General features: G+C 44.9%; 1 protein-coding gene across 1 annotated transcript; it reads right to left on the bottom strand.

Annotated features, from left to right (window-relative positions):
• Nucleotides 1-1,685: 1,685 nt before the first annotated feature.
• Nucleotides 1,686-52,333, bottom strand: C11H4orf36 (chromosome 11 C4orf36 homolog). The gene is made up of 5 exons (XM_052199178.1): nt 51,671-52,333; nt 51,285-51,511; nt 14,441-14,566; nt 2,824-2,978; nt 1,686-2,604 (listed from the first exon to the last, which is right to left on the bottom strand). Exons 3-5 carry the CDS (start codon nt 14,503-14,505, stop codon nt 2,471-2,473), a joined length of 354 nt encoding a protein of 117 aa, XP_052055138.1. The 5' UTR covers nt 14,506-14,566; nt 51,285-51,511; nt 51,671-52,333; the 3' UTR covers nt 1,686-2,470.
• Nucleotides 52,334-54,435: the final 2,102 nt, after the last annotated feature.

The raw sequence follows: 54,435 nt of genomic DNA, 5'->3' as shown, positions 1-54,435 counted from the left end.
TTCTGAGGAAACCCAGACATTTTTTCCTCAAGAGAACACAATAAGAAAGAGTAAAAGCCAGATGTATAAACCAAAAACCTAGACGTTCGTATCTTTCTTAAATCTGTATTTTAAGGTATTCAAACTAACGGTCCTATCAGGCATTTTGTTCAATAGACTTGTAAACTTTTGGCAACATTTTCAGTCTCATGGAAAGGATTGGAGGTATTACCTGTGGGACCCAACATGAACGCACACTCAGCAACCAGGCTGTGACCTAAGAATGAGCACTTGATGTTCATGTCATGACCCCACAAAACACAAAACACACACACACACACAAAATTAAGATTATTTTTATTTTTATTCCTCTCTCTGTGTCTCAGTCTCTGTGTCTGTGTGTGTGTATCCTAATAAGTTTTCATGATTTGCTTACAGGATTATTAGTGACAGTTTATTCAGGAAAAGTATGGGCATCTTGCTAGCAGTTACAATATGAAGCAAATGTTTATTTGAAATTTCCCTTGAAAAGTTGGAAGATTTTCCCCTTGAAGAAAATGGAATTAGAAGGTCTTCCCTGCTGTCACGGCAGCGTGGCCGCAACAGGCTGAGCTCAGAAGCTGCCTGCCCTGCAGCGAGAATCACGTCTGTAACTCTCAAGTCTGTGTTTCACCTTTAAATCTTCACTGACTTGTTTTGATTGTTGACACTACTTAACCTGGGTGATCATGCCTGAACTCACAGTGCCCACCCTTCTTGATACCAGGATGGAGGGGGTGGTCATAAATACCTGTCTTACTTCATACCGGGAGCAGTGGGTCCGTAAAGCCTGCCTTGCTTGATACTGAGATTCGTGGCTCTATAACGCCTGTCTTACTCATGATCTTTAAATCCTAGAGCAGATGTCAATATAGCAAGAATTGTTCAAGACAAAAACAAAATGGCAGGCCTGCGGGCTTTATACGCTCACCTTTAATCCTAGTCCTGAGGAGACAGAAGCAAGTGGATCTTAGTGAATTTCAGGTAGGTCTACAGTGAATCAGGACAGAGCCACCATGTATGTCCTGGAAATCAAACCAGGGTCATATACAAGAACAACAAGTGCTCTTAACTTCTAAGCCATCTCTCCAGCCCTTGGGATTGGTTCTCAAAAGACTGGTAGTTTGGATGCAAGGTAAGAGGCTACTAAGAAAAGAAGCGACTAGAACAACTCATTCCTGCATCAGGGACTGGCTCTTTATGCAAATGCCTAAGTTTCATGCCTAAGACATGCAAAGCCCAAGTCTTAGGCTTGTGGCGGTGGTGGCGCACGCCTGTAATCCCAGCACTCTGGGAGACAGAGGCAAGCGGATTTCTGAGTTCAAGGCCAGCCTGGTCTACAGAGTGAGCTCCAGGACAGTCAGGAAAACAGAGAAACCCTGTCGGGGCGATGAATGTCTTTTAAGAAACAGTGCTGGGGCTGAAGAGATGGCTCAGCAGTTAAGAGCACTGACTGCTCTTCCAAAGGTCCTGAGTTCAAATCCCAGCATCCACATGGTGGCTCACAACCATCTGTAATGAGATCTGACTCCCTCTTCTGGAGTGTCTGAAGACAGCTACAGGTTACTTAGATATATTAAATAAATAAATCTTTTAAAAAAAAGAAAAAAGAAACAGTGCTTAAATAAAATGCTAGTATACAAATATGCTTTATTGGATTCAAATTCTAGAAGACTTTATTCATACAAACTAGAAGACTTTATTCATACAGACTCAGTTCTTTCTCTTTATTTGCTCATTCCCCAGCCGCTCTGCAAATATAAATTTTCCTCACGGTTTGGCCGTCTTTGTCCCTGTCACGCATGTGTGCTACACCTGCTCCAGGTCCATTGTAGAAAGACTATTAGCCAGAAGGAAAGCAGCTTCACATTTATTTTTGCAGAAGAACAAAAGCAAAGTCTTATTTTTTAAAGTACCACATAACAACAACAACAACAAAAAGTTAAAAATAAAGTGCCACATGAGAACGATAAATGATACTTTACCGAAAATTGGTCATCTATAGACTTAACAGAAATGAAATCTTAATCGTTTTCTTAACCAGAAAAAGAAAAAAAATCGCAGTTTCTCATTTTAAAAGAACTTCTTTCTGACCTTCGTTTTGAGAAATCTCCTTGGGATCTCAAATGTCTCTTCAGAACGCTGCCTCTCACAAGCACTGTCCTCTTCCTCACGCAATCTTAAAAGCATTGAAACGACTAAGTAACACAAAATGACTCAACTCCAGATGCGTTTTCATCTACTTACAGGGAGGGCTGCTGTACGGGACACAAAGGACAAGAGTGTAGCAGGAACCCGGGGGCGCTGTCACAGTGTCCACCGAGCCATGCTTAGAAACATTGGCCCCATGGCCCACAGACACACGGCTGTGTCTACTTGACACCGCAAAGGAATCCGAGAGCTTCATCCCCACGGATGCCGGAAACAGGTTCAGCTTCAAGATTACGTCGGGTCACTTGGGCTGAAGTGGTCTTCTCAGGCCGACTTTCTTTTCCCTCAGTGAAACTTGGATTTCCTTGCACACATTCTCCTGACACTTCAGTTTTGTTAGGCGCTTTGCTTCGTACTCCTTTTCAAGTGCCATGGCTGAAAAAATAAAATAAAATAAAGCAAATGAAGCCATCTGAGCGGCATCCCCACCTGGAGCCATCTCAAAGCCGAGTAGCACACAGCGGGTGAACACTGTTGAGAAATTAACTACTGAGAACCGTTAGAAGGCATGGGTGTGGATCACAAACTTAAAAGTTCTTGTGGTAACCGGTCAAGGGTGTGACCGCTAACTTAGAAAAGCGGAACTTAACTCACTTTGCATTGAAGGGAGCTGGCATTCTTGTTTGGTTTGGCTCGCCAAGAGGTTCATGGGACTACCAAAGGCGATCTCCCCCAAGAACGGCAACTTGATGTTCGTCAAGTTCGTGTACCAGGTCTTTGTGAGCTCCGCAAGGTCCCATGGTTCCTGTCTGAGGCAAAATTTCACCAGCTTATTCAACCATTTTACCACTGGGTGTGCCACGTGACGTACAGACCGTGTCTCGCTGCCTTTCCCTCCACTTTTGCTAAGGGAAGATTTTTTTCCACCCGGCAGTGGTGGCACACACCTGTAATCCCAGCACTCTGGGAGGCAGAGGCAGGAGGATTTCTGAGTTCGAGGCCAGCCTGATCTAGGAAGTGAGTTCCAGGATAGCCAGGGCTACACAGAGAAACCCTGTCTCGAAAAAACCAAAAAAAAAAAAAAGATTTTTTTTTCAGAGTTATCATCCTAACAAGGAAGAAAATCCTACTACCTCAGAGACACACTGGTAAAAGGCCAGAAACTATGCCAGGGTTTGTCCGTAGCCTACAGTTCCAGCCAATCTACAAATGAGGTTGGGAACAGGACTTATAAGCTACAGTGTCTGTCTGTCTGTCTGTCTTTATTTATCTAGACACACGGTCTCATTAGGAGAGCCTAGCCAGCCTTGAACTTCTGTGTAGACTAGGCTTACCTCAAATTTATAGAGATCTGCCTGCTTCTGCCTCCCAAGGGCTGGGTTTAAAGGCATGCACCACCACACCCAACTACAATATCTTTTGTGGCTGGTCAGATAATGTGGCAAGCTGGATATAGTAGTGTACACTTGTAATCCCGAGAGTGGAGGGACACAACTGTAATCCTAGTACTCAGGGGGCAGAGGCAGGAAGATAGTGAGTTTGAAGACAGCCTAGACTGTATTCCAGAACAGCCTGACACACATGGAACCCTGTCAAAGGAACAACAAAGGCATGGGGCTGGAGAAGTGGATCCATGGCTAAGAGCACGTGTTGCTCTTTTAGACAACCCAGGTTGAATTCCCAGCACCCACAAAGTCGCTCACAACCATCTGTAGCCCCAGTTTCAGGGCTCCAATAGGAACACAAGCAAAATGTTCATATACATAAAGTAAATAAATATAAAATAAAATAAGGGCCAGGCAGTGGTGGCATATGCCTTTAATTCCAGCACTTGGGAAGCAGAGCAGGTAAATTTCTGAGTTCGAGGCCAGCCTGGTCTACAGAATGAGTTCCAGGACAGCCAGGGCTACACAGAGAAACCCTGTCTCAAAAAACCAAAAAAAAAGAAAAAAGAACAGACAGTTGTTTGGAAATGGTGCAAGGGTTCAGTGGGTAAAGGCGCTTGCTGCTAAGACTGACCACCTGCAATTCACGGCCCCCAGGACCTAGGGAGTCACTTCCTGAAAACTGCGCACAAGCATGCACATACACAAATATATGTAAGTAAATAAATACTTGGTTTTTTTAAAACAAAAAAATAGATGTGTGCAAGAATTTAAGAGATAGATGATAGGTAGATGAATGGAGATAGATAGATAGATAGATAGATAGATAGATAGATGATACATACATACAAAGTTATATAGATTAAGAGATGATAGATAGATAGATGGTAGATACATAGATAATAAATGATAGATACATAGATAAATAGATGATAGATAGATAAGATAGAGATAAATAGATAGATGATACATACAATGATATATAGATTGAGAGATGATAGATAGATGATAGATACATAGATAATAAATGATAGATACATAGATAGATGATAGATAAGATAGATAGATAAAATAGTTAAGATAGATGATACATAGACAGATAAGATAGATAGATGATAGATAGATATAGATAGATAGATAGATGATAGATAATAAATAGATAGATAGATAGATAGATGATAGAATATATTCACAAAAGTGAGAAAGGGGCCAGAGAGATGTTTACTGGTAAAGAGCTCTTGCTGCTCTTGCTGCGGGCCAGGATTCAGTTCTCAGCACCCACACAGTGGTTCACAAGCATTTGTATCATCAGTTCCAGGGAACCCACTGCCCCATTCTGACCTCTGAAGGCACTGCACGCACATGGTAAACAGACAGACATGCAGGCAAAATATTTACACACAAAAACTAAACCTTGGGGCTGGAGAGATGGCTCAGCGGTTAAGAGCACTGAATGCTCTTCCAGAGGTCCTGAGTTCAATTCCCAGCAACCACATGGTGGCTTACAACCACCATGAAATGGGATCCAATGCCCTCTTCTGGTGTGTCTGAAGACAGCGACAGTGTACTCACATAAAATAAATAATAAATAAATATTTTTAAAAATATTTATTTAATAAAATAAAATAAAAGTCACAAAGAGATATTTATAAAAAGTCTGCTTTGAGGAGCCTTCCAGTTTCCATCTGGCCCAGAGCTGATCCTCTGCCACAGGGTCCCATACCCAAATAGCACCAGGAGAGAACTAGCCTTCCAGGAGTGCTGACAAGCCTGTGAGCACAGGTAAGATCACCACTTCTGTCAGATTCCTAGACCGAGATGGATCCTACCAGAGCTATCAGGACACAGGAACCAAGGATCAGCTGGGGACAGGATCCTTCTGGTTTCTGTCTGCATCTTGGAACTGACCCTGTGCCAGAGCTGTCCATACCCAAATTCCTCCAGGAGAACTGGTCTCCCAGGAATACTTACACGCAATGCTGTGGCAGGAGGGACAAGCCACAGTCAGTGACAGCAAGACCAGCTAATACCAGAGATAACCAGATGGCTAGAGGCAAGGGCAAGAATATAAAGCAACAGAAACCAAGTCTACTTGGCATCATCAGAACCCAGTTCTCCCACCACAGAGAGGCCTGGACACCCCAAACACCAGAAAAGCAAGACTCTGATTTAAAATCACGTCTCACGATGATGATAGAGGACTTTAAGAAGGACATGAATAACTCCCTTAAAGAAATACAAAAGAACATAGGTAAACAGCTATAAGCCCTTAAAGAGGAAACACAATAATCCCTTAAGGAATTATAGGGAAACAAAACCAAACAGGTAAAGGAATTGAACAAAACCAAACAGGTAAAGGAATTGAACAAAACCATCCAGGATCTAAAAATGAACAGAGAAACATTAAAGAAGTCACAAAGGGAGACAATCCTGAAGATAGAAAACCTACTCACCAACAGAATACAAGAGATGGAAGAGAGAATCTCAAGTGCAGAAGATACCATAGAGAACATTGATATAACAAAGAAAACATAAAATGCAAAAAGCTCCTAGCCCAAAACATCCAGGAAATCCAGGACACAATAGAAGACCAAATCTAAGGAAAATAGGTATAGAAGAGAGTGAAGATTCCCAATTTAAAGGGCCAGTAAACATCTTCAACAAAATTATAGAAAACTTCCCTAACCTAAAGAAAGATGTCCATGAACATACAAGAAGCCTACAGAACTCCAAACAGACTGGAGCAGAAAAGAAATTCCTCCTGTCACATAATAATCAAAACACCAAATGCATAAAACAAAGAAAGAATATTAAAAGCAGCAAGGGAAAAAGGTCAAGTAACATATAAAGGCAGACCTATCAGAATTATACCAGACTTCTCACCAGAGAATATGAAAGCTAGAAGATCCTGGGCAGGTCTCATACAGAACCTCAGAGAACACAAATGCCAGCCCATACTACTGTACCCAGCAAAATTCTCAATTACCAGAGATGGAGAAACCAAGATATTCCATGACAAAACCAAATTTACATAATAGCTTTCCACAAACCCAGCCCTACAAAGAATAATAGATGGAAAATGCTAACACAAAGGAGAGAAACTATACCCTAGAAAAAGCAAGAAAGGGCTGGAGAGATGTCTCAGCAGTTAAGAGCACTGACTGCTCTTCTAGAGGTCCTGAGTTCAATTCCCAGCAACCACATGGTGGCTCACAACCATCTGTAATGGGATCCGATGCCCTCTCTGGTGTGTCTGAAGACAGCGACAGAGTACTCATACATTAAAAAAAAAAAAAAGAAAGAAAGAAAGAAAAGAAAAGAAAAAGAAAAAGAAAAAAACCAAAAAAGCAAGGAAGTAATTTTCTTTCAATAAATCCAAAAGAAGATAGCCACACAAACATAAAAATAACCTCAAAAATATCAGGAAGTGCTGGGAAGTGAGGCACATGTCTTTAATCCCAGCACCTGGGAGGCAGAGGCAGGCAGATTTCTGATTTTGAGGCCAGCCTGGTCTACAGAGTGAGTTCCGGGACAACTAGGGCTACACAGAGAAACCCTGTCTCTAAAAAAACCAAATCCAAAAAACCAAAAAAAAAAGCAAGTCAAAAAAAAAAAAAAAAAAAAAAAAAAAAAGATAAGGAAGGACACTTCATACTCATCAAAGGAAAAATCTACCAAGAAGTACTCTCAATTCTGAACATCTATGCTCCAAATATAAGGGCATACACATTCATAAAACAAACTTTACTAAAGCTCAAAGCACACATTGCACCTCACACAATAATAGTGGGAGACTTCAACACCCCACTCACATCAATGGACAGATCATGGAAACACAAACTAAACAAACAGTGAAACTAACAGAAGTTATGAACCAATTGGATTTAACAGATATTTATAGAACACATGGAAGCTGAACAACACTCTACTCAATGATAACTTGGTCAAGGAAGAAATAAAGAAAGAAATTAAAGACTTTTTAGAATTTAATGAAAATTAAGGTACAACATACCAAAACTTATGGGACACAAAGAAAGCAGCGCTAAGAGAAAAACTCATAGCCCCAAGTGCCTCCAAAAAGAAACAGGAGAGAGCATACACTAGTACCTTAATAGCACACCTGAAAGCTCTAGAACAAAAAGAAACAAATACATCCAAGAGGAATAGATGGCAGGGAATAATCAAACTCAGGGCTGAAATCAACCACATAGAAACAAAAAGAACTATTCAATGAATCAACCAAACCAGGAGCTGGGTCTTTGAGAAAATCAAGATAGATAAACCCTTAGCCAGACTAACCAAAGGGCACACAGACAGTATCCAAATTAACAAAATCAGAAATTAAAAGGGATATATAACAACACAAACTGAGAAACTTCAAAAATCATCAGATCCTACTACAAAAGCCTATACTCAACACAACTGGAAAATCTGGATGAAATAAACAATTTTCTAGACAGATACCTAATACCAAAGCTAAATCAAGATCAGATAAACCACCTAAACAGTCCCATAAACCCTAAAGAAATAGCAGCAGTCATTAAAAGTTTTCCAGCCAATAAAAGTCCAGGACTAGATTGGTTTAGTGCAGAATTCTATCAGACCTTCAAAGAAGACTTAATACCAATACTCTTCAAACTATTTAACAAAATAGAAACAGAAGGAACACTACCCAATTCATTCTATGAAGCCACAGTTATATTGATTGATACCAAAACCTCACAAAGACCCAACAAAGAAAAAGAACTTCAGACCAATTTCCCTTATGAATATTGATGCAAAAATACTCAAAAAAAAATTCTCACAAACTGAATCCAAGAACACATCAAAACAATCATCCACCATGATCAAGTAGGCTTTATCCCAGGGATGCAGGAGTGGTTCAATATACAGAAATCTATCAATGTAATCCACTATATAAACAAACTCAAAGAAAAAAAATATGATCATTTCATTAGATGCTGAAAAAGCATTTGACAAAATTCAGCATCCCTTCATGTTAAAAGTCTTGGAAAGATCAGGAATTCAAGGCCCATAGCTAACCATAGTAAAAGCAATATATAGCAAACCAGTAACCAACATCAAACTAAATGGAGAGAAACTTGAAACAATCCCACTAAAATCAGGGACTAGACAAGGCTACCCTCTCTCTCCCTATCTATTCAATATAGTACTTGAAGTTCTAGCTAGAGCAATTAGTCAACAAAAGGAGGTCAAAGGGATACAAATTAGAAAGGAAGAGTCAAATTATCACTATTTGCAGATGATATGATAGTATACTTAAGTGACCCCAAAAAACTCCACCGGAGAACTCCTACAGCTGATAAACATGTTCAGCAAAGTGGCCAGCTATAAAATTAACTCAAACAAATAAGTAGCCTTCCTATACTCAAAGGATAAACAGGCTGAGAAAGAAATTAGGAAAACAACACTTTTACAATAGCCACAAGCAATATAAAGTATCTTGGTGTGACTCTAACCAAACAAGTGAAAGATCTGTATGACAAGAACTTCAAGTCTCTAAAGAAAGAAATCGAAGTAGACCTCAGAAGATGGAAAGATCTCCCATATTCATGGATTATCAGGATTAATATAGTAAAATTGGCCATCTTACCGAAAGCAATCTACAGATTCAATACAATTCCCATTAAAATTCCAACTCAATTCTTCATAGAGTTAGAAAGAGCAATTCTGAAATTCATCTGGAATAACAAAAAACTCAGGAGAGCTAAACATATTCTCAACAGTAAAAGAACTTCTGGGGGAAATCACCATCCCTGAACTCAAGCTGTACTACAGAGCAATTGTGTTAAAAACTGCATAGTATTGGTACAGTGACAGGCAGGTAGATCAATGGAATAGAATTGAAGACCCATAAATGAACCCACACACCTACTTGACCTTTGACAAAGGAGCTAAAACCATCCAGTGTAAAAAATACAGCATTTTTAACATGTGGTGCTGGTTTAACTGGCAGTCAATAGATAGAAGGATGCAAATTGATCCATTCTTATCTCCCTGTACAAAGCTCAAGTTCGCTGGGTGGTGGTGGCGCACGCCTGTAATCCCAGCACTATGGGAGGCAGAGGCAGGTGGATTTCTGAGTTCGAGGCCAGCCTGGTCTACAGAATGAGCTCCAGGACAGCCAGGGCAATACAGAGAAACCCTGTCTCCAAAAAACAAAAAACAAAAAACAAAAAACAAAAAAAAAAAAAAAAAGCTCAAGTCCAAGTGGATCAAGTACCTCCACATAAAACCAGATACAATGAGTCTAATAGAAGAGAAAGTGGGAAAAAGTCTTGAACACATGGGCACAGGGGAAAAGTTCCTGAACAGAACACCAATGGCTTATGCTCCAAGATTAAGAATCGACAAATGGGACCTCACAAAATTGCAAAGCTTCTGAGCTTCTGTTAGGCAAAGGACACTGTAAGTAGGACAAAACAGCAACCAACAGACTAGGACAAGATCTTTACCAATCATACATCTGATAGAGGGCTAATATCTAATATATACAAAGAACTCAAGAAGTTAGATCCAGAGAACCAAATAACCCTATTAACAAATGGGGACAGAGCTAAACAAATAATTATCAGCTGAGGAAACTTGAAGGGCTGAGAAACACCTAAAGAAATGTTCAACATCCTTAGTCATCAGGGAAATGCAAATCAAAACAACCCTGAGATTCTACCTCACACCAATCAGAATGGCTAAGGCCAAAAATTCAGGTGACAACAAATGCTGATGAGGATGTGGGGAAAGAGGAATGCTCCTCCATTGCTGGTGGGATTGCAAGCTGGTACAACCACCCTGGAAACCATTCTGGTGGTTCATCAGAAAATGGGACATAGTTACCTGAGGACCCAGATGTACCACTCCTGGGCATATACTCCCAAAAATTCTCCAATGTATAACAAGGACACATGCTCCATTATGTTCATAGTGGTCTTATTTATAATGGCCAGAAGCTGGAAAGAACCCAGATGTCCTTCAACAGAAGAATGGATATAGAAAATGTGATGCATTTACACAATGGAGTACTACTTAACTATTAAAAATGATGAATTCATGAAATTCTTAGGCAAATGGATGGACCTAGAAAATATCATCCTGAGTGAAGTAACACAATCACAAAAGAGCACACATGGTATGCACTCATTGGTAAGTGGATATTAGCCCAAAAGCTCGGAATACCCAAGACACAATTCACAGACCACATGAAGCTCAAGAAGGAAGACCAAACTGTGGCTGCTTCCGTCCTTCTTAGAAGGGGAACAAAATACTCACGGGAGCAAATATGGAGACAAAGTCTAGAGCAGAGACTGAAGGAAAGGCCATCCAGAGACTGTCCTACCTGGGGATTCATCCCACATACAGTCACCAAACTCTGACACTATTGTGGATGCCAAGAAGTGCTTGCTGAAAGGAACCTGATATAGCTGTTTCCTGAGAGGCTCTGCCAGAGCCTGACAAATACAGAGGCAGATGCTCACAGCCATCCATTGCACTGAGCGTGGGGTCCCCAATGGAGGAGTTAGAGAAAGGACTGAAGGAGCTGAAGGGGTTTGCAACCCCATAGGAAGAACAACAATATCAACCAACCAGACCACCCCCCCTAGGGACTAAGCCACCAACCAAGGAGTACACATGGCTCTGGCTGCTTATGTAGCAGAGGATGGCATCAATGGGAGAGGCCCTTGGTCCCATGGCAGTTTGATAGATGCCCCAGTGTAGGGCAATCGAGAGAAGGGAAGTAGGAGTGGGTGGATGGGTGGAGGAACAAGCTTATACAAGCAGGGGGAGAGGGGATAGGATGGGGGGTTTCCAGTAGTGGGAAACCAGGTAAAGGGATAACACTTGAAATGTAAATAAATTAAAATAAATTAATTAAAAAAAATAGCCTGTTTCAAAAAACAGACTTTGAGATGGCTCAGCCAATAAGAGTGCCTGCCTGCAAAATTGTGTCTTCTGACCTCCAACATACATGAGCTTAGTATGTGAATACTAAACTCACACACACACACACACACACACACACACACACACAGATGAACATAAGTTATTAAAAGTGCAGAAATCATCTCAAAGTCTATCAAGAAAGACACATGTAAGGATCTGGAGCTGTAGCTCAGCCACTCGACTGTTTACCAAGCACACATGAGGGCCTGGGTTCGATTCCCAGCACCGCATAAAAACAGCATGTCCTGTTTTTTTTCTTTTATACAGTGTCTACGCTGTGTTGGTGAGTTGTCTGTGTGTCTGGAGTGTTTCAAGACTAATGTACTTGTTTTGACTTCGCTGCCTAGGCAGCTCTTCCATGTCTAATCTTCCCACCGCGGTCTCCCAAGCGGCTGGGATTACAGGCCTGTGCTACCTGATCTATAACTGAAACGATACTTACTAGAATGGCACTTCCTATAGTCCAAGGTCTAAACAAGAAACCTGAACTGAAAGTAATGAGTTGTAATTTTGTGAAGCCTCCTAAGGATCCACACCAACATCTTAGAACACTGTCTGAAAAGAAAACTTTGCTTGCCTCCTAATCGTAAATGTCATAAACCAAGCAGGGGAGTTAGGAGGTAAAAGCCAAACGTGATGTGCATGCCTTTTAGTCTCCACACCTGGGAGGCTAAAGTGGAAAACAGCGTGGACTACATGGCCAGTTCATGAAGGCCAGCTAAGGTTACAAAGAACATCCTGTGTCAAAAGTAGAAGGAGAAGAAAGAGGAGGAAGATGAGGAGGAGGAAGAGGAAGAGGAAGAGGAGGAAGAGGAGGAAGAAGAGGAGAAAGAGGAGAAAGAGGAGGGAGAGGAGAAAGAGGAGGGAGAGGAGGAAGAGGAAGAGGAGGAAGAGGAGGGAGAGGAGAAAGAGGAGGAAGAGGAGGAGGAAGGGGAGGAAGAGGAGAAGGAAGAGGAGGGAGAGGAGGAGAAGAAAGCAATTTTTAAGGCAATTCCATAGAGTGCAACCTCTGCTTAGCATAATATCTTTAAGCTAAAATAAAGGCATAGGCACAACAATGCTTCCATTATGTGCTCTCTGTATCCCAGGCAACCAGCAGGTCTTAGACGGCATTGTTTCATTGGCTGGCCCAACCACAATAGACAGGTGTGCACAGTGTCACAGATGTAGGCCTTGAAGCTAAGGCACAGTGAGCAGAGACGCCAGGCTTGGAGCTCAGGGCTTCAGACTGAAAAGTCCACGGTGATAAGCTCTGCCTGCCCAGGAGGACAGGAAGCTACACTGACCCTTTGTACCAGCTAAAAGAGTGCTCTACACAGATGTTGTTAGTACATGTGTACACTATGACTGTGTTTTAAGATGATAGAAGGAGGGCTGGTGAGATGGCTCAGAAGTTAAGAGCACTGACTGCTCTTCTAGGTCCTGAGTTCAAATCCCAGCAGCCACATGGTGACTCACAACCATCTGTAATGAGATCTGATGCCCTCTTCTGGAGTGTCTGAAGACAGCGACAGTGCACTTACATATAATAAATAGATAAATCGTTTAAAAAAAAGATGATAATAGTAAAGGTGTTTTTAAATGACTGAAACTACAGAAAAATGATACACAGACATAAATATGTATGTATGTGTATATAGACACACACACAAATATACAAATGAAACCCATTATTTTAATGCTAACCTAAAAGATAATTTTAGAATGTCTTTAAACAAGGTAACCCAACCTCTCCCAGAACATAAGCATATGACTGTGGTTTAATCAGCCTAGAAGCCTCTGTTTTCTCATTTCAAAGAATCTCTTCGGTATGAAGACTTATTAGAATTGTCTGTCAGCTTTAACTGTCCACTTGACAAAGCCAGGAGTGGCCTAGGAAGGGAACCTCAACTGGGGGATTTCCAAGATCACAAGGCCTGCAGCCATATCTGTGGAGAGTGGGGCCCAGTCCGCTGTGGGCTAGGCCGATACGGCTGGTTAAGTGTAAGCCTGTGAGCCTGTCAGCAAGCAGTGTTTCTGCTTCAAACTCTGACTTGAGTTTCTGCCCCCACTTCCCTCAGTGATGACTTGTGATCTGAAAGTGTCCTGGAAATGAAGCCAACTAAACCCCCCCCCAGTGCATATTTTAATTTTTCAGATTATTTTATGTAGGTGTTTTGCTTACATAGATATCTATTTCATGCATGCTTTGTGCCCAGTTGGTCCAGAACAGGACGACGGATCTAATGAAACTGGAGTTAGGGACTGTTGTGAGCCACCTTGTAGGTGTAGGAAACCAAGTTCAGGTCCTTTGCAAAAGTAGCAGATGCTCTTAATCCATGAGCCAAGTCTCTAGACCCTGTTCATATATTCTTATAAAAATACCATTTGGCAAGGGCGGTGGTGGTACACACCTTTAATCCCAGCACTTGGGAGGCAGAGGCAGGCAGATTTCTGAGTTCAAGGCCAGCCTGGACTACAGAGTGAGTTCCAGGGCAGCCTGGGCTATACAGAGAAACCCTGTCTCAAAAAAACAAAACAAGACAAGACAAAACAATAAAAAGTGTCATTTGGGGGACTGGAAAGATGGATCACCCATTAAGAGCACTAACTGCTTTTGCAAATAGGTTTGGTTCCCAGCATCTACAGAGAGACATTGTAACAAAAATACCTTCAATGCCAGGGGATCCAACACCATCTTTTGGTCTTCATGGACACCTGCTCAAATGTAGTGTACATACAGATACAGAAACAGGTACAAACACAAATAAAAATAATTTTCACGTAGTCTTTTAAAGACAAAATCGTGATCCATTGAAGTGCTTTCATATACTCCAGTAACTCGATGCAAACAGAAGTGCCCAAAGTGCCCAGCCCCTGTTGCAAACTCCAGTCATGGGGCTGTAATTAGTGTGTGTGTGTGTGTGTGTGTGTGTGTGTATACTTACACTTTATAACAGCTGCCCTTCAAAATGGTTTGTACTGTGTTTCTTCTTGGCAAGCCATACGCCATGACAAATGATCACAATCGTTTCCTTACTGGTGTAACATCTGCGCCACTCTATTCACTTTGCCTGAAAGAACGGCAATAGGCCCAATTAACATTTGAATATTTTTATGGCCAAATAATCAAAGGTTAGGAGAAAGCATTTGGGGCTGTCAGGAAGTACATCGTAAACAATCTCTGGACCTGAACCATGAACGTAAAAGCTAGTTCTGTTCATTTCCAGGAAGTCGCTCAATCAGTTCACCAACTGTCTAAGGTGAGGGAAAGCCAGGCGAGGGTCATCCGGAGCAAGACTGCAGTTGGCATCCCCGCACCCAGGCACTGTAGGCAGTCATTGCGCCTGAGTCCCATCGCCGGGTAGCTGCGCGCCCTTGTGCTGTGGTGGGGACAACGACCCGGTCTCACAGGCTTGGAACCCCTGGGGTGCACTGGCCACCGTAGGGCATGGCCCTTTCCTGCTCTCAGTTCCAGAGAGAACCAGCTGGAGCACCGTAGCGATCTCCGGTCTCGCCCTCCCAGCCCTTGCTGCTCCCCGGAGCCTCTGTACCCCGCAGGTCAGCCGCGCCCCGGCCGCGCCCCCGACCCAGGGCAGCGCGCGTGCTAGGTGCACATGGCCGCGCACTCGCAGCGGCCCCGCCGCGGACACGCGCCCGCTCGCTTGCTCGTGCTTCTGCTTGCTGGTGCGCCTGATTGCTCAGGCGCCCCGCTCCCCTGGCGCTCACCCGCAGCCTACCCTGCGTCACCCGTCGCCTCAATAAAGGGCTTTGTGCACGCGCGGGGCGCAGACCCAGCCCGCCCAATGGGAGTCACTTCGCTCGAGTGGATGACAGTCGCTGTCCGACGCCCACGCTCGAGGATCCGACGATCTCGTGTTCCTGCAAAGAACGGATGGACTCCATTTGGCACCTCTTAGGGTCCCAAGCAACGGTGGCACTATGCGGGAGGGTTTTGCTAGAGCTGCCCCTTGCTAACACCTGTCCCTCCTCCGAGCCTAAATGACTTCATAAAGCAAAGAGGATATCATATGTGTATATTTCATGGGTTATGAGAACTTAAGATTAGGCCTGCGATCCTCTAGCTCATGGTAAGGGCCAGATTACATCATTGTGAGTTTAGTAACAACGCTATGAAACAGGTAGAGGGTTCTCTTGAGAGGGAAGGAATGAAACTCAGTATTTATAGTGATTTCAGGGTGAGCCTTTAAGGTTAAATACTCGAATCGCTCAACCTGTCGATGCTCTTTTTTGTTTTGTTGAAACAGTCCAGACTGGCCTGGAACCACTTTGCTGCTTCATTCAGACTCGCAACAAGTCTATATCAGCTTCCCAAGTGCTAGGTTGGATCTGCGGGAAAGGATCACCTGCCCTGCCTAGCAAATTCTCCTAGGGCAAAGTACGAACACACACACACACACACACACACACACACACCAGGGTAGTGTTGTATCACTGAGCCTAGAATGTCCTAGACAGTATGCCCAGGCTTCTGCCATTATCCAAAAGAAAAGAAAAAGAAAAAGAAAAAGTACTACTACTACTACTACTAATAATAATAATAATGATGATGATACTATAAAAAACCATGGGAAGTGACGGGAGGGAAAGCTCTGACAAGCGGCAGGATGGGATCTCCGCCAGTGACTGCCAAGCTGGCTTATCTGTAGAAGGTGCTTATGTGCCTACAAGAAACTAGAAAGTATAGAAGCCCAACTCATGTCTGTAGTCCAAATGGGAAATGTGTGTGCCATGGGGTGAGGCACCTGAAGGACTCTGTGCCCAGTGTGGTAGAGTTCAGCCTGATTTGATTTTAATTAGCATAGATGGAGACTGCAATGTGCCCACCAGCCTAAGTTTGGTTCCTGGCACCCGTGTGGTGGCTCACGGCCATCTATGACTCAGACTCGGGTATGCGGCACCCTCTTCTGAACTCTGAAGGGATCAGGCATGCATGTGGTGCACGCGCATACTCAGTCATACTTGACTGAAACTCCAGAGAGACCCAAAGCTAGAACCATCAAATAAACAGCTCCAGGATTTCTGACTGTCAGAAAATAAGACAGATTTAGGGTCTAGTTCAATTGTTTGGTGAACACTTGGACCCTGGGCTCGATGCTTGGCACCAAAGTGGCTCCTGTGTTAGCATACGCCTGCACTTCCAGCATCCGGAGGCAGAGGCCGGAGGGTCAGAATTTTGAGGTTATTCTTAGCTACAGAGCCCGTAGTGGACTATGCTACATGACACCCTGTCTCAGCAACAAATATAGTGTTCATTGTTTTAGTCCTGGAGTGTAGGGTTCCATAGCTGCCTGCAGCTATTACGAAGTGGGTTTCTGGAACAGAAGCTGAGGAATAAATAGGGAAGAGGGGCGAAAAGAAGTACGGCTAAGACAATATTCACTGATCAAAGCCAGAAACTTTAATGGCGCCAGACCTTTTAACAGTTTGGGCAAACCCTTCCCCCCAGACTCCAGGCTGAGTTTCGGTGGAAGTTGTCTAGCTTCTCTTGGAGGTCCTCGTCTTGACTGCTCCTGCAGTTGGGTGGGTCACCCGCTTAATTCAGGAATTCCTAGACCTGGAGGAACAATGAATTTAACCTTTACTTCGAGCACTCGGCCCTAGGTGGAGCAGGATCCTGGCTATCTGGGAGAAGTTAACCTTGACCAAAGTCAAACTCTGACCCAGTGCATGACTGCCCCAATATGGCTCTGTACACTGGAGTAAAGATTAGACAGCAGATAATATTGCATACACCATGTGTTATTGTGAGACAAGTATCCTTTATAGAAAAATACCCTTCTTATTATTTTTTATCTCTTTTAAAAAATAATTATTTGTTTATTATATATAAGTAGACTGTAGCTATTTTCAGACACACCAGAAGAAGGCATCAGATTTCATTGCATATGGTTGTGAGTCACCATATGGTTGCTGGGATTTGAACTCAGAATTTCAGGAAGAGCAGTCAGTGCTCTTAACCACTGAGCCATCTCTCCAGCCCTTCTTATTTATTCTTAAACTTGAATTTATTCCTCTCTCTCTCTCTCTCTCTCTCTCTCTCTCTCTCTCTGTGTGTGTGTGTGTGTGTGTGTGTGTGTGTGTATGTTTGCCTGTGTTTTGGCATATACATGCTGTGACATGAGTGTGCAAGTCACAAGGCAGCTTGTAAGAACCAGTTCTCTCCTTGCACACTACTCAGGTCCTGAGGTCTAAACCAGAGTCATCAGGCTTGGCTGCAAGCCTTTAGTCCCTGAGCCATCTCACCAGCCCCACCTCATTTCATAATTAAGACTGACACTAAGTGCTTCCCCAGCAGAGGAGACACCAACCACAAGGGTGGTTTTCCCAGGGTGAGGCTTATCCATGGTCCTCTGGACCTGCTGACCTTGCGAGTTCCCCTCTGTGAGAAGCCAACTATATTGTTTATGGTAGAGGGGACTCTTCATATTTTCACCTAAATTAGAAAAGGAGGAGGAGGGAGATAAAAATGGGAACAGAAAACACACTTTTATAGACATTCGCCCTGAGAGGACCTTGCAAACTCTCACCCAGAGCCACTTACAACCCTTAAACACTGTCAGCAAACAGCAAGACACCTCCGTGGACACACTGTTCCAGGAGAAAGAAAGCTAAACATTCGAGGACGTGGAGGGAGGCTCTCCAATAAAAGATTTGCAAACAAAAGCCACTTTCTAGATTTTTTGTTTGTTTGTTTGAAAATACCAAACCGAGCTGGAAAGATGGCTCAGCGGCTAAGAGCACTAACTGGTCTTCCAGAAATCCTGAGTTCAAATCCCAGGAACCACATGGTGGCTCACAACCATCTGTAATGAGATCTGACGCCCTCTTCTGGCATGTCTGAAGACAGCTACAGTGTACTCACATGTAATAATAAATAAATAATAAATAAGAAAGAAAGAAAGAAAGAAAGAAAGAGAAAGAAAGAAAGAAAGAAAGAAAGAAAGAAAGAAAGAAAGAAAGAAAGAAAGAAAGAAAAAGAAAGAAAGAAAATACCAAACCTGGGCTGGAAAAATATTTGAGTGGTGAAGAACAGCTGTTGTTCTTCAGAAGACCTAGCCAGCCGGGAGTGGAGGTGCATGCCTTTAATCCCAGCACTTTGGGAGGCAGAGGCAGGTGGATTTCTGAGTTCGAGGCCAGTTTGGTCTGCAGAGTGAGTTCCAGGACAGCCAGGGCTATACAGAGAAACTCTGTCTCGAAAAACAAAACAAAACAAAACAAAACAAAAACCAAACAGAAGGCTTAGCCAGTTCCCAGAGTCTACTCCTTGGCTAACCACCTGTAACTCCAGTTCTAGAGGATCCAACGCCCTCTTCTGGCTTCTGAGGGCATTGCATGCATACATACATACATACATACATACATACATACATGTATGTATATGTTGCACAGACATGCATGCGTTAAAAATACTGGAACACATAAAATTAAAATAAATAAATAAATAAATCTTAAGGGCTTGAGAGATGGCTCAGCAGTTAAGAGCACTGGCGGCTCTATGAAAGGACCCAGGTTCAAATCCCAGCACCCACATGGACACTCATAGCCCTCCGTAAATGCAGTCCCAAGAGGTCTGATGCCCTCATCTGACCTCTAAACACATTACACACACACACACACACACACACACACACACACACACACGTATGGTGCACAGACATACATACATGCAAGAAAAGCACCCATACACATCAAAATAAAGTGAAATATTATTTTAGAAAGGAAGGGAAGGGAAGGAAATACCAAATTCTAGAGGGGAGGGGACATAAACAAAGGCAGTAAGGAAAGATATAAACGAGAACAAAATGTAATGACATGTACCTGAAGATCCTTGGAGGAATTCCATTATTTGTGAGCAAACTTAAGAATAATAACCAAATTCTCTCTCTCTCTCTCTCTCTCTCTCTCTCTCTCTCTCTCTCTCTCTCTCTCTCTCTCTCCCTCCCTCCCTCCGTCTCCCTCTCCCTCTTCCTCTCCCTCTCCCTCTCCCTCCCTGCATGTCTAAGCCCATCTTCACCCCTATCTCCGTAGCAGTCTCCCTGTTTAGCTGGTACCTCAGCTCCTTCTTCCACTTAGTCTAGTCCAGAAAGTTAGCACTGGCCTTTTTAATTGTTTAAGTGAGCACTGCTGCCACCTAGTGTTAGGATGAAGTTACAAAGAGGATTGCAAAAAGAGATGAGACTGTCCAATTAGAACAGAAGTGTGATAGCATTACCATGCTCAAAATGCGGTTCGCCAGACTGCACACATTAGCTCATTTAATTATCACATATTGATGGAATTATTAATTTTATAATCTTGTGGTGTTTTAACAGTTATTTGTATTCTCTCTCTCTCTCTCTCTCTCTCTCTCGTGTGTGTGTGTGTGTGTGTGTGTGTGTGTGTGTGTGTGTGTGTGTGTAAGTGCTGGTACCTGAATGATCAGGTCCCCCTTGAGTTACCAGTGAGCTGCCCAGAGAGGCTGTTGGGACCTGCATCCCAGCAAGCCCGTTGTGATGTATTTTAGAGAAGAAAACACAGGCATTTGAGCATCAGTAACGTCGAATGTCACAGGACTTGAGCCCAAGACCTTTGTTCTTTCTGTACTATACCTACCACACTACACAGTCACCCCAAATGACACTCTAGACAAGGTTATGACCCGCCAAAAGTTCTGCTCCAACTGCCCTTCGCCATCTTGAGACTCCCACACGTGTATACCCATCCCGATTTCAAGGACATTCTACTTCTCTTGATATATAAACAACAGATTCAGCTTCCAAGTTTTCATGGTTGTTTCTAAAACTTCCCACATATTAGTTGCATAACTTTCGAAGATAATGATGAAAAGGTACATCCCATAATTTTAAGGCCACCACCGACTAACAGCCATCAACCCCAGGTGCTCCTTACTCCTCCCCACCACTACTTTGCGGTGCTCTCTGCTCCCAGTCATCACACACACACACACACACACACACACACACACACACACACCACATATGCTGTTTGTGTTTAGTGTATGAGTGCTCTGTCTGCAAGTATGCTAGCATGACCGAGGACGGCATCAGATCCCATTTCAGAAGGTTATGAGCCGCCGGCCATGTTGTTGCTGGGAGTTAAACTTGACCTCTAGAAGAGCAGCCAGCCCTCTCTCCAGCCCCCTCATTCTTTAAGTCTGCATGCGGCGGCTCTGTCGAGCCTCCCCCTGGCCCTCCATTCACGAGCATAACCATCATTTTCTGTGGGTCGGTCCCAGATGGGATTCACTAGGCAGCCTGGGCTTCTAGCTCGACTTTCTATCCCATGCTTCCATTGGGTGGACGAACTCTCCTGTTTGACTTCAACACAACTCTCTCTCTCTCTCTCTCCTATTATTAAAATGATCCAGCAGCCCCTGAGCCGGTCTTGGGGCAGAGGCATCATTCTTAGAGCATTTTGCTGACACCTACTTCACGGAAGCCATCGTTTTATACCTCCTCTCATGATATCACGGATTAGAGGGAAGAAGGCGATATTCTACCTGGTGTTGGTAAGGGAAGAGAATTTAAAGAACCATATCATGGCATGAGGAGTATTGGCTGGTTCTCCGTGGATTGCTGTCTATATGTGGTTGAGGGCAGGCACAAAATAAGGCTAGAGCCTGTGATTGGGCAGTGGAAAAAGGTGGGCTGAGAGTTTTAGAGATGGGACAGACAGGGACACACGGTGAGAAGGAAGGAAGGTGGAGGAAGAGGAGGATGAACCAGATCCGCACGGCTTTAAATAACCACAGATAGCTGTGACTATCATAGAAGGGATAGACTAATATAAGACAATTTGTACAGTCTAGGTGGGCACCTTGTATCAATACCAATTGGCTCTGAATTCATTGTGCGGGCGTTTTGTGGGTTGAGAAGTTACTGATATCAATCTGACTGATAAATTACAAGCCTCTAGAGTTTTGATTTTACTAGGTTACAGGGATTTGTGACAGCTAACCACAGGGGGCGGATGGCTGGGAATCCAAGAGCAGGCTCCAGAGCAAGAGACAGTGAGCTGAGCGGCCACTGCGCTGCCCTGTGGGCACCATAGGAACCTTGGGGGCGGCACCATAGGAACCTTGGGGGCGGGGAAACCGCATTACTAGGGCAAAGCCAGCGCTATCGAGGGTTGTTATTTTTTTTAAATATTTCACACAACAGTTCTCAGAGTGGCACCTTCCTCTGCCGTCGGAGCTGTTGCTGCTCTGGAAGGGCTCTTCACGAGGGCTCAGTCCTTGAGCCTCTCTCTGAGCATTAGGTCTGAGAACAGGGGAAGAGGCCTGCCCTCACACATCTCAATACGTGGGCCTTTGGAGACTCACAGTAATATTTCTCCAAGTATGGATTCAAAAGACTTGTCGGCCTCAGTATGGGCGAAAATCTCATTCATGCTAGCTCATGAATTACGAGAAGCTGGAGGAGAATGACCAGTCTCTGAGAGCACGGGTGGTTCTCGCAGAGGACGCAGCACCTGTATCAGACATCGGAGCTGTCTGTAACTCCAGTTCTTGGGGATCTGACTCGTAGTTCTGGCTTCTGTGGGTATCTGCATGTGGTACACACAGAAGCATACAGGCAGTGGGCGCTGGAGTCAGGCAGAGCTCTGTGAATTTGAGGCCAGTTTGGTCAATAAAGTGAGTTCCAGAACAGCCAGGGCTATACAGAGAAACCCTGTCTCAAAAGCACCAAAAAAAAAAAAAAAAAAAAAAAAAAAAAAAGGTAGCTAGATCATTAATGAATTAATGAATTTACTAATTAGAAAATATACCCCACCAGCAATGGAGAGAAAAAGACCTGGGATAAACTAGAGTAACCAAGAAGTTAAAGATGTTGAATGAAAACTGTTTGTTTTTTGAGGCAGGGTTTCTCTGTGTAGCTCAGGCTGGCCTACAATTTAGTCTGTAGACCAGGCTAGCTAGCCTCAAACTCACAGAGATCAAATTGCCTCTGCTTCCCAAGTGCTGGGACTAAAGGTGTGCACCATCACCACCTAGTACGATGAAAACTTTAAGCAATGAAAAAAATGGGGCAGAGGAGGCTGGAGAGATGGCTCAGAGGTTAAGAGCACTGACTGCTCTTCCGAAGGTCCTAAGTTCAAATCCCTGCAACCACATGGTGGCTCACAACCATCCGTAAAGAGACCTAATGCCCTCTTCTGGTGTCTGAAGACAGCTGCATTGTACTTACATATAATAAATCTTTAGGCGGAAGCGAGCAGGACCTGCACAAGTGATTAAGTAAGCAGAGGTCCTGAATTCACTTTCCAGCAACCACATGATGGCTCACAACTATCACCTAGAGAGAGAGAGAGAGAGATCTTTAAAAAAAGATTAGGGGGAGAAATCAAGTGCTCTTGAAGTGGCAGAATTAATACTGTGAAAATGACTGAGCCACAGGTTCTAAGACAGCCCATCAAAACTCCAATGCTATTCATCCTAGAACTAGGAAAAAAAAAAAAAAAAACATAAAAGTCACATGGAGACAGTAAGGGCCAGAATAGCAAAGTAATCCTGAGCAGAAAGAAAGTGCCAGAGATATCTGTGTAACCAGCCTCACAGTGCAGTCATTCACTGTGACAGAGACAGAAACGTAGGCCATGGGGACTTAACAGTGAAGCCTAAGATCAACACTCAGCTACTGCTGTCTAGTTTTTGATGAAGGGGTCAAAAATATATACTGGAGTGGAAAAGCCTACTCAACAGGCCGCACTGGGAGAGCCTGGGTATCTGAATGCAGAATCATTAAACTACCTTCTGTTTTCTCTTTCTGCACAAAAAAAAGAAAAAAAAATCAATTCAACACAGATTAAAGACCTTAATGCAATGCCAAAGCACTGAACTCGCTAGAGACAGATGTAGGGCATCTCAAGATACAGCCACCACAGACGAGGGGTTCCAAGGAGGAGAGAAACCGCAGAGGACAAAGCGAGAACCAGAATGAGATTGCAGAGAAGGAAGTAAGCGATCTGAGCAGCTGGCCCACAGGCACAGACAGTTCTCGCCAGAACACAGGGAGATACACAAAGATCCGCAAACATCAACTCCAGCAAACGCCTGGGCATTGTGGCATTCCTGCAATCCCAGCACTCGGGAGACAGGTAGATGTGAGTTTGAGGCAAGCCTGGTCTACATAGTGAGGACCCATATAGCTGAGGCTAGAAAGAGAGACCCTGTCTCGAGGAAACAACAAAACAAACAAACAAACAAACAAACAAATAAATAAATCATAAACTCCAGTCAGGAGTGGTGGTACACCCCTTTAATCCCAGCACTCAGGAGGCCGAGGTAAGCAGATCTCTGATTTCAAGGCCAGCCTGGTCTATAGAGTGAGTTCCAGGACACCAGAGCTACATAGTCAGACCTGTCTCAAAGAAAGGAAGGAAGAAAGAAGAGAGAGAAGGGAAAGGAAGAAAAAGGAGAGGAAAGGCAGGCAAAGCAAAGGACACCAAATTCTGGCAAAGATGTGGGGACAAGGAATCGTAGTCACTGCTTAATTGTGCCACCTTTCCTTTTTAATTAAAAAAAAAAAATAGGTATCTCTAGACAGCCGTTTTGAAAATGTTTCCTTCCTTTCTTCCCTCCTCTCTTCCCCTTCCTTCTTTCTTTCCTCTCTCCCTCTTTCTCTTCCTCTCTCCCTCTTTCTCTCTCTTTCTCTCTCTCTCTTTCTTTCTTTCTTTCTTTCTTTCTTTCTTTCTTTCTTTCTTTCTTTCTTTCTCTCTCTCTCTCTCTCTCTCTCTCTCTCTCTCTCTCTTTCTTTCTTTCTTTCTTTCAGACAGAGTTTCTCTGTGTAGCCCTGGCTATCCTGGAACTTGCTCTATAGACCAGGCTAGCCTCAAACTCAGAGATCTGTCTGCCTCTACCTCCTGAGTATAGGGATAACAGACATGTGCCACCACTGCCCTGCCTTAAAACATTTTTCTAATGTAAGATTTCAGACTGAGGTCCTAATAGCTGGGGGTGAAGCCACCTAGAATTAGCGAAAATTGCTTTCAGGAAAAAACAGTTTCTTTGATGCAAGAGAAGTACTCACCCGCAGTCTTGGCCCACGCTGCACGATCACTGAGGACAAAAAGCAGAGTGTGGGCAGGTGATAGCTGGGCTTCCCCAAGCAAGACAGACAGTACCCTGAGCACTTCTCCTTCAATAGCCTCCACACTCCCTCTGTGCCAGGCAAGGGTCCAGCTCCTTCTAGAAGTGCTCTAACGGTACAATGGGAAACTGGAACACTGAAGAAGCCTTTGCTGATGGGTTTTTGTTTGTTTGGTTTGGTTTGGTTTGGTTTGGTTTTTTCGAGACAGGGTTTCTCTGTGTAGCCCTGGCTGTCCTGGAACTCACTCTGTAGACCAGGCTGGCCTCGAACTCAGAAATCCACCTGCCTCTGCTTCCCAAGTGCTGAGGTTAAAGGCGTGCGCCACCACTGCCTGCCAAGGCTTTGCTGATGTTAACTGGAGCCAGGGTATCTGGTCAGAGCCGGGTGAGGTTTAAGAAGTGTGGAGTTGTGAATGAAGCACTCTGCATTGAGAGACTGTCCTCAGGGCTCAGCGCCCCCATCCACCCACCCCACCCCCACACCCACCCCTGCCTCACACCCCCTCCCTCCCTGCTGCGATGTCACCACACTAAACTTAACCTCTGCGAGCAGGTGTTTGGCTCGGCACAGCAAACAAGACTTTGGCGTTGGCGGAGAAGTAGTCTAGTGACCTGAGATTAGCTGCAGAAAAACCGGAGTCCCTGTGCCCAGCAAGGCAGTTCCCGACACTACTCAGTCTTCTGAAGTTCGAATTGCGTTTTGTCTTGGTTTTTGTTGTTGTTGTTGTTGTTTTGTTTTGTTTTGTTTTGTTTTTTGAGAATTCTTTTTTTTTGTCTTGGTTTTATAAACTCTTCCTAGGGCTTGTTTTTTTAATGTGCATGTGCGTTTGCCTGGTTGTATGTATGTATCCCTTTTGTGTACAGGTGATACGGATCCAGAAATGGGCATTGGCTCTCCCAGAACTGGAGTTAAACGCTATTGAGAGCCACTCTGTGTGGGTTTGAGGGGAACTGAACCTGGGTCCACAGCAAGCCTTCTTGACCCCTGCCCTGGCTCCCTGCACCGGCATTTCATGGGCTTGACAACAACATTCACAGGGCAGACAGAACTATCTCACCCAGCCCCTCCACAGCCTCAGACACCTCGGAGGCTGTGCAAGGCCTTTTCCCAGGAAAGGCTCAGCTCAGCGAGCAGCTAAGCGCGGGCCCTGAGGGCCAGGGAGGGACAACTTTCAGATCAATGTTTATTAGTGGGCAGGATCTGCACTTCCTCCCCTCCTCTCTCCAGGGGCCCTTTGCAGCTATAAAGTAGAGATCAACACTGCCGCATGTCAAAGGACAATTTCTGAAAGTCCTGACAGTAAGGCAGGGAAGGAATTTGAAATACAGACCTCCAGGCCCTGCTCTGGATTCAGCCAGTCTGGGACAGTTCAAGAACAGAGTTTTGTTGTTACTGTTTTATTTGTTTGCTTGTTTGTTTTCTTTTATAAATACGTCTCCCCATCCTCGTTCAGATAATGTTCTAATGTTGAATAGTCATGTAGGGAGACGGCTGACAGGGCCTGGCTGCCCACCTGGAGTATTATAGCGATACATACTCTCTGGACCTCCAGAGCTTCCTCCTACTGGTGGTTGGGAGTGGATGAGAGAGGACCCCAGGATGCAGCCCTGGCTTGGTCTGGGCTTTACTAAGCAGCTCAAGAAGGCTGCAAGCCAGCCGGGCGGTGGTGGTGCACGCCTGTAACCCCAGCACTTGGGAGACAGAGGCAGGCGGATTTCTGAGTTCGAAGTCAGCCTGGTCTACAGAGTGAGTTCCAGGACAGCCAGGGCTATACAGAGAAACCCTGTCTCAAAAAAACAAAATAAATAAATAAATAAATAAATAAATAAATAAGAAGGCTGCGAGCCTTTCACGCACACACGCACACACGCGCGCGCACACACACACACACACAGTCAGTGCTCTTAACCACTGAGCCCTCTCTCCAGCCCCTCATTTGTGTATTTTATGAATGTGAGTACTCTGTCTTCAGACACACCAGAAGAGGGCATCAGGTTCCGTTACAGATGGTTGTGAGCCACCATGTGGTTGAACTCAGGACTCTGGAAGAGCAGCCGGCGCTCTAACCACTGAGCCATCTCACTCACCCCACCCCACCCTTTTTTTCCACAGAGCTCAGCCAGGCTGGAGCTTGCTCTGTGGCCGAGGATGGCCTTGAACTTCAGTCCTCTTACCTCCACCTCCAAGCGATGATGCTGAAGGCGTGGGCTACCGTGTCTGACTGGTCTTTTCAAAGTGTGGTCTCACTCTGGCCCTAGCCAGACTGGAATTCCCTGTGTAGCCCAGGCTTGCCTCAATTTCAGGCAACCCTCCTTCCTCAGACTTCCAGGTACTAGGGCTACACAAGTGCGAGTCACAATCCCCTGCACTGCCCTCATGGTTCTTCCTCCCTTTCTTAGCCCTGTCCTTTTGTTTTGTTTTGTTTTTTTGGTTTTTTGGTTTTTTTTTTTCTTCAATTTTTGGTTTTTTCAAGACAGGGTTTCTCTGTGTAGTCCTGGCTGTCCTGGAACTCACTCTGTAGACCAGGCTGGGCTTGAACTCAGAAATCTGCCTGCCTCTGCCTCCCAAGTGCTGGGACTACAGGCGTGCGCCACCACTGCCCGGCTAGCCCTGTCTTTCTTTTATTAAAAAAAGATTAAAAGTCATTGATTTAGTAAATGCTGACTGAGGATTCATCATGTGCTCTGTGTCCTCTGATGGAGAAGCTACAGCTCCCAGGACCTAAGAGCAGAAGTTAGCTCAGAGGGGGCATGGGAGGAGTCAGGGCAGATCAGCAAGCTGAGGCACTCTCAGGAAGAAGACAGGAAGAGGCGGGCACAGAGCCGGTGGGGAGAGGGCAAGGGCCGTTGCGATCCAGCACTGCCTTCATCTGTTTCAAAATGGCAGCGAACAGGACTCACCAGCCTCTGTATCTCTGATTCTGTATTTCCTGTACAGTCTCGGGGCCCTGAGGATGTCCTTAGTCCTGGCTTGGCCAAACTAAAGATTCATATGGGGAGCCAAGTCACGAAATTATGAAAAGCTGGGCACAGGGACACGTATGTGTCTTTCATTCTAGCACTCAGGAGGCAGAGGCAGGAGAATCTCTGTGAGTTTGAGGCCAGTCTAATCTACATAGCAAGTTCTAAGACATCCAGAACCACATAGAAAGGCCTGCCAAAATACATAAATAAATTTATAAATAAAAGAAATAATGAGGGGGGCTGGAGAGATGGCTCAGCGGTTAGGAGCACCGGCTGCTCTTACAGAGGTCTTGAGTTTAGATCCCAGCAACCACATGGTGGCTCACAACCATCTGTAATGGGGTCTGATGCCCTCTTCTGGTGTGTCTGAAGAGAGCAACAGTGTATTCGTATACACAACATAAATAGGTCTTTAAAAAAGAAAAAAAGAAAGAAAACTGGGCAGTGGTGGCGCATGCCTTTAATTCCAGCACTTGGGAGGCAGAGGCAGGCAGATTTCTGAGTTTGAGGACAGCCTGGTCTACAGAGTGAGTTCCAGGACAGCCAGGGCTTGTCTTGAAACAAGCAAGCAAACAAACAAACAAAAAGAAAGTAAGTAAGAAAGAAGAATGACTGAATAACTGACTGAATGAATGAATGAGAATTCCCATGGCAATATGGCTGAGGTAGTTTATCAAAGCACATGTGCTTGTCTAGGTCCCAAGCTATTTGCAACCCCTGATCATCTGTTCTGGTGACCTCTGGTGTCTGCACCATGGGTTTCTCACCTGTGAGAAACTGGTGTCCTTAGGTCAATGTCACCTAGTAAATAAATAGATAGTTGATACCCAGCAGGGACCACAGAGGCAGTAATGAAAGATAGTCAGTAGGTTTTCACACCTTAATGTGCCACAGCAATAACTAATTGTTTCATTTTCTTTTTTTTTCTTTCTTTTTTTTTTTTTTTGAGGCAGGGTCTTACCATGTAACTGGCTAGCCTAGAACTCTATGTGGACCAGGCTGGCCTCAAATTCACAGAGATCCATCTGCCTCAACCTCCTGAGTTCAGGGACTTATAGTATGCACCACCACTTCTATATAATCACTTCACATTTTAATCTGATTTTTTAAAATCAGATACAGAATTATAACGTATGCGACTGCCTATCTGGCTGGTGAAAACGATTACTACTGTGAAGAAAACACATATCCTTCCACCATATCTTATATCACCTCAAAGCCACCTCCCAAAATATTCTTCAGATTTCTCATAGGATTTGAAATAAAAATAAATAAAACCTCAAAATAATGGGAAGATGAATAGAGTCGAACTCTTAAGTTTTTTGGTTCTCTTTTTGTTTTTTCTTTTTTTCTTTTTGGTTTTTCGAGACAGGGTTTCTCTGTATATCCCTGGCTGTCCTGGAACTCACTCTGTAGACCAGACTGGCCTTGAACTCAGAAATCCACCTGCCTCTGCCTCCCAAGTGCTGGGATTACAGGTGTGCACCACCATGCCCGGCTAAATTTTATAATCTTAATCTAGAAGCATTAAATCACAACTCTTTTTAAGTCAACTTGACTTTTAAAACTTCCAGAGAACTAGATTAAACCAAAGATGGCTGGACAGATGGCTCAGCGGTTAAGAGCACTGACTGCTCTTCTGAAGGTCCTGAGTTCAAATCCCAGCCACATGATGGCTCACAACCATCCGAAATGAGATCTGATGTCCTCTTCTGGTGTGTCTGAAGACAGCTACAGTGTATTTACACATAATAATAAATAAATCTTAAAAAAAAAAAAGATTAAACCAAAGAGTTTACTGATCTATCCCATGGTCACAGGGCAGATATGCAGCCATCTCTCAAGAAAAACTGAAACCGAGAGAAGGCCGCTGTCACTACTCCATCTATCTCACAGGGCGGGGCTGCCTCTGCCTCCATTTCTGGGCACTGGTTCCTTCTCCCACCAGCTGGACTTTGCTGTTCTTCAGAGCACAGGGTGGAAGGGATAGGGTTGTTCTTCTGAATTCGAAGCTAGTTTGAAGGGCATAGGGACTGGCTTTCTGTCCCAGTACCACAGAGGGAACATCTCACTGCCTTTCTTCCCTGAACCAATCAGCCTTGATTTGAGGATGGAGGCCTGTACCAGCTGAAGCCAAGATTCCACCCAGTGATGGCCGGAGACCCCTCCTAGATACAAGGGGCAGTGAGTCCAGACTGTGTGCTTTGCCTGAGACACCCACACATGACTTCCTTTATAGACAGAGGATAATATGGCACTCACCTAAAACCAATCAAGAGATACATGGTTTCCCAAGAGGACTCAAATCAAGCCTGTCTACAGCTTCCTACGGAGACTAACAGGACGAGAGGCAGTCAATAAAAAGTCGGGGCCCTCAAGGTCTGGGCACTGGGGGAGCTGTAATTAAGTCAGAATCAATAGTTGAGCAAAGTACTTCCTGGAACATAGTAAACATTGTTGATTGCCTTTCTATCTCCTCTTCCTCGGGCCACATCTATATTTGGGTATCTGCTCCTCTTCACCAGGCCTGTGTAGACTCTTCCTAAACCCTTGTGAAGGAGCTGTGACTAGTTTAACACTCCCTTTGTCCCTGATTGTGTTAGACAAGACAAGATGGCATATTCTGTGCAGTGAGACAGCCTGTAAAATGAGGAAGATTCCCTATGGCCTAAAGAATATATAGAGATAGACATCATCTCCCCTCCCTCTCCGTTGTCTCTGCCTGGATGGTGGATATACCTGGAGCCGCTGCAGCCATCTTGTAAGCCTAAGAAGTAGCCCAAGAAAAAGAAGAGGTGGCTCACACCCCCACTACTCAGGAGGCAGAGGCAGGGGGGGGGTCATGAGTTCAAGCCCAGCCTCCAGTACTTGAGGCACTCGAGTGAAAAGCCAAGCAGGTGTGGAAACCACCTGAAATCTCAATATTAGAGAAGCAGAGGCAGGATTGCCTTGGGCAAGCTGGCTAGGACTGGATTGGAGAGCTCTGGGTTCGAAGAGACCCAGCTCATAAATCAATGGGATGGACTGGGGAAGATCTGACATTCACAAGTGTTCCCACATACAAACACACACATACACACACACACACACACACACACAGAGCGCGTGCGCAGACGCTGTCATTTATCAGTGAGCCAGGCTCTTTGGAAATTACCCTGCGTTTAAAGTTTTTATGCCAGGTAGAGTCTTACGTTTAAGCTGCTTTGTACTGCTTCCCAATCACTCGAGGCTGAGGATCTTCTAACTAGGACAGGGGGGATGGAGGGTGCAGGGGCGGGGAACAAACAAAACTAACAAGGCAAGCCATTGGAGGCCATGCACCAACCCTGCAGCCACCTGGATGCCAGCCAACAACGTCACTCAGGGAAATACGAAATCACCATTCCAGCACTCGGGGAACAGGAGAATATTTTGGTAAATACAAAACTTCAAAATGTACTTACTCTCATGGAATCCTTCCTAGGAATCCGCTTATGGTTTTAAAGAGAAATGCCCCCCCCCACCCCAGGCTCCTGTGCCTGAATAGTTAGTTGGTTTCCAGAGAGTGTGCTGATGGGGACGGTTGTGGAACCTTTCAGAAGTGGAACCTGGCTGGAGACTGTGGGTTCCTGGGGGCGAGCCTTGAAGTTCCGTGCCCTGTTCCTCCTTGCTGTTCTCTTTCGGTTTCCTGACCCCAGAAGCCATGCAGCCAGCAACCTCCTATCCCTACCACAGCACCTTCCTGCCTCGAGGGACCAGATCTAAGCTGTGAGCCCAAAGAAGCCCGCTCTCCCCTAACTCTCTCTTCTTGTAGAGTATTGGGTCACAGCCGTGAGAAAAGTTGGCACACCGTGTGCTTCTCCAACATGAGGGAAAACACCAACTCAGGAAGGGGGGGGTCCAGAAAACGAGACTTTCCTTTTGAGCAGCCAGGAGGTTCGAGCTGGTGCTTGTGAACAAGACTGAGAGAGCACACGGGTCCTGAGGTGATTTCTTTAAGATGAAATTGGGGGGGGGGGGAGGTATCTGATGTATTGAAGATTACAAGAGGTGCTTTCCGAATGGATCGGCACAGGAGAGGGAACAAAAGAACCGTGCAAAGAAGAAGCCTGGTACCACTCCTGAAGCCTGGTGATCCAACCTGAAATACCACTGAGACGAGTATTTATTTGTGTAAAATTGTGTGTGTGTGTGTGTGTGTGTGTGTGTGTGTGGCTGTGAATCCATGGATGACGCCTGAAAACAGCTGACAGGAGCTGGGCTATAGCTCAGCAGTGTAGCACTTTAACAAGAAGAAGGCTGGACTTGAACCTAGCACCATTAACTGATTTGCTGCATAAGCATTACGTTTAGAGATGTGGAGGAGTCACGGTCTGGGGGCCTTTGTTTTTGTGAGTGTAAAAAGGCCTCATCTTGGTATGAAAAACAACCCATGACAAGACTTTAAAAGAAACAACCATTGTCAAAGAGAAAAGGAGCGAGGCGTGTGTCCTGGGTAGAAACTTGCAGACGTCTGTCCCAAGGCGAGGGGCCTAGAGCCAAGGCTACAGCTCCACAGTCAAATGGTCGCCCAGGGCACAAGAAGGCCTGCATCTGAGCCAAACGGCAGGAAGGAGCACAGCCCAAACATCTGCGTGTTCTTAGGGTCCAGAGGATGGAACATGGGGCCTCTGTTAGATAAGCAGACAGGATGCCCTGGCACTAGCATGCCTATAATCAGAATCACAAATTCAGGATTGTGTAAAGAGACTCTTGGAAGGAATGGAGGCTGCTCTGTGTGGTGAGGGGGTGGCAAGATAGATAGATGGATAGATAGATAGATAGATAGATAGATAGATAGATAGATGGATAGATAAATGATAGATATAAGACAAAGGGCAGAAGACCAGATAGGAAGTTTGGGGGTGGGGAAGGGGGTGGAGGTACATCAAGGTGGCACAGGCTTGGAGGTGGAGGCAAAGAGCCAGGAAGTCAGTGCCATCTGTGGCCACATACTAAGTTTGAGGCCAGGCTAAGAGCCACATGACTCTGTCTCAAAAAGCAATAAAGAAAGCTTTGCATAAAACAACCAAGTCAGAATTAAAAGGAATCAGGGCAGAGGTGGTGAAGCAGTGCAGCTTGGGAAATGGCGGTGATGGGATGGAGGCTCGGAGGGGCAACGGGGCGTCTTGGAGGCTGGGCCCTGAGCAGTAGTGATCTCTCAGAGCAGCGCCTTTGCACGGGAGCTCCGGAGTATCCAACACCCAGGTCACTCAGCGCAGGCTAAGCCAGATCAACAGCATTAGGACAGACGTGCTGCATGCTCTTCTCCCAGCTGCTGTGAGGGATGGAAAGACCCTGGCACTGCACCAAGTCCTTGTCTCTCTGAGCTCGAGCAAAGATTCTGTGAAGTTTTCTGGAGGTTTTGGCTTTGTTTCTTTGATGGAGCCTTCTGCTGCAGCTTGCATCCCGTGAGTTCCTGCGCCACTACCCAGAGCTTCTGAGTTGTCAGGCGTTTCACTCGGTGTTGCTTTTTGTCCTAATATCCTAGTTCAGGGAGGGGCTAGGTCTCAGAAATGTTAAGAAAGCTGTTGGCTGCACATCACTTAGCTAGAAAATCTGGATATCATCATATCCTCGTTGCTGGGCCGCTTTGAGCCCTGGTGAGCTCATGTGGAGCAGGCCACTCTTTTGACAACAGGTCTCTCAAGGACCAGTTCCTGCCTTGACTATAATCTGTCATGTCACTTGCACTCAGCAAGAATTTAGAAGCTATGATTGAGAGCCAGGTCCAATGGCACACAGTCGTATCCCAAGAGCAGGTGGGGGCAGGGAGGATCAGAAATTCAAGGTAAGGAGCTGGAGAGTGTAAGGACCTAAGTGTGGATCCCCCAACTCACATATACAATCCAGAAGTGATGTCACAAATCGGTAACCCAGGGCTGGAGCTTCAGAGGGAGGGACAGAGACATGACTGTCTCTCACAGGACATTTGATTCCACTGTGAACCCGAAGATTGTGTCACTTATTGAAAAAACTTGTTCTCAGTTGTGGGGTGGTTTGGCTCTTAGCACACACCTCTGACTGGAATACAGACATGCCCTTAGTACACACCTTTAATCCCAAATAATGAAAATAAAGTTATAGTCTGTAGAAGGAAGCATACATGTCTGAAAGTAATGTCTAATTGAATGGCAAAGTGACAAATCACAGAAAGATTTGACAGAATACGATATGCCCGACTCTCACGAAGACAGAGGAAATGGATCAGTGCAGGCAGAGAAGAAAAAAAGAAAAGAGGCAGTTTTACTAGGAGAGTTATACAGAGACAGGTTGAAGAGAGAACAAGCCAGACACAGGTGAAGACAGAAGGAGCCAGAGAATGAGAAGGAGACAGAAGATTAGAACACATTGCCAAAATTGGTATGAGGCCACGCAGAGCAATTCAGGAGAGGCTGAAAGAGGAGCCAGATTGAACCAGTCAGATTTGAGGAGTCAGAACAGCTGAGTTGACCAGCCAGCCAGAGCTCAGAAAGAACTAGGGAAGGGTAAGCTTATTCTGCAGTAAGTCTGAGAGACTGAAACCGTTCTAGGCCTAGATGAGATTGTATAGAAAGTAGAAGGTTCTAGGATAAGGCCTAGGTGAACAGACAGAGGCAGTAAACCATGGAGACAACAAATAAAACGGGAAATAAAAGTCACTTTTACAGCCATGCCTGGAGCTTTCTGGTCAACCCGTCTAAGCAATCAGGGAGCTCGGTGAGAGACCTTAACAACAACAACAACAACAACAACAACAAAAATTAAGGGAGTAAGTTACTTAGCTAAGGCAGTGGTGATGCACAGCTTTAGTCCCAGCACTTGGGAAGCAGAGGCAGGCATAACACCTGAGTTTGAGGGGAGCCTGGACTACAGAGTAAGTTCCAGAATCCCCAGGGCTGCAGAGTGAAACCTTGTAGCCAGTCTTTGCTACTTTGCAGTCTTTGCTACTTTGCAGTCTTTGCTACTTTGTAGGTTCTTCTTTTTTCCCACCCTTTAACCCCTCCCTCTCCCTCTCCCTCTCCCCCATGTCTTCCCTCTATTACTAGCTAGAAGAGAAAGGAGAGGAGAGAGATCTCTGAGTCTAATTTCTTTCCTTTAGTTTCTTCTTTAAGCATGACAATTACCAAACCACAACCACACCATACACACACACCCAACAACCGCCAAACCCACCTCTCAGGGCCCTCACATTTATATAACCTCTGAAGAGTTCCCAGAATTCCAAACATTACACGATCACAGAAACTATCTGCAGCTGGCAAAACCAGGCCTCTGCTAGAGCACGAGGAAAATGACGGTCAGCTACTGCAAAGCACCCCCATATCCCAACACCTGGGATTAAAACAAACACATGTTCTTATACAAGGCACTGAAGAAGTGGCTCAGAGGTTAAGAGAACTGACTGCTCTTCCAGAGGTCCTGAGTTCAAATCCCAGTGACCACATGGTGACTCACAACCATCTGTAATGAGATTTGATGCCCTCTTCTGGTATGTCTGAAGACAGCTACAGTCTACTTACATATAATAAATAAATAAATCTTTAAAGAAGCACAAATTCCAGAATTTTCACCTCAAAAACCTTGTCTCAAAAGAAACAGAATGAAATATTCAACTTCAGCCTTGGTATCCACATCTACATATTTGCAAATGCCTGAGCACTCACACACACACAAACCTCACAAAATAAAAAACCACTCTCTTAACCTCTCACCACACTGACCATGAGTGATTCAGCCTTCTTTTTAGGGGTCAGGGTCTTGTGTAGACCAGGCTGGTCTTGAACTTGCAGCATAGCTGGCGGGTATTTCACCTATGTCTGCTTCAGAAAATAGTTGTTGCTGCAGCGCTCGGCAAGTTCTCAAACATGAACTGGCACAGCACAAGGTGGCCAATTTCATCTGGACAATTTCTTCCTTCTCTGATCTACCTTATTTAACTTGGCTGGTCGATCAGAGATGACAAGAAGTCTTTAATCTGGAATTGTCATCAGTATTTTGCTTTACAATTGGACTTTTCTGGGTTTAAGACATTCTTACCTGGCCCTGGTTTGGAAAATTGAACTTGATCAAGGCATGGTGGCCCTGCACATAGGAGACGGAAGCACCAGACAGGCAGTTCAAGGCCACAGTTTGAAGCCAGCCTGGTCAACAAACTGAATTCCAGGCTAGCAAGGGCCAGTGAGACCAGTATCAAAAATAAATGAATAGCCAGGCAGTGGTGATGCGCTGCTTTAATTCCAGTCCTTGGGAGGCAGGAGGAGGTGGATCCAAAGTCAGCCTGGTCTACAGAGCAAGCTCCAGGACAGCCAGGGCCATGTAGAGAAACCCTGTCTTGGAAAAAAATCAAAATAAAAAACAAGTAAGTAAATAAATAAATAGTAAATAATTTTAAAAAATGAATGACTGACTAAATAAATGTCTGGGGTACATATTCCAGATGTAGATCAACGGTAGGAGTCTCATTTAACAGAATGCCCAGCCCCCAAATAAAACTGAGCTAACGCTCCCTGTGGTGGGGGGATTAACAGCCATACTGCCATGCTCAAAAGCTTTCTCGTGGTTGTCGCTGAACCAAAACGGGACAGAAATCGCTTCCAAACCTCTGCAGGCTATGAGTTCCATACCTCTGCAGTCTGTTAGCTTTATAGTACCCTGCAGCTTGCATCCTAAAGTATACAAGGGGATGTGTGCAGGCTGAATGTAAACACTAGATCATTTTATGTATGATCTGAGTATCCATGGAGTCTCTTCCTGGGTAGAGCTCCTGAAACCAGTCCTCAGGATAGGGAGGTATGATTATGTTGTGTTCTGTTGTTCACATGCAACACAACAGTCCAGTGTCATCCAGTGTGTCTAACTGTATACATGATGCTAGGGACAGATCCTGTTTTACTATTTCCATATGGCTGCCAGTTCCCCATTTATCTAGTATTCCTGAGCCAACAACATTTAATACTTATTTATTGGCAGTGTAAGCACCTTTTATTCCACGTTTCCAACATTGACTTAGCTATTTCGGGAGGGACTTTCCTTCCTGTGAAAATTCACCAACTTCCTGAAAATCTTATTTTATTTATATTTATTTATCTATCTTTGAGACGGGCTCTCTCTGCATCAGCCTGATTGTCTTGGAATTCACTATGTAGACCAGGTCGGCCTTGAACTCACAGAGGTCTTTCCTATAGTTCTAAATGTCTGTCCAAGGACCAAAGAGTGATTCCATGGTTGCGGGAACTTGTTGCCCTCTCAGATGAGCCTGGTTTGGTTCCCAGCACCACAGGGTGGCCCACACCCTCTGGAATGCCAATTCCCAGGGATCTAATGACCTCTGACTTCTGTAGACACCAAGCTTACAACATGGTGCACACAGACACATGCAGGTAAAACAACATATAAAACATAACATTAAAAAATTTTTTTCTAGCCAGGTGGAGGTGGTGGACACGCCTTTAATCCCAGCACTTGGGAGGCAGAGGCAGGTGGATTTCTGAGTTCAAGGCCAGCCTGGTCTACAGAGTGAGTTCCAGGACAGCCAGGACTACACAGAAACCCTGTCTTGAAAAAAAAAAGTGCTTGCTCAATAATCTTGAGTGTGCAGGTTCAGATCCAACACCCTATAACAAGTCGGTTGTCCAGCTCATGTCTGTAACTTGAACTCCAAGTAGGATAGAAACAGGGGATTGCTGGCTTCTAGCTGGGCCAGGAAAACAGGAGTCCCAATGAAGTCCCAGCGCTTGGGGAGGCAGAGGCAGGCAGATCTCTGAGTTCAAGGCCAGCCTGGTCTACAGAGTGAGTTCCAGAACAACCAGGGCTATACAGAGAAACCCTATCTTTAAAAATCCAGGAAAAGAAAGAAAGAAAGAAAGAAAGAAAGAAAGAAAGAAAGAAAGAAAGAAAGAAAGAAAGAAAGAAAGAAAGAGACTGCCTCAAATGGAATAATAGGGTCTAGCCTTTGCTAGTGGATGGATCAAATGTGTACACACACACTCACACAGATACATATTTTTTTAAGATTTATATATTTATTATATGTAAGTATACTGTAGCTGTCTTCAGACACTCCAGAAGGGAGTCAGATCTTGTTACAGATGGTTGTGAGCTACCATGTGGTTGCTGGGAATTGAACTCAGGACCTTCGGAAGAGCAGTTGGTGCTCTTAACTGCTGAGCCATCTCTCCAGCCTGGCACATACATTTTTAAGTGTATCTAACACTTTAGAGCCTGAGATAGGAAAATTAATTTTGAGAACAGACTGGTTTACAAAAGAAGATTGTAGATCTCTGGGAGTTCCAGGACTGTAAGCAGGTCTACAAAGAGAGACCCTGCCTCAAAAGAAAACAGAAAACAAAACAAACAAACAAAACCTAAACAAACAAAACCCCCAAGCAAGTTGTCTCAACTTGTAGAGATGCAGGTTCCCAAGGTCAGTTTCCAGGTCCCACACTCCTGATGGAAGGAGACTCCAGTCCTACAAGCTGTCCTCCTCCCTCCGCCTGCACACGCCAGTAAACACCCACACATGCATACGCAAATGTGCAATACATAAGAAACGTAATAAAAATATATAGCAAATTTTATAATGTGAAACTACATCTATTTCTAGTTAAACTTCAACAGCTTGGTAAGGTGCGTAAACAAAACCCCACCCAGTGATAACCTTGACATTGCTGAAGGAAAACCTGCCCAGTGGGGTTGCCTCTACTACACAGAGCTAAGGCATATTACCCCAACCCCCAAAATATGTCTATCAGTGACTGTGACTTCATTTGAAAATGATATTGCTACAGATGTCATTCAGTTAAAAATGGGGTCATAACACACAGAATATTTCCTAAATGCAGTGACAGATGTCCTTATAATAGATGGAAATCTGGACACAGACACATATGGAAAATTCCATGTGATAATGATGGAGACAAAGACTAGAGAATATGTCTTAAGCCAGCATATGCCAAGGGTTGCCAGAAGTCACCAGACACTGCACATAAGCAAAGAAGTCACCTCTCTAAGAGCCTCCAGAAGGGCCACCGTCCTGCTAACCTTAGTCCAGATGTCTCACCTGGAGAACTGAGAAGCAAGGCATTTCTGACGCTGTGTGTGTGTTTAGGACCCTGTAATTTGTCATTGCAGCCCCAGGAGCATAATGTATCTCTTTTGTTTACAATGAGAAGTTGTGTGTCCTTCCATTGGCTTGTGTATAGATGGAAACAATCTGTCCAGATGGTCAGAAGAAAGGAAAACCTGAAGCTGTAGTGTCAAAGAAGTATGGGGACGAGGTGTGTCATGGGCCCTTCTTAGCAAAGACAGCATCCGTAAAATATTTCAGTCTTTGTGAGTGTTCGCCAATGGAAACTCACTGTAAGCACTCTCTTAGTAACCAACAGGATGATATTACACACTCTAGACGGCAGACAATCTTGTTCTTCTTACTCCGTAGGCTCGCACACACCGTGGCCATGGTGGAGAAGGCAGAGGCTGGGCGTGTGCTCAACGGTGCAGACTGACCAAAGCTGACCAGGCTACACGGTTGCTGAGAGCATTATCTGCTCTCATGGGCAGGCACCAGCTTCAAAAACAACCCCCCTCTCTCCTCTGCCCTTGATTCCTACAGGAGGGAAAGCTATCTCTACACTCCTACAGAACACATTCTCACCCCATTTGAGCAGGCTCTCTTGATACAACCTAACCAACTCTCAGAGGCCTCACCTCCAAATACTGTTAAGTTTTTTGGGGGGGGGAGCGGTGGATTTTCAAACTAGGAATTTGAAGGGAGCCCATTGCAATGATAAAACACCTTTAAGGACGGGATTCTGTCTATAAGGTTCAGGGTTTGCATTATGTCAGAGACTATTTTACAACCAATTCCTCCACAGCAAGCATATACAGGTCTGGAAATCAAGATGTGTGATGGGGCGAGACAGTTACTGATGAGAAGTTCACTCAGACAAAGCCTCTGTATTGATGGAGTGACTGGTTACAACCAGCAAGAATCCCAACCACCCCCAGGGGCTGCTATACCACCAGAGAAGGGGTATGTGCTACTTTAATGCCCAAGAGTACATGCCAATAGAAAACTGTAACAAAAACACCATAAAGAAATTGAAAAACTAACGTTTGAAGTTTAGGACACTTCATAGGCTAGCAGACCAGCTGAATCTCTGACAACAAAGGAAATCTGAAGTAAGCAGTGGAAAGAGGAAGAGTCAGCTCCTCAGCTCTGGCCTCAGGACCAGCAGCAAAGACAAGGGTAGTTTTGCATTTGTACTTATTAAATGTGCATTGATTCATGAGGACTAATTTTCTTTCATGTCTATTAACATTTCATGTTCAGGCTGCTGGGAGTTAGTTTTATATCTTAGACTCTGGGAAACAGAATATCTAGTAGAAATAGGGTTGAAACGAAAAGCAGTCAGGAGCTGGCTGTGGTGGGGTGTGTTTTCACTCACAGCACTTTCTGGGTGCAAGCAGGAGGATCAGGAGTTCAAGGCTAGCCGGGCTGTAGGAACCGTGCCCTGCCCCCTGCTCCCCCCCCCAAAAAAACCCACAGGGCCAAGGGGCCAAGGACATGGCTCAGTAGGTTAAGGCACTTACAGCTAAGCCTGAGTTTGGTCCCTCGGACCCACATGGTGGAAGGAAAGAATTGACTCCAACAAATTGTCTCTGGCCTCCACATAAGTGCCATGTGTGGTGGTTTGAAAAAGATGTCCCCCACAGTCCCAGACATTTGATATTTGGTTCCCAGTGAGTGTAGCTGTTTGGGGATGCCTAGGAGGTGTGGCCTTGACGGAGGAAGTGTGTCACTGGGGGGTGGGGGTTTCTAAGAGTTCAAATATTCGCCATACTTTCGGTTGACTCTGCTTCCTACCTGCTGTTCGTGATGTGAGCCCTCAGTTTCTGTTCCCGTGTGTCCGCTGCTCGCCGCAGTTGCCAGCCCTGACTCTCACCCCTCTGGAACTGTAAGCCACGTAAGTCCTTCCTGCACCCGCTCGTGGTATTTTACCTCAGCTGCCGCTTGCCGCCAGACCCGCAGAATCAATATAAGCTTAAGGGAGCCAGGGCTTGAGTAATTTTTTATTTTACATTTTAAATGGAGAGAAAGACATACGAAGCTTAAAGTTGATCACTTCAGCCTTCGTGGGGCTGTTCGGTACTGGGTATTGGCGCGCAGAGCTTCGGACATGCTCTACCACGGAAGGACGACCCCCACCACAATTATCACCGCCTTTACTTATTGGGAAATACATTCGTATTTTGTGCAATGGTCACTGTGCAACTGACTCCACTAATTTCTCTGTCACCCCAACTGAAATTCTCTGTTTGTTAAGCAACCAGCTTCCATTTCTCCTCCCAACCTGGGCTGTGGCAGCACCAGATATTTTTCTGTTTAGATGAGTTTGACAGTTCTGGCTCCGTTGTATAAGTGGAATTATATAACACGTGCCGTCTTCTGAATAGATTTTTGGGGCGAAGATGAGGAGTGTTGGGGGTTAAAGCCAGGGCTCTGTGCATGCTAGCCCCGGTGAGCTGCCACTGAGCCACATTTTTAGATCCTATGTGAATTTTTTAAAATGGATTTGTGCGTGTTTTATATGTTTGAGTGCTCTGTCTGCATGCTCATCTGCATGCCAGAAGAAGGTGTCAGATCTCTTCTATCATAGATAGTGGTAAACCCCCGTGTGGTCGCCAGACTTGAACTCAGAACCTCTGGAAGAGCAGTCAGTCCTCTCTTAACTGCTGAGCCATCCTACGGGCCTGGAACGGATTGTTTTTGTTTGTTTATTTGTTTTATTTTGTTTGTTTGTTTGTTTTTTGAGACAGTGTTTCTCTGTGTAGCCCTGGCTGTCCTGGAACTCACTCTGTAGATCAGGCTGACCTGCAACTCAGAAATCGCCTGCCTCTGCCTCCCAAGTGCTGGGATTACAGGTGTGGGCCACCACGCCCAGCTTGATTGTTTTTTTGTTTTGTTTTTGTTTTTTTAAGATTTTATTTATTTATTTTAATGTGTATACAACTTCGACATCCTCAGACACACCAGAAGAGGGCATCAGACCCCATTACGGATGGTTGTGAGCCACCATGTGGTTGCTGGGAATTGAACTCAGGACCTCTGGAAGAGCAGTCAGTGTTCTTAACCATTAAGCCATCTCTCCAGCTCCCAGAACTGGATTTTTTAAAAAAGATATATTTTTCAAAGCATGCTGGTGCATGTCTTTAATCCCAGGACTCAGGAGGCCAAGAGAAGTGGATCTCTGAGACCAAGGTTAGCCTGTTCTACATAGATCCAGAACAGCCAAGCTACACAGAAAGACCCTGTCTCAAAAATAAATAAAGAAAGGAAAAGTTTGTTGAATTTTTTTACTATGTGCAGATGCATGTGTGGGAGTTTCCAGCCATTCAGCTTCATGTCCATTTCCTTGCCTGCAAACCTTTCTCTTCCAGCTCATGCACTGCTAGGCCTTACCAATAGAGGGCACTAGAGAGACACTGCGGAACTGAAACGTCCCTCCCTGTCAGGTTTTGCTGGTTCCAGTGGCTGTTCCTATGGCAAGGGTCACAGGGTCACACTAAGTACAGGGTCACACTATGTACCCCAGGCTAGCCCGAGACTGACAATCCCTATTATTTTTTCTTTCTTTCTTTCTTTCTTTCTTTCTTTCTTTCTTTCTTTCTTTCTTTCTTTCTTTCTTTTTTTTTTTTGGTTTTTTTGGATTTGGTTTTTTCGAGACAGGGTTTCTCTGTATAGACCTGGCTGTCCTGGAACTCACTCTGTAGACCAGGCTGGCCTCGAACTCAGAAATCCGCCTGCCCCTGCCTCCCAGAGTGCTGGGATTACAGGCGTGCACCACCACTGACCAACTTATTTCTTAAATTTTACAAATAGTTTAGTGGCAGACTAATCGCCTAACGTATGCAAGGTCCATTTCTGGCACTACAAAATAAATAAGTAAATAATAATAGTAAACAAACAAATTAGCTCCGTCTGTGTTCAATTCCTTCCTCCTGAAGTATCCATCGTATTGATAATTTACAATTTCTTAGATTCTTCAATTCTGAGCTGGAACTGATCTAATTTTTCATTCCTCTCTGCTTTAGACCTAGGAGCCTTTTCCTTTTTAAGGCTATGTTAAGCACATCTGAACTTTTTGCTTTCCTTCATTTCAGTACTTCCTCAAAAAAAATTATATATATAATTTTATATATATATTATAAATATAAAATTATATACACACACATACACACTTATATATATATATAAAGTAAGCAGTGGGAAGAGGAAGAACCAGCTCTTCAGCTCTGGCCTCAGGACCAGCAGCAAAGACAAGGGTAGTTTTGCATTTGTACTCATTATATGTGCATTGATTCATAGATATTGATTGTTATTTTCTTTTATGTCCATTAACATTTCATGTTCAGGCTGCTGGAAACAGAATATCTAGTAGAAATAGGGATGAAAGGAAAAGCAGTCAGGAGCTGGTTGTGGTGCGGTGTGTCTTCACTCGCAGCACTTTCTGGGTGCAAGCAGGACAATCAAGGCTAGCCAGGCTGTAGGAACCCTGCCTTGCCCCCACCCCTGCCCCCCAAAAACCACAGGGCCAAGGGGTCAAGGACGTGGCTCAGTGGGTTAAGGCACTTACAGCCAAGCCCGAGTTTGATCCTCTGGCCTACACACACACACACACACACACACAGTTGTTTTAGATAGGGTTTCACTGTGTAGTTCTGTCCTGGAACTCACTATATAGATCAGGCTAGCCTAAAAGCATGCCCAGCTTCAATTTAGTAGTTAATTAGTTGTTTGGTTTTCGTTTTGTTTCCAGACAAGGTCTTTCTGCATAGCCCTGTCGGCCTGGAACTCATTCTGTTGATCAGGGCTGGTCTTGAGCTCAGAGATCGCCTGCCTCAGTCTCTGATTCGGGGTGCTGAGATCAAAGATGTGCCATACCACACCAGACATAAAAAAATTATATTTAAAGTTAGTCCTTATGTGATAACTCTTCCTTAAATTTGTAAGGGAGATATGTCAGTTTTGTTATGCCTTCATGTGTGTGTGTGTGTTTGTGTGTGTGTGTGTGTGCATTATTGTTGTTGTTTTCTAGAGACAGAGTTTCACAGAGCCTGGGTCTCTAAGTCATTATGTAACTGAGGATAACCTTGAAGACCTCCGGTTTGTGCTCTCCCTCCACGTTCTGGGATTAGCAGCTTTTGCCGCCATGTCCGGCTCTTTTCTTCTGCCTTTGAGACACGATCTTACTCTGTAACCCAGGTTGACCTCGCCCTCACAATCCTGCCTTTGTGTTTATGGAGGTGAGCCTTCATGCCCCATTAGACTTTATGTGGCTGTTTATTTAGAATTTTAAGTATAAAATTCTAGGTTCAAACCTTTTCTGTTTTGTCTTGTAGCATTGAATAAACATTACTGTCCTGCAGCCAGTGTGCCTTTAAGAAATCAAATATCACATGTTCTGTTTCTAGAAGGTCTCAGAATGTCTTCTTCATTGTTGATGCCCTTAAATTCCTCCATAATGTGACTAGTGTGGACTTTTCTTATCTCGTCCCTTTGAGAGGTTATGAGCCCTTTCAACCTGGAACTATTTACTTACTCTATTATTTACCAATACACCTTCTTCCTGCTTCTTCTTAGAACACAGATTCCTGAGCAGGGACCACAGCCATGATTCCTTCTAACTTTTTTCTCTGACTCATCTTCCATAGACTCTTCCCCTTGCTCCTCTGTTCTCCGTATTTTCTTTCTTTCTTTCTTTCTTTCTTTCTTTCTTTCTTTCTTTCTTTCTTTCTTTCTTTCTTTCTGGTTTGTTTGTTTTTGGATTTGGTTTTTTCAAGACAGAGTTTCTCTGTATAGCCCTGGCTGTCCTGGAGCTCACTCTGTAGACCAGGCTGGCCTCGAACTCACAAATCCGCCTGCCTCTGCCTCCCAGAGTGCTGGGATTACAGGCGTGCGCCACCACCGCCCAGCTCTGTTCTCCATATTTTCTTGCTGCATTCTATTCATTAGCGTTTGCTACAGGTTTTCCCATCTGCTTAGTTGTTGGTGTTTAGAGCAGGTGTCGGCAGACTACAACCTACCACCTGTTTTTGCAAACAGCATTATCTCAGAGGGGTGGCCCTCCCCACTGTGTCAGCGCTCTGCTGTTATTAATGGCTAAGGTCAGTGCTTGTGAGAGAGCACGGGTAACCAATGGAACTTACTTTTTTTTTTTTTTTTACTAACTGGCTGTCTACAGAAAGCCGGAGGAGCCTGGGATATGTGTGTAGCTCAGTGGTAGAGTGCTTGCCTAGCATGCCCAAAGGCCTGGGTTTGATCCGAGGTAACCCAAAAAACCTGACACAGCAGTGCATGCCTGCTGTCTAAACGCACAGGAGATCAGGAGGAATTCAAGGTCATTCTCTTCAGCTACAAAAAGAGTTCAAAGCCAGCCTAGGCTACATGTAAAAAAACAAAAAAACAAAAAACAAAACTGACTTTGGTGGTACACACCTTTAATCCGAACATTCCAGAGGCAGAGGCAGGAGTGAGCTCTGAGTTTGGGGCCAGCCTGATCTATATAGTGAGTGTCAGGACTGCAAAAGCTACTCAGTAAGTCTATATCAAACAAAATAAACTGCTTCTCTCTCTTGAATGCTACAATTAAAGACATGTAGCATCATACCCAGTTTTAAAACATTTTTTTTTAAGAGAAATGTTTGTAAACCTCTATTCCAGAGTAGGATTTTTTTTCCTATGTGTTTTTTAGCCCAATGACTTACAAGGTGACTTGCCCAGGATAGTCCAGGATTATCAAATGGATAAATGAATAAGTAAAGAAATAAATGTGCTCTGAAGGACAAATACTATATTGTACATATGCATATGTACACACACACACACACACACACACACACACAAACACACTATTCTCATCTTGGAGACCAAATCCAGAACTCTCCACTCATCAGACAATCCTTCTATCATGGAATTACAATTCTATTTGAATTTGAATTCTATTTCAAAAGGAAGGACTGAGACTATTACTGTGAAGGGCCGAAGTGTTCCTGCTTAAGGGACCAGAAACAGTACAGACATCAAGACGAGGAGGATGGGACGAGCTTTCCCAGCAGAGCAGAATGTGTCACAGACAGGAAGCTAATGTTTACCTGCGTGGGGCCAGAGATTCTTGCTGAACATCCGACCAAGCAGAGAGGAGAACTAGATACGAGCATCCATTAGTCTTCCATTAAGGCAGGCACTGAGGATACGCACAAATATTAAGTAATCTTGGCCATTTCATTAACTTCATTTAGAGCTGGGGAAAATGTTTTTCCATAAAAATGTATTATTTATCTTAACTTGTAATTGGCTTTCTTAATGTAATCACAAATGTTTCTCTTTTTTAAAGATTTATTTATTTTTATTTATATTAGTACACTGTAGATGTCTTCAGACACACACCAGAAGAGGGCATCAGACTCCATTAGGGATGGTTTTGAGCCACAATATGGTTGCTGGGAATTGAACTCAGGACCTCTGGAAGAGTAGTCAGTGCTCTTAACTGCTGAGCCATCTCTCCAGCCCATATTTCTTTTTGTCTTTTTTTTTTTTAAGAAAATACAAAAAGAACTACTTAAGAAATAGTCTTAACCCCTCCACCCCATATTAGGGGTATGGTGGCACACACCTCTGATCCCAGCCCTCAGGAGGAGGCAAAGGCAGGTGGATCTCTGTGAAGTACATATAGCAAATTCCAGAACTACCTAGAGAAAGCCTATCTTAAACAACCAAAACCAATCCAAACCAAACCAGTCCAAAAAAAAAAAAAAAAAAAAAAGAACACAAACCTTGTGTTCGTTAAATGACTGAACATGCTGTGCCTGGTCTGGTTTTTATTAAAATAAAAGGGTGAATCACACAGTTTAAAAGGAAAATGTCTGGAAGTTTGGAGTCTCAAAAGACTTGTTTCCGAGGAGTCCTGGGGCATCACCATGGAAGAAAGACAAATTAGAGGGAGAGAGGAGACATTAGGGCAGGGAGCACACTGAGGCAGGAGGCAGGAGCCCACACTCAGGGCAAAACTCATCCTTGCTAGTAAAAGCCAAGCCGGGTCACTAGGAACCGGGTGTCCTGCAATGTACGTGTGACCAAATCAGGATGGTCCTCCCTCCCTCCCTCCCTCCCTCCCTCCCTCCCTCCCTCCCTCCCTTTCTTTTTTAAAGATTTATTTCATGTATGTGCATACACTGCAACTGTCTTCAGACACACCAGAAGAGAGCATCAGATCCCATTACAGATGGTTGTGAGCCACCATGATGTTGCTGGGAATTGAACCCAGGACTTCTGAAAGAGCAGTCGGTGCTCTCAACCACTGAGCCTTCTCTCCAGCCCCAGGAAGATTCTTTTCCTGACAACCGGGTATTCTTGGTCATATTTGCATATCCGTCTTCCAAGTAGCCCAGAATTTCACTATCTGCCTGGAATCTATACCTGGCTTTCTATACATTTTATTTCCGGCCTTTAAGGATTATGACTGCCACCTCACTGGCTCCAATTTCACACAGCAATCAGAATACTATTTCACAATGTAGCACAGTCAAGCCATCCTGGGCTGCAGAGGAGGTATAGTCTACACAGCTCCTCCAGAAGACTTGCATTCAGCTCCCAACACCCACTTCAGCTCCTTGGAATCAGACCCCCTCCTCTGACCTTCATGGGCACCAGCACACACACACAGTACACATACAACATACATGCAAGCAAAACACTCACACACATAAAACAAAATAAATATTTTTTTAAAACAGCAATCTCCGGCATATTGGGGATGCAAAGAAAATGTCTTTAGTCAACAGGTAGAGTCCTTTGCTTCAGTCTGGTTGGCTTGACTTATCTTTTGCTTGTTTTGTTTTGTTTTTCTAAATTTATTTATTTTATGTATATGAGTATACTGTAGCTATCTTCAGACACACCAGAAGAGAGCACTGGATTCCATTACAGATGGTTGTGAGCCACCATGTGGTTGCAGGGAATTGAACTCAAGACCTCTGGAAGAGCAGTCAGTGCTCTTAACTGCTGAGCTGGTTTTTTGGTTTTTTTGTTTGTTTTTTGGATTTTTGTTTGTTTGTTTGTTTTTTCAAGACAGGGTTTCTCTGTGTAGCCCTGGCTGTCCTGGACCTCACTCTATATACCAGGCTGGCCTCGAACTCAGAAATCCGCCTGCCTCTGCCTCCCAAGTGCTGGGATTATTAAAGGCGTGCACTACCACCGCCCAGCATGAGTCTGGCTTTTGTTTGTTTGTTTTGTTTTTATTATAGTAAAATAACAAGAATTAAAGGGGGGGGAGAGAGAGCTGTTTTTCCTCCAGTTCCCTCTGTGAGGCTCAGACTAACCCACCCCTCCCCTTTTCATCGCAGGCATCTTCCTCGTCTGTACCTCCCCCAAACCTGGTTGTTTTCTTTTCTTCAGTTCTGGGTCCTCCACAAGAGTGGCAAGTACTCTGAAGCACTGAGCATCTCTCCAGCCCCCTGTTTGTTGTTTGTTGTTTGTTTGTCTGGGTCTCACTTGTACCCTTCTTTGGCCTGAATGCTATATTCTAACCAGGCTTGAGATCTATCCTTAGTCTCCCGACAGCTGAGATTGCAAGCTTTGCACATCAGGAGCATGTGATCTGCCAGGCTCAGCCTCTCAAGGTTAGTTTTCGGATCACAAGCCTACGCTCGCCTCTCTGGATGATCATGCCCTTTGAGGTATAAGGTACAGTGATCTGGCAGGACAGAGTCTGCAGTGCTGCTGTAAGACGCTTGAGGTATTTCTTACCACACAGCAAATGACTGTTCATGCTGTGATGTCATGTGATGTCAGGGATATGCACACCTCTGCCTCGGTATCACTTCTCATGCCCTTGGACTACTCCCGAGTTGGGGGGATACAGCCTTGTGAGCAATGGAGTCCTCCGGGATTCTCTCGTTTGTTTTGAAGTAAAATGATAGGAGAAAATGATAAGAAAACACCTCAGGGGATTCATGAGGAAAGAGCTGAAAGGAGCCATCTTGTAGTCTCCCTCAGTTAGTTTGTAGTGGTTTTTGTCTCTTTGCTTCTTAAATCACTGATGCCTGGGACTTGATTCACCTTAGAAGAAATATAGTTAGAAATATGGGCGATTCTGTTGTTATCGTTAAGAAAGTCAGGCCTGGCATGAATATACATGGTCTACTATTATTACTTTATGTGTGTGTGTGTGTGTGTGTGTGTGTGTGTGTGTGTGAGAGAGAGAGAGAGAGAGAGAGAGAGAAAGAGAGAGAGAGAGAGTATGTGTATGTGTGGATGTTTCTCTCTGTGTGCTTGTGTGCAGGAATGTGTGCATGCATGCCTCTGTGTGTGGTGTGTATATGTGTGTGCGATCACACAGGCACATAAGCAAATATGTTTGGCTGCCTGCAGAGTCCAGATCTCCCTGGAACTGGAGTTACAGGTGGTTGTGAGCCACCCAGTATGGGTGCTGGGAATCTAACTCTGGACCTCTCAGCCTTCACAGAGCTAAGAGTGCTTGCAGCTACTGATTTAAGTGCCTCTAAGTACCCATTATCAGACAGGAAACAAATCAGCGGCAGTGTGTGCTGAAACTGCTCACTAACTTGCTAGTTTCTGCCAACTTCCTGGACTCTGTTGTGAGCTGGAGTTTTGTCTTTGCAGTTTGTGTGTCCCTCCTACCAGCACATTACAGAAGTGTAATGACATGCTCTCTGAACCAAAGCGTTATATCTTTCAAATAAAATACTGAACTTCCAATGTCAACATCATGTTCCTCCTGTCTTTTACCATGAGATACATATTAGGAAAAAACATAAATATAATAGGTATAGAGCCAACAGTATTTTAAAAATCACTTATTGCTGCTGAGAACAGATATCCGTTTCTATTAGAAAATTGTGAGAACATTCAAGCCCCAGAGCCAATTGCTGTCGAACCGGTTCAGACAACTCTAGCATTTAATCTAAAGACACCCGGGGAAGCTGGTGTAGCTCTAGGATAGAGCAGGCCCCAGGTTCAGTTCCAGGCTTTGCAACAAGCTAACAGTGTGTTCACCTAGCATGTAGACCGCCTAGCGGAAGGCCTGGCTTCCACTCACAGCTGTGCAGTCTGAGTACAGCGCTACCCTCCTGAAATCCTAGCTCTGGAAGTGGAGGCAGTAGGACCTGAATCCTTTTCAAGGTCATCCTTGGCTACAAAGTGAGTCAGAGGCCAGCTTGAGCTACATAGGAGAGTGTCTCAAGTAAATAAGCAACCACTTGGGAACAACAACAAAACCCCTGCCCAATTTCACCAGGGACATCAAATAGTTTTCATGATAAAGTGAATTAACACGGTCTTGCCGTGGGGACGTAGTGGAGAGGCAAGCGCGGTACCCTGAGCTGTGTCCCAAACAGTCCACAGAAAATAAGGCACAGCAGTCAATAAAGTGTTTAATTTGGAAATGCAAATATTTATCGATCTGATTTTCAATTTGTGGACAGTGAAGGTCTCATGAGGGGTAAAACAATATCTAATTGAAAAAAACAGGAGATGACCACAGAGAGCATATGAGGGCTTATTTTTCATACATTATATTCTTTTACATAGACACTGGATAGTTTAACTAAGTAAGTGACTTTCATAATTTAAGACAGGTGTAGTGGTGCTAGTGAGACTGTCAAAAAATTAAAAAAAAAAAAGACAATAAAAAGGAAAAAAAGACACGAGTGGGCGTGACCTAGGCCATTTCATAGTATTTCTGTCTCTTTCCGGGAAGAGAGTGAGGATCCTGATTGGAAACAGCTGATTAGCGTGTTCATAGTAGAACTCTAAGGAATTTAACCCTTCTTCCTGGTGGGTCTGTGCTACAAAGTCCCCTAAGCATCCAATAGAATTCCCTGCGGTTGAGAGAACGGAGCACAGAAAATCTGAGGCTAAATTCCAGAGACCACTTTGTTGCCCGTGGACTTTCAGTTTCATTATTTGAGGAATGGGAACAATATATGTGTAAGGAGGTTGCTGCGAAGATGAACCCGGCCTGTGTGTGAAGTCCGTTTTTCAGCTGTAAATCGCTCCCCCAGATGTTAGTTATTATCGCCATTAAAGGACAAGGAATCCGTTTCAATTGCACAGGAGCTTGCAAAAAAGCCTCCTTGACACTTTCCGTTGCAACTTGACCCGGAGCTTAATCTGGTTGTCAAACCAAAGGGTTCTGGTGCCCTGCAGCGGCCTGGGGCAGGGTCACCCACGCGGTCGGCGCGGCCACTGCCCGGTTCCCTCCGGAGCCGCAGCTCCCCCACCAGCCTCCCACCCGCGTCTCCGCAGAAGGGACGCGTTATCCCTCTTTTTTAGGGTGGCTCCAGCCAGAGGGTGTGGGCTGGGGCGGAGCCGAAGTGGTGGGGGTGGGGTGAGGCGAGGGGCGTGGTTTGACACCGAGGGCGTGGCTTGAGCCTCCGGGCGTTCTGGGCGGCCGATGCCCGAAGCTGGCGAGCTTGGAGCTGGCAGAGGCCGGAGCACTCAGCCGTCAGCTTGCACGCACCGTGGTGCGGGCTGCACCCTCGGGTCCCCGCAGCTCTAGAGCCAAACTCGCGCCCCTGCATCTCAACAAGTCAAGGGAGGTGACGAGGACGCCCCAGCCCGGACTGGAGGACCAAAGGAACTGGAAGGTAAGCCGAGCCCTGCGTGACCCGGGCCGGGGGGGGCGCTGGGGGCTCACCGGGTCCCGCGTGCCGCAGTCGCGAACTTTTCGGCAGCCGGGCTGCCCCGCACTCTAACTCCAGCGCCGGTCTTGCTACTTTCCTGGTGGGAACCTTCGGGCGAATAGGCGCAGAAGACCGGTGCGCCGCCCCTGTCTGCGGTTTCGCTGCAGGTAGCTTCCAGAAATCCAGGGGACAGAGACCTGAGAGGTCGCTCGTCCTCCCTCTCCCCCTTGAGCCTCGCGTCCTGCGGGAAAATGTCCCGTTGTTGGAGTCTGGTTCCTGAGTTGCGTAACACACGAGTCCCAGAAGTTTCTGGAGGAGCATAGCCAGGTTTCTCCTCCTCCGTTTCCGACCCTCCTCCCCCCACCCACCCAGCTTCTGGCAGGAGATTGGTGGTACCTACTCTAACAGTGATGGAGAGGAGGCGTGGGGCGGTGGTCGGTGTCCTCAAGGCAGGGGAAAGTTAGAGGCACTTCTGAGAACTGCTGGGACGGAGGGAGACGGCGTCTCAAGGCTAAGGATTGGTCGGTTTCTCGGCACTCTCCCCTCCCCCGCCCCCTCTCATACACTTTTCTCCAATGTCGGATCCTCTCGCTAGTCCTGGGTCGGGGAGTTAGAGAAGGACAACGGATCATACGCTTCCTGCGTGGAACCCTCCTTCCACGAACGAAGCCCCGAGAGGCCTGCCAGCGTCTTGCGGTTTGAGTTTCTCCACCAAAAACTGTTATGCAAATTGTCCTAAGACCCTTGGCTTTGGAGGTTGGGGCTGTGTCCGAATCTTCCGAGAACCAGACAGAGCTGGCAGAAAGCCCTGACGGCCAGCGGTTCCATTTGCCTTGCTTTGTACTCTTTTGAAGGGTAGGGTGGGATAATTTTAATCCTGTTGGTGCGCCATGGGGGGTATGCCCGCCTCGGAGGAACTTGGCACATTGAAAACCTTCAGTGCGGAACCTTGAGCCGAGATATAGACGCAGTGCTGCCTGGGACAGTAGCAAAGTGAGAATTCTGCAATGGAGGCACTGAAGGCGTGCTAGGAGCCAGAGGTGTGGGGATGCTCAGGATTCAGAGAAAGGTTATGCAGAATGCACGGGAAGTGGAGGTGGGTGGCACCCCTCTCTCAGACATAGGCGGGGTCAGGCTCGAGTTTTTAGTTGGGGGGCTTGTAAAGGAAAATGACACAAGTTCTTCCCTGAGGCATACAAATACCTAAGTATGGCCCCGTGTGAGTGAGTACTTCCTCTCTAATGTATTCCTTAGCTCGCCTGCCTTTCATCTTCCCTGGAAAGGATTCCTTGAGTGGGTATTCTAGAAATAGATTCACATGAGATTACAAATTCCTAATGGCTCACCTGCTTCGTTTAAAGGTGACTTCTTGGCTGTGTGTGCATAAAGGAACAGGGAGACTGGAAAGCTAACAACCCCGGAGAGGAGAGCCGGCAGGTACTAATTAAAGCCAGGGAAACTCATTTGAACCTCGGCGTGTTTGAGGAGATCTGGAATTAGAAGGGCTTTGAGATGAAGAGGGTCAGGATGAGACTTTGAAGGAGACAGGGAATTTTAGACAGGAATGATTAGTTTTACTTTCGAAATATCACAAGTTCGGTGGTGCTGGAGATGTGGGACCTGCAGGTTCCATTCAGGGAGTATCTTTACCATCTATCTAGAAGCTGGGCTGTCGTGCATTGGTGTGAATATGTCTTATGCATTCACCGTAGAGAGTGCATTTCTATAGGACCTTTGGCTTTGTTCATTTTTGTAACTCTTCAACCTTGCAAAAAGACAGTTTTGATGAATCATGTTGTCTTCGGTTAGGTTGCAAAAGTTAGACAATATAGCAAAATAAGGTCCAGGCTATTTTAAATACTGCTTTACACAGTATGCAGAACAAGCCCCCTACGCCCAACCCCTTGACTGAAGTCAGTGTTCCGTTATGGGGTAATCAGACAGTATCAGAACCTGCTGTCTCTTGTTTCCTACTTGGTTTAACTGAATTTTGTAAACAGCTGGCTGAGCTAACAGATGGTTAGAGACAATCTTCGTAGTTCTCTGCCTCCTTTTCTTCCTTCTGGTTTGCGGGTTTGTTTGTTTGTTTTGTTTTGTTTTTGGCTTTTCAAAGAAACTCACTCTGTAGCTCAGGCAGTCTTTGTGACCCCTCAGCCTCTGCTGGGATTACAAGCTTGTGCCACTACACTTAGTTAGCATTCTTAGCTTTAGAAGACATTCTGTTAAGATAAACATATATGCAGGTCTGGAAAGATGGTTGATCTTCCAGATGACCTAGGTTCAATTGCCAGCACCCACATGGTGTCCAACAATTGTCTATAACTCTAGTTTCAGGGAATCCAACACACACACACACACACACACACGGTCATACAGACAAAACAGCAATGCACATAAAATAAAAATAAGTAAATAATGAAATGGTAAAAACATACATATGTGCTGCATTTTTGTTAGACACTCATTTGTTTTGTTTTGTTTTTCCCAATAGGGTTTCTTTGTGTAGCCCTGGCCATCCTAGAACTTCCTCCGTAGACCAGGCTAGCCTCCAACTCACAGAGAGCTGCATGCCTCTGCCCCCCCCCCCACCCCTGAGGTGCTGTAATTAAAGGTGTGCACCACACACCTGACATATACCAAAACATATTTATCCATACATTTGTTCAGTAAATTATCATCTTCAGAGTGGAAAAAATATGATTGTTCTTTCTCTCTCTCTTTTTTTCTTTTTTCTTTTGGTTTTTCGAGACAGGGTTTCTTAGTGTAGCCCTGGCTGTCCTGGAACTCACTCTGTAGACCAGACTGGCTTCAAACTCAGAAATCCGCCTGTCTCTGCCTCCCAAGTGCTGGGATTACAGGCATGCGCCACCACTGCCCAGCAAGATTGTTCTCTCTTTCCTTGCGTTCTGTTGCTTTTGTTTTGAGAAAGGGTCTCACTCTGTGGCCCAGGCTGACCTAGAATTTTATTGTAGTCCAGAGAGAGGAGTCTCCAACTTGGACCACTCCTGCCTCTGCTTTCTTCCCAAGTGCTAGGATTACAGCCATGAGCCATGATATCTGCCTCTTTTGTTATTTGCAGACGAGTCTTTTGTTGTTGTTGTTGTTAAATAATTTGTTTTTATTTTATGTATATACGTGTTTTGTGATGGGAAATGGTTAAAATAT

This window comes from Apodemus sylvaticus, chromosome 11 (assembly GCF_947179515.1).
Source record: "Apodemus sylvaticus chromosome 11, mApoSyl1.1, whole genome shotgun sequence".
Taxonomy (NCBI): domain Eukaryota; kingdom Metazoa; phylum Chordata; class Mammalia; order Rodentia; family Muridae; genus Apodemus; species Apodemus sylvaticus.
The sequence above is the reverse complement of the archived record's forward strand: the minus strand, read 5'-3'. Positions and strand labels throughout refer to the sequence as shown.

Bases quoted from the DNA above. Each gene is read 5' to 3' on its own strand.
- C11H4orf36 (XM_052199178.1), bottom strand. From the start codon at position 14,505: ATGGCGTATGGCTTGCCAAGAAGAAACACAGTACAAACCATTTTGAAG. The intron at 2,979-14,440 runs GTAAGTATACAC...ATTTTGCCTCAG, and splicing joins AAGGGCAGCTGTTATAAAGT to ACAGGAACCATGGGACCTTG. The intron at 2,605-2,823 runs GTGAGTTAAGTT...TTATTTTTTCAG, and splicing joins CCAGCTCCCTTCAATGCAAA to CCATGGCACTTGAAAAGGAG.